The sequence below is a fragment of the Puccinia triticina genome, chromosome 3A, assembly GCF_026914185.1.
Source record: "Puccinia triticina chromosome 3A, complete sequence".
In the NCBI taxonomy this organism is placed as follows: domain Eukaryota; kingdom Fungi; phylum Basidiomycota; class Pucciniomycetes; order Pucciniales; family Pucciniaceae; genus Puccinia; species Puccinia triticina.
Window position 1 is genome coordinate 1 of NC_070560.1, and position 62500 is coordinate 62500.

At 46.0% G+C, this 62500-nt stretch overlaps 6 protein-coding genes across 6 annotated transcripts; 4 read left to right on the forward strand and 2 right to left on the reverse strand.

Moving 5' to 3' along the window:
• Window positions 1–12393: 12393 nt before the first annotated feature.
• PtA15_3A1 (uncharacterized protein) lies at window positions 12394–12732 on the forward strand (the record flags this gene model as incomplete). The annotated part of the gene is made up of 2 exons (XM_053167145.1): window positions 12394–12468; window positions 12550–12732. 2 exons carry the CDS (start codon window positions 12394–12396, stop codon window positions 12730–12732), a joined length of 258 nt encoding a protein of 85 aa, XP_053018193.1.
• Window positions 12733–15691: 2959 nt separating this feature from the next.
• PtA15_3A2 (uncharacterized protein) lies at window positions 15692–17050 on the reverse strand (the record flags this gene model as incomplete). Its single annotated transcript, XM_053167255.1, has 4 exons — window positions 15692–16310; window positions 16406–16580; window positions 16647–16703; window positions 16792–17050. 4 exons carry the CDS (start codon window positions 17048–17050, stop codon window positions 15692–15694), a joined length of 1110 nt encoding a protein of 369 aa, XP_053018194.1.
• Window positions 17051–18489: 1439 nt separating this feature from the next.
• Window positions 18490–19724, reverse strand: PtA15_3A3 (uncharacterized protein; the record flags this gene model as incomplete). The annotated part of the gene is made up of 3 exons (XM_053167365.1): window positions 18490–18961; window positions 19103–19438; window positions 19504–19724. The coding sequence occupies 3 exons, from the start codon at window positions 19722–19724 to the stop codon at window positions 18490–18492; spliced, it is 1029 nt and encodes a 342-aa protein (XP_053018195.1).
• A 5797-nt stretch (window positions 19725–25521) lies between these two features.
• Window positions 25522–29840, forward strand: PtA15_3A4 (uncharacterized protein; the record flags this gene model as incomplete). Its single annotated transcript, XM_053167475.1, has 7 exons — window positions 25522–26188; window positions 26266–27218; window positions 27284–27412; window positions 27526–29279; window positions 29364–29431; window positions 29518–29702; window positions 29802–29840. 7 exons carry the CDS (start codon window positions 25522–25524, stop codon window positions 29838–29840), a joined length of 3795 nt encoding a protein of 1264 aa, XP_053018196.1.
• A 7041-nt stretch (window positions 29841–36881) lies between these two features.
• Window positions 36882–40173, forward strand: PtA15_3A5 (uncharacterized protein; the record flags this gene model as incomplete). The annotated part of the gene is made up of 2 exons (XM_053167583.1): window positions 36882–37365; window positions 40124–40173. 2 exons carry the CDS (start codon window positions 36882–36884, stop codon window positions 40171–40173), a joined length of 534 nt encoding a protein of 177 aa, XP_053018197.1.
• An 8965-nt stretch (window positions 40174–49138) lies between these two features.
• PtA15_3A6 (uncharacterized protein) lies at window positions 49139–49636 on the forward strand (the record flags this gene model as incomplete). The annotated part of the gene is made up of 3 exons (XM_053167694.1): window positions 49139–49158; window positions 49248–49333; window positions 49398–49636. 3 exons carry the CDS (start codon window positions 49139–49141, stop codon window positions 49634–49636), a joined length of 345 nt encoding a protein of 114 aa, XP_053018198.1.
• Between the last annotated feature and the right edge of the window lie 12864 nt (window positions 49637–62500).

Sequence of the window (62500 nt, forward strand, 5' to 3'; positions counted from 1 at the left end):
CCCTAACCCTAACCCTAACCCTAACCCTACCCCTAACCCTAACCCTAACCCTAACCCTAACCCTAACCCTAACCCTAACCCTAACCCTAACCCTAACCCTAACCCTAACCCTAACCCTAACCCTAACCCTAACCCTAACCCTAACCCTAACCCTAACCCTAACCCTAACCCTAACCCTAACCCTAACCCTAACCCTAACCCTAACCCTAACCCTAACCCTAACCCTAACCCTAACCCTAACCCTAACCCTAACCCTAACCCTAACCCTAACCCTAACCCTAACCCTAACCCTAACCCTAACCCTAACCCTAACCCTAACCCTAACCCTAACCCTAACCCTAACCCTAACCCCTCGGCCTTCGACTTACCTCCCGGATACTAGTAAGTCTCCAACCAAGTAAGTTCGAGAGGCTCTCCTCCTTTCTACTCTCTCCTTTTCCGGCCGTCTGGATCCTCTAGATCCCAGCGAGAATCCTTTTCCGCTAGGCCCCTCTTGCACAAGAGGTGTGGCTCCTCCTCCCGCCTAGACGGTTGAGTAGAGATAGACTACGGTCTACTTGTTTTAGTTGTTTTCCGCCTCGCCAGCGCTGTCCTCATTGATACTCAGTATCAAGATCATTCAGGGTAACGCCACCTTAGAGACGTACCCTGACACCAGGTACCGCCCCAGCTCACCCAGATGGGGCGGGGGCTGGGTCGGGGCTCCTGCCCCACACCGCATTGGGGCTCCCGAGTTGTGCACCCGCCAGCTTGATATCCCAGCTGGGGTCTTGATCATATCCCCTCCTCCAAAAACACCCAGCCACAATGCCTCGATCTCGCCACCGGACCAGAACTCAATCACATCATACCTCTCTGCCCCCAGATGATGCCGGAAGTCAAGAACCTACCCAAGAAAATGAATCAAGCACTCAGCCCAGAACATTGACTGACAATCAGGAGCTACGTGAGTCTCATTGTTGTTTTCTTTATTGCCGCCCTTGTTCTGACCACACATTTGTATAGTGAGAGCTTGAAAAATTGCTCAAGTCGGCTCCAGTACAAGCTATCAATCATACCACCCACCGGAGCTTTCCAATCAAAAATACAAGCATGGGAGGCGCATGATCACTTACCCTTGCAAATTTTAGATCATATTTTCTCAAATCTCCTCGTTACGTTAGCTGACATTGATATATGTACCTAGATGTGGCACCAAGATAAATCGACCAATCTCCGACTCATCTTGTAGTAATCTGGTCAAACATGTATCCATCTGCTCCCGCAGACACATTGATTCAAAGACTCAAAGTTTGGCTTCATTTGGAATAACGGGAACTGGGGATGTGCTCCCAAGTGAGGTAAGTTAACACCCCTTTTTTTCCCTTTCAGATTTGAGATCAGTGAATTTAAATCAATGAAAACTACATTATTCTAGGTGGTCTAGTTGTTGGGTGGATGGTCCAGCAGTTGGCTTCCAAGTGGGTAGTAGCCCTGGGGTTGTGTTTTCCTCCAGAGCAGCGGATGTCTTGCCCGTTGTCCCTCCCGCTGCCTTTTTTGATTTGCTTGCTGGGTCCAGTAGCTAGGGTGGTGGTGGTTTGTTCAGGTTCCTCCACGAATTTCCTTTTTGTAACGGTTTTGTGTCCTCCTATGTCCCTGAGTTTTGTGATGATCTCCTTGGGCTTGGCTAATGCTTTTAAGTCAGAAAACAGCACTTGCATCAACAGAGGGTGCTTCTTGGTGATCTTGCCAACAATTCCACAACCAATGAGCACGTCAGGTACCTTTAGGCCAAGGGGTTGAATTCTGCAAGACTCTCCTCCATTTCAGCAATGTAGACATCCATGTTGCAATTGTACTGGATGTTGAGCCATTTTTTCCAGACCTGGAACACCGACAGCAGAGAATCTGAGGCGTAGATTGTCTTAATGTTGGTCCAGATTGAGAATGGGTCTTGTTCATTTTCATTGTTAATGACGCTCGTGAAAATGGCATTCAAGATGGCCTCGCTGTGGAACTTCTACGCAGGGCGTGATCTGAGCTTGCAAGGGAATTTAGCAAAAACTAGGTAAGTTTAGGCTAAAGGTGCTTGAAGGGCTGCCTTCCTATAATAAACTCTGGGAGAAATTTACACTAAGAATTTTAGTCTGGCTAAATCAGAAGAAATATTCTTAAGTATTTCTGCTACAGACCCGAAGAACAAGGACTCTGTGCGTGGGATGAGAGGTGTTATAGTTTGACGTAAGTGACTTTTTAGAAGGGTCAATTTATATTTGTTATGTTATCAAGTTCTCAATTTATGATTTCAATTTATATTATAATTATTACTATTATAATCTTACTATTTAGATGGGTGATGGAAGCGGAAGTAATTTCTTGATATTACTATTTATGCTGGCATGGGGAAGAAAAGGAACAAGAAGGGACAGAAGAGGCCTCCTTATATAGTAAATAAACTAGTCTGAGAGTGGATTTTACAAGTGTAAAATAGAATACTACTTTGGGATGCTGTACAGTTGTAGTGTGAAATAATAACCTATATTGGGAAGCTGTACATGATATTTGTTAAATAGTATACTACTTTGGGTTATGATCACTTGGCTTGTTCCTCTTTGGGGTGAAAACTTTGCTAAGAGTTGATTTTCTAACATGTGATAATAGAATCTTTCAGAAGTATCCCCTTCAGTCCTAGAGTAGATTTGTACTATGTAATGTATGTGATTTGTATGTGAAACTAGGATTCTACTATGAATTTGATTATGTAATTAAACAGACTAGTACTGGTTTTCTGAGTGATAATATAATTGAGAAATATGTGTAGGATGTTGGTTGTACTATGTTTTGTACTATAATGGTTTTGTTTGTACTTTATAATATATTATTAACTTAATTCTTCCCTATTTTTGATGTGTTTGTAAGTGGATTAGTCTTACCACATTGCTCAAGATGCTGCAAGTCCTCAGGGCGCCTTGAAGCTTGTCGTCATTGGGTTCTTCAGGCATTGGTTGCTTGAGGTAAGTTTTGAGTTGCCTTGGCCTGAGGTGCATTTTTATCTTCCTCTCCCATAGCAGGAAATTTGATCTGTCGAATTTTGGGACATTGACATGGTCTTTGTTGGGGCTATAAGCATTGCTCTTAGCGGTTGATGAGCTGGTGGTTGCGCTGCTGTTGGAGCCCTGGTTTCTTGTGTTTGCCATCCCGGTCTGCCTTTAGCTGCTGTTTGAGGTAGTCAAATGGAGCGGTTTGAGACTGTAAATCTGAAAAAATTGGAGCAACTAAAGATTGTATTGCTGATTAGAGTCCATGTAGAAATGACAAGCTAAGGACAAATAGTTATAGATAAGAAATGAGCTTCTTATGCACATAAAGGCAAATTGGGACAATCCTTAGGGCTATGGGGGAGATGGCTATGAGAGTATGGAGTCTGGTATCACACCGTCGTAGGTGGTAATCTGCGTAACCTATGCCAGGAGGCAATGTCCTCGTTATTCATGGTCTGGTACTCTCTTTTCTCCATCTGCGGCTTACTGGTATAGCTCGAGTTACTGAAGTAACCTCATTTTATCCTAACAGTATGGTTCCGCTAAGTCTTGAGCTGCTTTATCACATATGTATGGGTGAAGTCAGCTTGGCTGATCTGGTTGTCTTTCTTTTTCTCTTTTTTTTGAACTTCTCTTTACTTACGGTGATCTGGATCTGCCGTGATTCTGCTGAGAAGTTCTTGGGTCTGGGTCTGGGTTCCGAGCCGTTGCGCAAGGGTTCTGTGTTAGAACGGGAATCAGTTAGCCTTATTCCTAAGTCAACTTCATCTTGCCTCAAGTACGTACAGGGGTCTGAAGTCTGTTCGTTCTTTTGGTTTGTCTTTGGCCGGTATTTTCTTGGCTGCTGCTACTGTAGTTGACATGGCAATACTATCAGCTTTCTGTGCCTGTTAGGTCTTTGGGTCTGGGTCTGGGCTGCGAGGGGGATTACCTCTTTTTACAGCTGGGTCTGTTTTGCGGTCTAGCCATGCTAGTTTCCTAGCTGGTGGCTGCAAGCCTGAGCTTGTATTTCTACAAAGACAATCATGATAAAAACAACAAATATGATTGCAACGTTGTTTGGGGCTAAGAAGGACAGCTTCCGGACAAAACTTCTATTCGTGATGAGCACAACTCCGGTGCAAATCAATGGTCAATTCTTTGAGCACGTTTGTTTTTTTTTGGATAATCATTCACTGTTGTGGTGTTTTCCTGTCCCTTAAAACCTCTGGATCTCTGACCTGATTTAATTTCAAATCTCTTTCCCCCATCTGAGATTTTTTTATGTCACTATAAGAGCATCCGCATCCGTTGCTAAGTTAGTCTGGACTAACTAGCTCTGATTACGGTCGGAGTAAGCTAATCCAAGTAGCCAACCGCATTGGTGTAGATTGGGAGGTCCAAGGCTGTCGGAAAGTATGTGATTAGGTACCTGTATGGTATGTGTTTGGCACCTAAACACATAGATTTCATGCCATTGAGCATGATGCATATTCATTTTAGAGGTTATTCCAAGGACTAGTGGGGGCTAGATTCATACCTCACTAGCTCCAAAACAAGCTCCGGGTCAAGTTGATCCCCGGTTGATCCAACCCGATGCAGTTGCGGGGTCAAACTAAGTGCCTTAATCCGGGCTAACTTAGCGCGCGGTGCAGATGGTCTGAGCAACTAATTAGTGATAGAATTTTTTTTATCTCTCTTATTCCTCACAACTATAGTCTTCAGCAATGGGGTGTGTTAGAATGCTTATATCTCATTTATGCTTCTACTATAGTATGTCAGCTTGGTCTTGTATTTATTGTTGTCTCAGCTCAGATCCTTGAGTCTTTTCCTCACTGAATACAAACCACCTTTATCTCTGTGTCCAGTCCAACTGTCTCAAGACATTCTGGTGTCTTCAGTCCTGCGACCCCTGTGCCCCTCAACAGCCAGTGTCTCATCATCATGTGCTCAACGGCTTCTTTGCAGACGTAGATCGCACTGAAGAGCAGGAAGAGGGCTTGGGAGAAGGTGCTCAGGGTAGCCAATCTTGCCTTCCTGTGAAAAAACCCCCGTCAGCTGATGTAACAGAAGGGGGGATTAGAGGAAGGGGAGCGTACCCAAAGGTCAAGCAGATGCTAGCGCCGGCGTCTTTGCGGCCCAAGGCATCCCAGAGCCGGTCCTTTCCGTTGTCCGGACAGGGGTTGAAGAGCAGGGCATGAGCGGCGCCCAGGGCGTTGAAGACAAGCAGATAGCTGAGGCCGGTGTGAGAACTCCTTTGGGACGGGTGGCATTCCTGCGAGGGGGAAATACCAGTTATAATATTTCAAAGATGTAAGAAGCTATTACAACTGTTACAGGTGGTTTGAAAGACCTGCGCCTCTATGATACTACACAAGAGCTTTCACAACAAATTTATTTATTGTTGTGGTAAACTAATGATAGAGAAAACTATGTGCAGCAGTCTCTTATCAGACCTAGATCAAACTTGAATTCAGTGGAAATTGAATTTTGTATGGGAAATGGAGTTGGGGTGGTTTACAGCAGCCTTGAGTCAGATAATGGAAAGGATTCTTAACGTAAGATATGTTTTATATGGTTTTATATGTTTGTGATATGAAAGCAGAGGTAAACTGATGCAAAACTTCTGAGAGAACTGATGTTATATTTGAACTATTCAAAGTGTCTTTGCCCTCTTCCTTAACCTTCAGTTAAGAGCAAAATGGGTTAAGATCACTTTGACTTTTTAAGAGCACAATTGGTGATGCTGGCTACCTGACTCCTGTAAGGTTTGAGTCCCTTCACTGGAGCAGATGGCAGAGGAGCAGCAGAACGGGCACGGAGGAGGAGTTCTAGGACCAAACTCTGGGGGATTTGATTGCTAGGAGGCTCAGAGAGAAGAGGGATCAGTTCTCTCTGTGAGAAGCATGAAAGAGAAAGACAAGAGAAGAAGGAAAGAGCTTACCTGGCTCAGAGAGAAGAGGGATCAGTTCTCTGCTGAACCAGGGATGAAAGATGACTGGGCTATATAAAATACTGTGATAGGCTTGTGTCATCCAATGACATCTTGTAAGCCCAAAAGAGGAGGGGGCTTACAACGGCTTATATAACCTCTGAGGCATGAAATATTTTGATGGGCAACTTGATTGAGATCACACTACTGGATTCTATGTGGATGTGACTTGTAACTCTGAGTGAGATGTGTGTTCTGGTTAGGATTGCCTGAGTGGCATGCTGAAACTGAGGAGGGGAAACGTCCTCCTTTTATAGTAAAATATGAGGGATTTTTGCTGGTGGGGATCCTTGTGAGGGATTTTTTCTGGTGTGACCACCATACAGGTGTCCATGTGGTGATGGTATCCACGTGGTTGTGGTGGTGGTGCCCATATGGTGTCCACGTGGTTGTGGTGGTGGTATCCATGTGGTGTCCACGTGGTGGTGTCCATGGAGCCTACACAATTATGGAGGTGTCCACAGATGGAACCATGCAGTGGTGTGTGCATGGAGCCAAACAACAACCCTGGAGGTGTCCACAGGGGGACCATGCCCTGGTACATGGGCAGGGCCCAAACCATGCCACCTATATACTATAAATATGTAGTTGAGTCTAATTCTATACTATTTACTATCAAAATATATCTACAGTATGTAATGCTACTTATGAAAACAGTATACTCCTAATAACTTTTGACAGAGTACAGCTAGCCTAGTGGTTCCAGTGAGTGACTAGGGGTTAAATGACCTGTAGAATTCAATTATGAAATAATATGTCTCCTTCTCAATAGTAAACTGTGGCTTTATGTGATTTGATACTTGAAACACATTTGGCACACCACACCGGCAAGCAAGAGACAGTTAGTCTGTTTGCCGCGCAGCCAGAGCGTTGTGGTATGCTTTATGGTTACCCATCTAGCCCATTTCAAAATTTTCCATTTTCTCATATGTACACTCACAAGTCAACCAATACGGCGACACCATTGGATTCTACGGCCAAAACTACACAGGATACCATGGACAACACACCTTACACCCCTCTGGATCAGAAGATACAACCCCTTCAAGACACCATCAGCCAGTTTCACGCACACAAACACCATACTCAGGTCATGTAATCCGTTACATGAACCACCCTTACCCAGGACCATGTAATCCATTACATGGTCCGCTCTGACACTTGTCTACCCTTTACATATGCTTTACCTCATCAGCTGCACTCATTACATTGTGTTATGCACGTGTCATGCAGGCTTATGCAGGCTTATGCAGTCTTATGCAGTCTTATACAGTCTTATGCAGGCTCATGCAGGTGCATGCAGACTAGTGTAATAGGGGCTGCAGTTCATGCAGGTGTCAAGCTAGCAAAAACCCCTCATGCAGCTTACACACGACATCAGTTGTGTCAGCCTACGTGATGCCAAGGATATTATCCTTCTAGCTACACGTGGTGCAAAGCAAAAGATTAGAGTTATAAAACTCTAAGACAAGGTTATAAGGGTTAATTCCAACGTAATTGTTGGGAATTATGGCGTAAGAATAAGGCAATTTGGGCCAATTTGGGCCAATTTGACGTAATAAAATGAATATAATTAATTTTAAAGAGGGGCCTGATAAATCAGGGGTGTTTAATCCCTCTAGAATGAAGAACTGGGGCCTGTAAACAGGGGTGTTTCAAATCCCAGAAAGAAATAGCGGAGAATCTCAAGAGAAGGGGCTTAAACTTACTAGTATAAGACCCTAGGGGCACTTGAGGTTCTTCAGGCGTGAAGTTGGGAAGTTGGAGGCGCTCAGAAGTGGTCATCTTGAGGGAAGGGTGGTTACTGGACAGCTTCAGGGCGGAAATTGGGGCTAAAAATCACGAAAGTAGGTATTTTACCTGGCAAATCACAGGCTAATGAGGCTGTTGAAGGCGGGTAAAATTCTAATAGGTAATGTAAAGCTGGGGAATCTCCTTTTGGGCGGAGAAAGGGCCCTTTTTATAGCCTAGGCAGGCCTCCAGGGGCGCCCAGGGGACATGGGGACACTTGTGGGCGCATTCTGAGGCAATTTGGTTGCGCTAGAAGGCGCTGTGGGTCGTGGAACCTTGGGGCTTGGATACAAGGGTTGCCAAGGACCATTTACAGAGGTTCTGCGTGATTTTACACGTGCCTTACACGTCATGGGGGCTGGTTTGGGGGTTCTGTGACGCTCATTTCCGTGGAAATGTGCCACAGAAGGTACCAGAACTGGCTTCTGTGCACTTGTACACGTGCAAGCAGTGCTTCATACATGTTCTGGAGGCGCTTATTAAGTGCTCCAGTTCATTTGATCCCTTCTACACATTTACTACAGTTGTAATTTACGTGTAGTGAGGCTTGGGAGAAGCTGGGGCGCTTTCTAGTGTCTCCTGTGCACGCTGCAAGAGCTCTTTTCCATCTAGAATGTTTTATATTGAATGACATGGTAATTACATCTTGTTTGGTGATTAATTACATGTGTACAAGCCCTATAACACATGTAATATTTGTTATTGGGGCGTATTCTGGCCCATTCTTACTTATTGGTAGCCTGAGCGCTTTTGTTGCGGGCTACTTTATGCATTATGCATATATGTACACTATGGGCGCAGGCTTGAGCTCTAGGCAACAGAACACGCGGGCTTGGGTGCGCCACGCAACAAATAAAGTTATCTTTTGAACTGTACACAACACCTCAGTTACGTCACTGGAAATGGTTGTAAATATATGTACTTATATATATATATATGCATACAAGTGCATCCACGCAGGGCGTGATGCACTTGCGTAAACTTTGTAGTTAGTTTACACAAGGAAGGGGTAATAATTAAGGGTACTTGTAAGTGAGGTACCCTAGGTTAATTTACCCGTAGAATAAGAATCTTCTATAATATTTCACATATTAATTACATAAAGCTGAGTAATTAATTATTTATATATGTATTTAATGTTTTTGCGTAGTTTTACATATGTAAGAGTAATAATGTCTCTTTCATATGTAACACTACTTTTTATGGTTTTGTTTGTATTATTTCTATGTCACGGTGGCTCTGCCATAGTAGCCAGCTGACAAGTTGACAGCTCAGGCTAGCTAAATTCCCTTGTATGACATCATTTGACAGACAGGGGCAGTACAGATGATCAGATGACCCAATGACATCATACGTCAATGACATCTTAGGCCAAACTCAAACCTCTCACCTCCACTTTCTCACCAGCTAAATTCCCTCATCATTACATCATGTGACCTGTCAATCGGGCTAAATTCCCTCATCTAGGCTGTACCACCAGCCAAAATCCCTCATTTGAAAGCTCAGGGCAGCCAAAATCCCTCATTCCCTGGTTCCCCTGGAGCTAAAATCCCTCACTCTTTTCTATTTAAGGAGGCTCTCCTCCCCCCAGTTGTAATTTCTCTCAGCAAACTACTTGCACTCAGCTTACCCCATAACAGTACAACACTTGCTCACTCTACAGTATTAGCCCCCACTATATTGTGGTTTTACCCTTATTACATAACAATTAAATACATACAACAACACTATTACATCGCTCAATCATCATCAACCCCTCTGTCAGAGTGTTCCACAATCTCTTTGCGGCAACACACGGACCATATCAACTCACAACTCACTCAGCACCGGTTACATCACCCATATCCCCTAAGCCACTTGTTCGACGTAGGCTATCTTTTGATACACCTCCACTATCACTACATAAACCTTCCAATCGTAGATTGGGGGGGCTTGTTATAGTGTCTAGTGACCCAGGAAAGGCAGAGGTAACCTCATTCATCCCTTTCCGCACTCAGCAAAAGGTTCTCAGGAACACTTTTGAGCTTTACAGCGTTTCACCGGTGGCCAGTGCAAGGGTTGCAACGAGGATGCGGAGCTGGACGATGTGGTAGACGGAAAAGTGGAAAAATAAAATGTTTTTTCTATGCCACATAATTACTCATACTAGGCCTCAAGATACCATCAAATGGACCCCAGAAATGGATTCTACGGCATATTTCACCCCCATAGTCTTCAGGTGATTGACTGGCTTGTGGTTGAGACGGTTTAGACACTGGCGTAGTTGAGACTTGTTTTGAGGCACACTGTGAAAAAAACTCAAGAAACTGCTGCCAGTTGACATGCAATATTACAAAGGCCCCTTTTTAATATTGCATGTCAACTGGCAGCAGTTTCTTGAGTTTTTTTCACAGTGGCGCAGGTTATTGATTGTTGAGACTTTTTTGAGGTTGAGTTGTTGGAGGTTTGAAATATGAGTTTGGAGAGAGTGGGAGGAAGAACCAAGGCTGAAACGCTGCGCTGCGCTACAAAAAAGTGGTCTTTTAGCTCAGCGCAGCGGGGAAACACTGCGCGGTCAGCCCAAAAAGCAGTAGCGCAGCGCCAGTACCGCTGCAAATGGTGAGGCCCCGCTTTTGCCCAACCCAAAAAGTGGTAGCGCAGCGGGCGGGGCCTCTCCTTTAAGTGCCGCGCAACGGCCACCAAAAAAAGCTGCGCTGTGCTTTTTTGGCTGGCAGCGGGGGAGTGCTACGCGGCCAGCTCAAAAATTGGTAGCGCAGCAATGGTTCCGCTGCGCTACCGCTGAAAGTAGCGGGGCCCGCTTCTTGCCAGACCCAAAAAGTGTTAGCGCAGCGGGCAGGGCCGCTACTTTCAGTGCAGCGCAGCGGCCACCAAAACCACTGTGCTTCACTTTGGGCTGCGCTTTTTGAAGCGCAGCTCTTTCACCCTTGGAAGAACTGGGAGCGGGAGAGCGCCTGGATTGCCAATTATTCCAACAACAACCACCAGTCTTTCTAAATCTCCTGGACTCGTCTGTCAATGTAAAAAGATGAAGGTATCAGCCAAACAGAAACCCAAGAAGGTCAAGGATCAATCCCCAGGTATCACAATCCAACCTCCTGAAAATTCAGATTGCCCTCCTCTATATGTTTGAAAAACTTCTTGTCTTGCATTCAAAGACAGAATCCCTCTGCAGCACCTCTATTTCTTCATGGAACTCAGCCAGCCCAGCAATCCAATCAAACATGATCAATACATGGGCAACATGGATTGGCCAGCCCAAATCTGCATTTCTTGGGTCGACTATACCCTTTTCTCTCACGGCTTCTGGAATGGCTACCATTACTGGTTTAAGGTGCTGCAAAGTGCAAGTGGAAGCATCACAGGCGTGTGGTTTCATGATGATTGACAAAACCAAGGGAACACCCAACTTGTCATTGATTGGAGGCCGCCACCCTTTCATGAATTGGCTTTTCTACAGCCATTGTGAGAATAAAAGCTGGTTTTTGCGTAGAAATGAACCATTTCCACCTTCTTCAAGAATATATTTGTCTGGGCTGAGTGATTATCTATGTCTGGGCTCTGCACTGCTACTTTCCGCTAGCCTTCAGTGCTCCGTGTTGAGCGTGATCTATAGCGTAATAATCCGCAAGTGGTAAAAGCTCTGCACTTTGCAAGCACAAGTCCGCAATAGTAGTTCTGTAAGTAAAAGCAAAGGTCCTGTAAGACTCTTCTAATACTCTAGCATGTCCTAAGTTGTAAGTACAATGATGAGTAGCAAGTAGCATGATAGAAAAGAAAAAGAGAAGAACCTCCACCCCCTTCCTTCCCTCCACACACATCTCCTTTCCCACCCAATCCCGCAGATCCAACACTTTTCCCCTACTAGTCCGTTGTCTCCGCCCAATTTCCCGCATGTCATTTTCTCAGGCTCCTCTCCTCTCTGATGCTTGACCTCCCACTCCCTCTGCCTAGCCCCACCAGTCAGTCTCTCACCAACGCCTCCGCCCCAGCTCCACCTGCTTTGGCTGCTCCGGCTCACCTGCTGACACGCCGCTGCTATCATGCCACGAGTTCTGGTCCGCCGCAGTCCATCCCTGCCTATCCGCTCTGGTCTGGATCTCCAATCCGAGTTCCACAATCCGCAATCTGTGTCCTCCCAATCTGTGCATTCCATCCGCGCGCAACTTTCCGTAAGCTTCCTTAGAATGGTTTTCTGACATCATCCTCAGTGCTTATGTCACTGAAATACACTCTGCGCTCAGATGCTCTGTGCATTGCCAAATGGACATTGTACCACACCTGCCCATATAAATCACCACACCGTACTTGGACAGAAGATGAGAAGGAACATGTTGACTCAGTAATTACCAAGATAAGCAGCAATAACCCCATTTCCAAAGGCAAAACCCCATTTGTTCACTTGGATAGCATGCACTGCCAGCATATTTGGCTGGGATGAAGTCATATCATTTTAACTGGGATGCACTCAACCAATTTAAAATGGGCTGATCTTGACCAATTAAAACCTTGGATTTATATTTCATCAGTTCAGATCAACCAAGTTTAAATTGGTTGAGTTCATCCCAGTTTAAATTGGATAACCTTAACCCAGCTAATCATGCTGGCAGTGATATGATCAATGCAAATCAACACCGCACTTGCACAACTGTCAATACCCTTCAAGATGGGCCAATCAACCCTGTGATTGTTTGCAAAGAGCAATATATTGTTGATAATTTTGACAATATGGACTCAAGCAATGAAAATGCTGCTTAAGAATATTCACAGGATCAAAAAAACAGTGCAGGAGAATTGGACTCAGAATCAAATGATTTCCGAGATGAATCAGTCTCATCTCCTGCTTCAGATTTGGAGGAACTGAAGGAAGTCCAAATAAATCCAATTCAAAACATCAAGGCCCCAGCATTGATGGTGGATGCCTCAGCTACACAAGGACTCCCTGCAAAATGACCATTCATATTGAAACTGAAGCTTTCACAGGTTGTTCCCAAGGTTTTGTTGGAGGACAACATTAACAATCCAGCCCATTTCCCAAATTCAAATCAGCCAGTCCCATCAAACAGCAAAGGCAATGTGGGCTGCCAAAGAAATCAGTGTGAATTTACATTTTGAGAACTGGGGGCTTAATTTCACACTGTCTTTTTAAGAAGGGGGTTGTTTGCAGTGTGTTAAATTTGGCTGGAAACTGGTAAAATTACGCATAACCCCCAGTTATGTGTAGTTTTACACGAACTTAACAAATTCCCTCAATGCTGCAGGCGTGGGACTCGCAAAGCGAGCCTCCGACAGCCCTTGGCAGGAGGGACTTATACCGTACCTCCCCATCCTGGCGCACGGGGAATGGGATTTTCACCCCTCTTTTTACTTTCCCCTTTGTACATCTCTCATACCACAACCTTTTTTTGTTTTTTTTTTGCCCCAGGTCTGCCCAACATGCTACCGCTGAGACCTATATTTTTTTCCCTTTATGTACTGATACCAGTATTTCCTGAAAAATTAAACAAGACAAAAAAACCTCAAGCCTGTTACCGAGTCTGCAACCCAGAATTGCAGAAATTAATCACAGAATGAGAGCACAGACTCTCTTTTTAATACATAGCGTGTTTCACACGCAGCTAGCTTGAGGATGACCGGAATCAACCGGTCATTGAGGGGACTCGACCCTCTCAATGACCAGTATGTTCCGGTCATCAAGAGGATAAAGCCCTCTCGATGAACGGCACAGTACCGGTCATCAAGAGGGTCAAGTCCTTCCAATGACCGGTCAATCCCAGTCATCGGGTGTGTCAAGTCCCCCTGATGACCGGCACAGACTGGTCATTGAGAGGGTTGTATACTCTTGATGGCCGATCTGTACTGGCCATTGAGAGTGTCGAGTCCCCTCAATGACTGGCACAGACCGTTCACCAAGAGGGTTGTATACTCTCGATGACCGGCACAGACCGGTCATCAAGAGGGTTGTATACTCTTGATGACCGGCACAGACCAGTCATCAAGAGGGTTGTATACTCTCAATGGCCAATCTGTACTGGCCATTGAGAGGTTCTACATATCCATTTGATGACCAGTCTGTACCGGTCATCCAGGGCGTTGTATATATCCCTCTCGATGACCGGTCTTTACCGGTCATCCAGAGGGCTATGCGGTCTCAATGGCGGGTCTGTGCCGGCAATCGAGGGCTCAGAGGCTTGAATGTAAGTCAAAAAAAAAACTACAGCAAAAGCGAAAAAGCTTGCGGGTGTGGGAGGCCGAAAATTGCCTGCTGCATTTCAGCCACACACCTGTACAGCGGAGCTGTACAGGATGTCACATCGCCTCTGGGCGACTGGTTGAGCTTGATTTGCGTGTTGGGCCAACTGTTGGGTGGGGCAGGTAGTCCTGGCAAAGCGGCCAATGAGGGTAAAATTGCACCAGGATTCCAATGGTGCAACCCTCAATACCCCAATGTTGATAATGAAGAAAATAGCATTTTTCTTCCAATGATATTCCTGTATGCAGCTTGACATACAGTACCTATACAGGCTTGAAGGGCAGTGGCTGAGATTCCAAAATTGGGCCTGCCAGACAGCAAGCTTTTTCGCTTTTGCTGTATATGTCCAAGTCATTGAGCACGGACCTCTTCTGCTACTCGGCTTCAGTAAAATCAAAGTTTTTATTTACTTTGATAATTTATTTCTCTTTGAAGGAGTTGTGTGGCGTAACTCAGATTGTATCTGATGACGCGCAAGAAGCAAGGCTTTGTGCCAAGCAAATATTTGAGGTTTTAAGTTTAGAGGGCCAGGAACTGTGATGGTTTGAAAAAACCACCCAGCCAAACTCAAATTCTAGGCTCTGCAAAAGCTATTGAGTTTCCTCAGTAGTAGCATACTTGGCAACCGGTCATGTAGTGATAAATAGAGTTGTAAACCTAAATGAAACCTAATCATACTTGGCAACCGGTCATGTAGTGATAAATAGAGTTGTAAACCTAAATGAAACCTAATTGAATGTTAGCTTAAATAGTAATCTTGTACCGCTTCCTATTTTCTCTTTTTCTCATTCAGTTACTCATTTCTGTTTCAACTCCTCTCGCACATCAGGTGTTCTCGCTTTCGTCTCTCCTCAGTCTCGTGTTGTGTGCTCACTCCTTGCTGGTCTTCGCAAAAGACCTTCTGCGCCTATCATTTCTATAGGTGATAGCGCGCAAGTCCCTCCTGCCGAGGGCTATCGGAGGCTTGCTTCGCAAGACCAGACGCCCGCAGCAGCGAGGGACTTGGGTTAAGTTCGAGTTTTACACTGCATTGATCTTACAGGGCCTTGTACATTGTAAAAGGCACTTTGTAAATTATATATCCCCGTCAAGACCCTATTTCTTTCTCTTTGAATGTTCTCTTTCTATCTTGAACGTTTTCTCCGTTATAATCTGACATGTCACTTTGATAGTTATTTATTTTTTCTAGGTTGTACAGTATCATTGCTCATATACAGCAATTCAAGAACACAAAATTCAAAACACAGCGCTTTAAATGAACCATGCTGGTGGATGATGGATTATGTTTTGTCATCTTTCAAACAGCTTATTACATTCTGTTAGGAATCATTCACTTCGTGCACTGTTGGAGCAGTAGATAAACAGACCAGAATTGCATGATTCATTTTTCCTCAGACATATAAAATTGAACGATAACGAACAAGCTGCTAAATATCCATTCGATTCAATGGCTCAACACTTCACAAGAGGCGGGGTGATATAAAATACAAACAAAAACAGACTGTTTTACATGCAATCGTACGTTCGAGAGAAAAATGATTATTAAGAGGAATGCCAGGGAGGAAAGGAAAGAGAATTAAAAGAAGGTGCCTCATACAGCAAAGTACGAAAAACTTGGATCAATAAATTTTGATGAGAAAAGTCAAACCATCATTGTGATTAAGGCGAGGCGCGAGAGCCATTGATCTCTAGGCTGACGATACGATGCTTGATGTCCTCGCCCCTCCAGTTGGATTTCGTTCGATCAGTGGCCGATGTGACGCCAAGGCGTCTCCCGTGTGATTGTGATAGCTCTTGCAGAGCTTCCCCAGGGGCGCCAGGAGGACTCCATTGCACAGGTTTCCCGCGAGACTTGGGTTCCCAGTGAACCCCAATGCCAATTCCAACCCCTAGGTTAGTCATGTTGGCACTTTCGCGGAATCCTTTAACGTGGGTAGAACCAAAGCCTGGCGCTGATATCGGAGTCGATGAAACGCGGTACATTTTTGCTGAAGAGTCGTTATTGGGAACACCGAGACACTCTGTTGTTTCCCTTCGTAGATGCTGGTTTAACCCGAGAGGCATGCCGACAGCGAGGGAGTAGCCGGCGGTGTTAGAGTGGACGCCCAAGGTCTGTGCACCGCTCATCGGGATCGACCATCCGGTAGAGGTTGGAAAGGTATTGTAATCAAAGGCAGGTGATGCGATGGGTGAAGGATTTGGTGAGTGATTCGGTCCAAAGGTGACCGGTGAGGTGATCATGCGGATAGGTCCAGAGAAGTTGGGCATAGGTTGAAGACTGACATCAAAAGGATCGTAAGTGTCGACTCCAATACCATTTGGTCTTGCCAGGCTTCTTCGTGCAGATGAAAGGTTTCAAAAGAGATATCTTACACGGTTGGGGAGCGAGAGTTCATGCATCCTTTTACATTCACCCCTCCAGGACCCGTAATTTCCAGCGCGGCCAAGCCTTTATTGCTACGACCGAGGTAGTATTCCACTATCTCTCCATCAAGTAGTGATTTGTATGGCGCGTCACAAGATACGATGCAGGAATAATGTACGAATACTAGCAAAATGCAGGGCAGATCAGCAAGTGAGCGCATATGGGCAGAGATAGAAAAAGCCGACTCACTATCAGTTCCTGGATCTCCTGTCAAGACGGGTAGTTCCTCGGGTCTTGCGTCTTTAACTGATTGGAGAATGAGGCGATAATACATATGATTATGGTTAGCGGGAATCATATGTTTGATCTGGGAAAGAAGAAAGACGAGACTAACTGAAACCAAAGCCTTTTCCAACGTTGAAAAACTTGCAGATTCCGGTTCTTCGGGGCGGTGGGTTGAGTTTATCTATGACAGGAGTGTTTGTCATGGGTAATTGGGGGTGAGGGGATAAGCTTGCCATCATCAACTGCTGGCCGGGATATCCGATGATGGGCATCATGGGGGGTGTCATCGCCGAGGCGGAAGGGAAGGAGACAGGAAGGCGGCCGAATGAAGGGCTATTAACAGTTAGGTAGGTGTTTTCGTAGGACATGCTGGTATACCGTAGGGGTAAAGAGAATAAGGATGTTTATTGATCAAGAAGACGCTTTGGGGGACAGAAGGAATAATAAGGATATGGAAGCGGGTGTCGATGGAGAAGTGACGAAAGTAGCAAGCAGTACGGCAGTTTTAACAGGTAAATTATCACGGCTCAAGAATCATTCACTGCATCTCCGGCATGGTGCACTACCCAAGCAAGTCCTCCAATTGGTCTAGCCGGACTTGAGCACACCTGACTGAGACTGGCTATAATCAGTGTGGGTTCTTATGCCGACTGGATCTGTGGACTGCCAGTGCCAGTGCCCGGGAGTCTCTGTATGTTGATCGAGCTGCAGCCCGTCTTAGCAGCCGATGCTTGAGCTGTTAATATATAAGTATATAGAAAACCCATCCGCTCAAACATCCCCTGAGCCCTTCCAGGTCAATGGTTTCTGATGTCGAACGGCGAGTGTTCATCACATGGGTCCATGGAGCACTTGTGGCCCAATATACAAAGCGATCTGATGAAAAATAACCCGTCATAACGATAGCAGTCTGGCCCTTAAGGGTCGAGGTGTTTTGCTGCACTGCTCGATGAATGAAAGAGACGTTAAATAGAAAAAAAGATTCTTTTTGTCTTGCATAAAGCGTCCATCGTTCTCTTGAAGACGGCTAGCACATACATAAAGTATGGAACTAGATCACATGCTTGATAATACCGATGTGCTTGGTGTGGAAAACAACTCGCATGATGCTGCACCATCGCTCATCGCACACGATAGTGTAGCGTCCCAAAATGAAGTGAAGCATGGCCGGACACAGGGAGAAAAGAAAAAAATAATGAATTATTTCTTGAAATATTTTCGATATTTACACGGAATTCAAGTTTCTTAGATGAACCGACAATGACCACCCTATTGGTACGAAAAACTTTTTTTAATTCAATTCCAATTGCTATCTTCATGACTTGCGGGAGTCGTCAGTCGTCAGACGTTGCGCGCGCTGGATGACATATCCTCCGAGGACTAGTGCATGAGCTAGTATATGCGCTAAGAGCACCTAAAGCCGACAAAAATGATTTCTGGCGCTAATGTTTTGTTGGCTGCGCTAGCATGGACAATGATGTTAACGAAGTATGTATTTATGTAAAATGAATAGGGTAGGGAAAAGTACAAGGGATGGCCTGACATTACAACTGCAACTAAAAAAAAGAGAGAAACACCAAAACTTCTAAAGGGGAGGCGATAGTAAAAATACAGTTACAAATGTAAAACTTTGTACAATACAAATACAATGTCAAGGTCATGTTTGAGTGCTGCAAATTGGCGCATGGTTAATAAGACAAGTGAGAATGCTGGGGGTGAAATTTTTGATAACTTTTTGATTGCGTATCGGAGTGGTAAAAAGGAGATTAGACAGAAAGCCAGGTGTAATGATACTGAGAAGTTGAACTCAATTCAATATTCTTCTGACCACCTTCCATCCACTTGCCAGGACTAGACCGATAGCGATTCGGCTGGCGGTGAGTAGGATACCTTGATTGTCTTTTTCGGCTTGAGAGGCGAGTGGGTTTAAGCCGAGATGTCCACCGGCAAGCGGTAACTGATTCATGATAGCCAAGACTGTGTGGAATGGTAGCACGATCAAATGGCCGACGATCTCGGCAAAGTTGATCTTTTGCTCGCGATCATAAGCTTCTACAGACCAGATGGCTATCGTCGGGGGTGACAGATTGAAGTTGATTAAGGGGATGCGGAGGTCGGGGAGATTGGTTGAAGCTCTGGATCGACTTGTGGAGTCTGAGGATCGGATAGGTTGTTCTGAAGAAGTAGGACTGGTCCCAAAACTGACGTCACAGCCTGGTTGGCTGGCATGATCAGATCTTTCGAGAGTTTCTTTTTGAAGTGCAGACTTGTTCACGAGACTGGCGGGTAGGGGGCTGCGGCGATCTTGATCATTGTCGGATGACGATCGGTTCGAGGATGAAAGCTCTCTGGAAGGTTGTGGTGATGGATCTTGTGAATTGATAGCCAATCGATTATTTGAAGAGGATGATGGGGCTGACTTGATGTGTGAGGGAGGTAAGGATCGATTTTGTGAGGCGGTTCTGAGGGAGGCAGGTTTGAGTTGTTGGGGGGAAGAGGTAGGAGTTTGATGATGATCAGTTGAGTCAGATCTGCCGGAGTCTTCACTGAATCGTTTTTGATGTCGATCGGAATCGGTTTGTAATCGGGAGCGGAGAGAGGTTTTAAGTTGACGGATCGTCGGAGTATCTCTGACGAATTCTTCCAAGTGAGGAGGGCCAATCTCGTTTAGGTTGGGTGAGCTGGTGATGCTGATGGGAGGAGAGCCTTGGTCGGGGGATGAGCTCTGTAGGAAAGAGGACGGGCGACTTAAAGATCTGCATAGAGATTAGGGTCAGGATGAGCTGATTTGTCCGAAGGTGAAAAAGAGAGAGAGACTAACGCTGAGTCAAGTAAATTTGTCTGATGCTGCTGCTGCTGCTGCTGATGATGATGATCGGATGGAGGGATACCTTCGAAACTGATGGCTTCTACTTTAGAAACTAGGCTTTGGACGACGGTCGGACGATTGCCCAAAAGTTTTGAGATCGGACTTAAGGATGAGGCGGTCCAATCCTTCTTAGCGTGTGGTGATCGGGGGAGGTTGTTGTTGCTCTTGGACATCGTGCTTGAGCTTGATGATATTATGCTAGATATTTTCTGGTCACTTCGGCAAGCTGCTTGAGTTCAGAGTGTCGTTGATGTTGCTGGTTCTGTGGTAATTGGTTGTGAAGAAGAGCAAGATGTGAATTTAATTTGGGTATCAACATGACTGGGGACAATGGTCATCGGGGGAGAACAAAGGATGATAAGCAAACAAAAGAGAGCTGTGCAACCACGCACCTTTGTTGATCCGACCGTTCATTGACTGGCCATCGATCTTCTGCACTCGGTCTTGATCCAACCAGACAATCGTTCTCTGTCAACCTCCGTCGTCCTCCAGAAGCCGATATAACATACTCTGACCCCCCGAGAGATGTATCACCCCCCGAACCATCAGAGTCGGGGAAATATGCACCAGGCAGTGGAGCACTTCCTGTCAATCTGCAGCCCCCTGCAGAACCAGATCTGCAGCCAAAAAACCTTAATTTTTGTGGAGAAATGCTGTCCCAGGGGCTGCAGATCTGGTTCTGCAGGGTCTGTAAATGGAGGACTTCCTGTCAATCTGGGAACCCAGATTTTTCCAGATTTTGCGGGGAAATCTGGGCTTGATCTTCCCAGATCCTAGATCTGCCTAGATTTCCCTGCAAAATCTGGGAAAATCTGGGTTTCCAGATTGGCGGGAAGTCCTCAAATCTCGACGGGAAGTCCTCCAGTGAAAACTGGCCCAACCTGTAATAAACACCTCATTCTATGTCATATGCATCTTTGTTATTACAAGGTAGTTGGAAAAATTGAGGTGACACTTAAAATTGACGTAGGCGCAAGATGTGCACTGTTCAAGGTGTTCAAAGTTGAAATCACAAAATTTTCAATACATACATAAAATCATAAAATCCTAAAATTTTCAAGTGGAGGACTTCCGGTTGGCTCAAAGGCTTTATTTAGAGGAGGCTGAACCTTGTTTGCTGGTGAAAACTTGATATCAATCAATTTTCACCAGCCAGTAAGGTGTAGCCTGTCCCTCTAGTTTAAGCATTTTAAACAATGGGAAGTCCTCCAGTGATGATTTTTTTATATACCATGCACACCAGGAAAAATCAATTGTCACCAGACATTAGGTGACATCAAGCAACAATGGCTGTCACTTTTTTCCAGCTCTGGCACTGCCACAACTAGGCTACAATGGCCCCTTTGTTTCCTACAGGGGGCTGTCCATGCGGCCAACTGTGCAACTGGTGGGTAGCTCAGTGGACTTAGGGCCTGTACCATAGCCGGGAAAAAAACAGTTTTTCCCCCGGAAATTAATTTATTTGCAAAAAAACTGTTTTCACCAAAAAACACGTACCACAGCGCCTGTTTTTTGACATATCCGGAAAATAGTTTTCCTCGAAAATGGGTGCTTTTCAAAAACAGGTCTGACCCTGTTTTTTGGAAGCTATTTTTCCACTTCTCTGCACTGCACCAACATCCAAGCAGCATGCCCAAGTCCATCAACAATCTCATCGACCCTGTTGTCCTAATGGACACCATCCCACCACCCACATCGGAACCCAACCTGCCAACAACGCCTGCTCCGATGCCTCAATCCAAGAAATTCAAGCCCAATAAAGTCGTCCGTGCTCGAGAACAACGGCTATTAATAGGAGTACACTCCCTCCTTGATGCCCGGTCTGTACCTGCCATCAAAAGTCACTCGCCCAATTCTCGATGACCGGCTTGTTCCGGTCCTTGAGAGGAGTATGTACTTCCCAAGATGACTGGAACAAGCCGGTCATCAAGAGGAAGATGTACTGATCAAGATGACCGGTTTGTTCCGGTCATCAAGGAAGTATGCACTCCTCCCGATGACCGGAACGAACCCTTCCCTTGATGACCGGGTCGTTACGGTCATTTGGAGGAGTGCATATTCCCTTGATGACCGGAACGAACTGGTCATCAAGAGGAGTACATCTTCCACTTGATGACCAGTTCGTTCCGGTCATCAAGGGAGTATGCACTCCTCCCGATGGCCGGAACAAACCGGTCATCTAGAGGTAGATATGATGACCGGTTTGTTCCGGTCATCTTGATGAGTACACCCTCTCAACCACCGGTTCGTTCCGGTCATCTTGAGGAGTACACCCTCCTCTTGATGACTGGTTCGTTCCGGTCATCGGGAGGAGTGCATACTCCCTTGATGACCGGAACAAACTGGTCATCAAGTGGAAGATGTACTCCTCAAGATGACCGCAACAAACCGGTCATCGAGAGGAGTGGATCCTCCGGTCATCTTGAGGAGTAGATACTCCTCTTGATGACCAGTTCGTTCCGGTCATTGAGGGAATATGCACTCCTCCAAATGACCGTAATGACCCGGTCATCGAGGGAAGTGATTACTCCTGCGGTCATCGAGAGGAGTAATCACTTCCCTGGATGACCGGTTCATTTCGGCCATCTGGAGGAGTAACCAAAGGACATTGAGGGGAGCTCTTGATGATCAAACGGACCTGTCATTGAGGGGAATAGTCTTGCATCTGATCACATGGTCTTTTTATTGGGTATTGGTCAGCTGGATCTCCGATGATATCGATGCAATGGTGGTTGATTGTGGATATCCTGGAGCCATGGTGGGATGTTTGTGGTACACGTTTTTCACATTCTGTTTTTTCAGAAATGTGTTTTTCAAAAAAACGGAAAAGCGCAAAAAAAAAACTATTTTACATGCACCAAAAAAACAAATTTCGTATGGTACAGGCCCTTAGGCTGATGTCACCTGCAGTCCAGTGACAATTTATTTTTCCTGGTGTATATTGCTCTAATTTGAGTGTTTGGGTGGTACATTTTTTTTCAGATTACAAGTTTATGGTTTTATGGTGTTATGATTTTATGCAAGTCATAATTTGCAAGTGTTTTTTTACACCACCAACTTAATTAGGCCTCACATCCTGTACACAGGGCTATATAGTACGGGTTGCAAAATGGCTGCCAGAACAAATTCAACTTGCTCAATCTTGATGCCACTGGTCCCAAAAAAGTGAGAGAATTGCATTGGTCCAGCTCTCAAACCCTGAAATTCAAAATTGTAGAAGTCAGCAGTTTATCCTCCAATGGCTATAGCCATACTGGGCTCAATACAGGATCATGGGGAGGCGTAGAAAAAATGGTGGTGTAAAAAGTTGAAAAACTTGAAATTTACCCCCCTGAAAGCAAGCTTTTTGGGAAATTCTGTACATCTTATTTAGGGTTCTGAAAGTTGAAAACATAAAAATTTGAAGCCTTAGAGCATTGTAATTGGTTCAGCTAAAATATGCTAAGGCAAAGTGCTGCTTTCTGAGAGCCAAATTTGAAAGAAATGGAGCAACTAGAATATGTATTTCATTAAGTTCTGCTCTACTAGAGTAACTACAACTAGTGAGTTAAAGACAAGTTTGGGAAAAGGTCTGCACCTAGAAGCAGGCAGAGGGACCGCTGAGTGGGTTTATTGGGAATGGGGTAGGTAGTGATAGTCTGCACTGTTGATAGCAACTGGGCTGTTGTCAAGCAGCACGTTGTCAGCTTTCTCCTCTTTCTTCCTTTTCTTTGTATGGCTATCTTGTAGCTTACTTGGCTAAGGGTCTTGCCTCCCGTTAGCCTAGCTGTGGCGCTTGTGCGGGCTGGTATCGCTTCTGCTATCTGTAAAACAGAATAGCCTTTTAGCTCCTTTTCTCCGCTTGCCTGAGCTGTTGTTTGAACTCCGCTACTCACCGTCTTTGGAACTTATTCGTTCAACAATGGTTCTTTGCGTGTTCTCTCCTTTTGGTTTTTCACCTGCAGGAGTGGTCAAAGCATTAGCTCCAACTTCTCTTCTCTAGGTCTGGATTCATAGCTCACCTGGTTTGCTTGCTGTGATCCTTTCCAGTAGAGGCACTTGGCAGTGTACTACTGTTTTCTAGATCTTGCTGTTCGTTGTGGCGGTACCTGATTGGATCAACAAAGATTCACTCAGTTTTCCCGCCGCGCAAGCAGCTTGGGGTTTGCTTTGCTTACCTTTCTCCGCAGCTGATGTGGTTTGCAGCACCTTCCTCACTTTTTGAGTTGGTTGCTGCACCCCTTGGCCTGCATTCTTACAAAATTTAGTGACGCGGAGGGCACTCCACACTGGTTGAGCCAAATCAAATGGTCAACTCACCTGACTGTGTTATCATGAACACCCACCACTGGTAATTGAGTTTTGTATGTACTCTCAATGACTGTTACAAACCGTTCATTGCAAGGGTTGATCCCTCTCAATGACCAGTTTGTACCGGTCATTGAGAGGCTTGAGTATGTAGTGTTGAGTCCTCTTGATGACTGGTCTGACCGGTCATTGAGAGGCTGTATATCCTTATTGGGGCAAAGTTGGAGAGATGTGGAGCTGGCTGGGGGAGGGATGCGCAGCTAGAGCATTGTTGATAATCCCTGCTATATTTGCCAACCTTTGTTGATGAAAGCCAAAAATTGTAACAATACCGGGGGACTTAACAACACTGGTGTGGTGTTTCTGTCCCTAAATTTGGCTTGGAGTGGGCTTTAATGCAACCAATGTGGATGCTCTCATGAGTACAACTTGAGCTCACTGTTGAAAAAATGAAAAGGGGTAGAGGGATGAATATAGTAGATCACATTGCAAAAAATTCCATATCAACTTTTTGACATTAGGGGGGTTCACAATTGAAATTTACAAAACTTTGAGACACATTTTAAGGTGTTTATGAACATTTTTCAAAAAAATTTGTAAGTTGCACTGATTGATCTGTATCACCTGCTACTGGGCATTTTCCCAAAATTTTAAAATTTTGTTCATAAAGGCCTTAAATTTGCCTCCAAAGTTTAGTAAAATTCAATTGTGAACCCCCCTATTGAGTCAAAGAGGATATAGGCCCTAGGGTTCTCAAAGTTGAAAACATACAAATGTGACATACTGCCATACACACCATTTCTGCAGGGAAGCATTTGACAGTCCGTGCAAATAAGGTTGTATGTTTTGATGACATGTGCTGCTATGTTGCAACTTTGAGAACCCAGCCAATTGATGCCAGGATAAATTAATTGGAGGACTTCCCGTTGAGTCTGGGAGCCTCCCAGATCTCAATTTACACACCCAAATTCTTAATTTTTGACAAAAAGGGAAATGTTTTCCTAGCCCTACAGTTCATTACTTCCATGTGCACTGGTTGAGTTTTTGATAGGTATCTTAATTTAGGATTTAGAGAGGCATCTAGAGCTCTCTAAATGATGACGGGAAGTCATCCATTATGTCTGTCAACTTTGAGGGGCCTGTACCATGGGCCTCAATTTTGAAAAATTTCAACTTTTTTTTTGCCCTGTACACAAAAAATGAAAACTAGTGGAGGGTTCAAATGTTGAAATTCTTCACATTTAGGCTCAAGCCTACATTTTGGCCAGGCTCAGCTTTTGTCCCAAGAAATTTTTAGGCAAATAAATTTGGAAAATTTCAATTTTCATGCCCTATATTGGTACAGCCCCTAATTAAGATGTGTTTAATGTAGTAATCCCAAATCTTTTGGAAGGAATCTAGCTCGCTCTGTTTGTTGGAGGGGGGCTCAGTCTTGCAGGAATGCTCGGAAGGAGGGACTGATGGACTATATTGTATGTTGACCCCATGTATGAGAAGAGTTCAGTCCACTCTGGGAAGTTGCGGAAACAGCAATCAATATCTGGAATTGGCTTGAGAGCTGGCTAACCTGGAACTGTTGCCAGGGGCGTGTACATACTTACCAATCCAGGGCATGAGAAACATTCCGATTTTTCCCAATCGAATCTTGAGTTATAGCAGGGGCTGTTGTTGTCTGCGAGCAACATGCCATCCCCGCCGTCGTCCTCCTCGTCAGCTTCCTCCTCCGCCGGCCATATTCCAGCAGCACATCCATCCGCGGAGGCTGCCCGGGCCAGAGCGATCTCCGGCTCACTCGCCACCCGCAAACTCAAGCTGGAGGCCGCCTACACCAGACACGAGCAGAACAGCCCAGCATCCCCCGCCAGCAGGAAGAAACACGCCTTCCTGATCCCCCTCAGACGCCCACGCCTCGCCCGAGCCACCTCCGACAACCCCAGCCAGCCAGCCCAGCAGCACACACCCACCCCCGCCGAGAACATGCCCTCGCTCAACCCAGCCAGCTCGCCCCAGTCCATCCCATCCGCCTCAGCCGAGTCGAGCCATCTGCCAAAACCAACACAGGAGAAACGCTCCCGCGCAATCAGACTCACCAGCTCCATCCGCAAAGCCGGCAACAGTCTCAGTCCACGCACAGCCTCAGCCGCATCAACAGCAGCCACGCCCACAGCCAGCCCAAACTCAAACCAAAGCCAAAGCCAAAGCCAAAGCCAAAGCCAAAACCAACAGCAACGCAGCCAACGAACCAGCAGGCTGTTCTCGAGCAGATCAACCATCAGCAGCAGCAGCAGCACTACCACTCAGACTACGACTACCACCACCACAACAGCAAGCCATCACGCACCACTCTGCTGTCAGTCATCACCATCTGCATGGAAAACTCTAAACAGCAACAAATCCTGACCATCCCCTCCCTCAATTCTTCTGCAGCCGTGCCTATGACCCCCATCTCGCCGGACTGTAATCCCAGCCAGGCCGCCGATAACCCCATCCTGGCCAACCAAACCACGGCCACCATACACCCTCAGAACAATCCACCCACCACCCCTGAACTCACCCCAACACCTGCATCATCCAACTCGCTCAAGACCACCAACGAGCACTACTCACTCATCCCACCATCCACTCCCAAGAGTACCAGCGACCAGCACCCATCCAGCCAACTCAAGAACACCGACGAACAACCATCCAGCCAACCCAAGAGCACCAACGATCCACTCAAGAACACCAACGAACAAAAGAACACCAACAACCAACATCACCCATCCATCTCCCCATCAACCTCTCCCGATCTGCCCGACCCCCCTCGATCCCTCTCCCAACACCCTCTGCCTCTATCCAAACAGCACAGCCCACACTCCAACCCACTCCAGATCACCCCATCCTCCTCCCCCACCCAAGATCCCTCCACCCCATCGCTCATCCAAGACAACCAACCCACCCCAAGCCCATCATCCGACCTCCATCATCAGTCCAGCACTCCAACCGCCTCCAAACATCACCCCTCGCAAAACATACTCACCATCGCCCTCTCCAAGGCCCAAACCGCCGTCCAACTCGACACCGCCCTCCAAATCCCCGATGCCATCCGTGCCTACACCGAGGCCGTCCTTCTCCTCGAACAGGTCATCGACAACATCGATGTCTCGAGCAAGGAGCGCGAGGAAAAGGAATGGGACGGCCTCATGCGCGACCAAGCTCGGGATAAGATCTGGGCCGAAGAGATCTGGAAGCAGCTCGGCCAGGACGATCTGGACGACCTCGATCGTGAAGATCTTGAATCACGTCTACGTGAGCGGGAACGTAAATGGCTAGAGAAACAGTGGAAGATCCAGAAACGGAAGAAGGCTCGCGCGGATGAGGAGGACCGGTTGATAGGAATCGTAAGCATCACAATAATCAGTTAAGCTAAGCTACTCGGCAACTCACTACTTCCTCTTCTCTCTAGCACAACACCTATGCCAGCAGGATTGCTGAGCTGCAAGCCGAGATCCTTTCAAACCATCGGGCAATCCTTCACTCCGATCAGTCTCCCGACTCTTCCCCGACTCGCGGCTGGTCTCAATCTGACGATCAGGTCTGTCTATCTCTCTCTCTCTCTCTCTCTCTCTCTCTCTCTCTCCTTTGACTACTTCAATCAAGTTGGATCCCAGTCTCACTTCCTGTCCTCTCTCTTGATCATCATCTCAGCAACCGCCCTTGTCAAATTCTACCAGCCAACATAATCCCTTATCAGAAACAGAGCGCAAATCCTTCAGCTCCGACTCCACTACTCGCGAAGGCATCCTGCAGCCTCAGCACTTGGAACTTCCTTCAACTCCTCAACCCACCAGCCACGAGCCAGTATCGCTGGCATCTTCTTATAACGACCCAGAATCATTCCGTCAGTCTTGTGAAATTGCAGAGGAGGAGAAAGATGTTGTCTCCGAGAGACTCCCGCACTACGGCAGTGTTCACTCTCAAAACACCCGCAATCGGGCCTCCAGTAGCATCTCTGGCGCCAGCCTATCTCAACTTGGCAGGACCCAGTCCAGCGAGAGCATGACGACTAGGCGGACCAGCGTTTCCTCTAATGCCTATCACCTCGATCAATCCAGGCCGACTATCCCCCAAGCTGCCACCGAGGCACAACAGTTCGATTCGTCTGATGGCCGAAACCGGAGCTCGGGTGATCCTCGACCTGCTTCTCGGCATTCCGCCAGACTTTCAGACGCTACTATTGCCTCTGCTCGACCCGAAAGTCCGCGCACAACTGCACTCTCTGCTAATCAAAACGTTCGACGTCAACCCTCTCAGAAGCTACTCGTCAGTCAGACCACCACCCAAGGTACGATCAGCCAGCGGCGTCGCAGTCCTAGTTGCGTTGATACCTCCCGTCGATCCCTATCAAGATCTCAAGGTCACCCAGAACCGGGTACCATCTCATTCACTCAACCCGCAAACTCTGATCTTTCATCTTCAATGAATCGGCGACCCTCCAACCTCAGCTTGATGGGCACCGTGCCCTCAGCAGCGATTCCTCTACGGCTCCGGTCTTATTCACAGCCGGGAAAGCGACCTGGCTTGCCACTTTCCTTCATCGCTGACAACACGCCCCCGGTGCCCCACTCACCCCTACTCTCTGGACCATCACAAGTGCCCACCCCTCGAAAGCCCTCCTCCCTGATACACAATACTCCACCCCTAGGCAGCAGCACGTCCCAAGACGTGCCCCATCAATCAGCAAGGCCAACCTCACAACTCGCCGCCCCAGGTCCAAGACCTTTGAGCCATACTTTCTGCATACATCCCAACGGTGGAATGACCCGATCAGAATCTCAACATGCTCTTCCCATGTATGACATCCAGCCGTACGCCCACGCCTCGCTCTCACCTGGTTCGATGTATTCCGGAAGCGCAGCCCCGGTCGGAGCTCTACCCGCTTATCCGAAAATCCCTGCCCGTCGACCATTCCATCTGATGCGACAGATCCGGACGTCGATGTCCACCGGTGCTTATGTCTCCCCGCGACTCTACGTGCCCCGACAGATGTGGTACCAAGCGCAAGTCAAGCTGCACGGCCTGGAGACGAAGATCAAATTGATGGACACACTCATAGCTGGGCTTGAGTTAGTCGAGCGAGACGGCGCTGGGCTGGTGGGCGTCGAGGTGCCCAGCTCGGCCACCAAAGAGCCGGTCTGGGATTTCGCCGAGGGCCGGAAGCCGAAACCGACGCTATCCTCACAAGTCTTGACGGCCACCGAGCGGTTCATGAAGCGACTGGAGATCTTTGAGGAGTTACTCGACAATCTCCAGACTGGGGGGGCCAAGAAACTCGGGCTCAATGCATCCGGACTCCATGAAACTGCTTATGGTCAAGACACCATGCGCAAGGGCGGCGGTTTCGGCACCCTGATGGCCCAGAAACTTGGTAAAGGCTTAGACCGGATTAATCTGGGACGAGGGTATGCAGATATCCTCTAATAGAGACTGGCGGCCCACTGATCCTCTCTTTCTTTCTTTCTTTCTTTCTTTTTTTTTAAAATTAGTAATGCTGATCTTCCGACCCTGTATGTCGACACGATCGCCCGGCTGTTTGATAAATCACAAGCAATCGGTAGGCCCTGTGCATTCATTTCCGATTCATTTAGGGATCGAGTTGCTGATATCTTGTGGCTATCAAACGTGTTTGGATGCATGCAGATGCCCATCTAGCCAGCTTAGATCTTGCCGCCCGATCCCAAGGTAGCACCGCTGGGGCAGGGATGTACAGCGCGATCGGCCAGCAGTCGAAGCAGCACATCGAAGGCCGGCTGCGTCGAGTATCCGAATTCTACTCCACCGTCGTATGTCGGTTCGTCGTCGCGGATATGGGTGTGCTGCTTGATGTGAGTAGACGCCATCTTCTTCTGCAATCTCTCTCTCTCTCTCTCTCTCTTGGTTCCTTCCTGACCCCCTATCTCTCTTCCCCCTTGTTGCCTGTTCAGAAATACGTCAAGAGAGGTGGCAACTGGTGTGGTGATTGAATAGACAGATCGATCAATCTTAGTGGGAATTGTATCAACATACATCTTGTACATGTCTGATCACCATCTTCTATAAACCATTTATTCAAATTTTTAGTTTCAGTTTGTTTTGTCTTTTGTTTCGTCCAGTTGATCTACTGATACATATAAGTATTTATTTCTTCCAGTTAGTCATAGTGTCTAGATACATATATCAGTTTTGTTCAGGATGAGATCCACCTTTTTTTTCTTCTTCTACAATGACGTCTGTGAACGTGTATATATTTATATATAACATCTGTTTGGGTTATAGAGCTCCATCAATTTTTTGATTGTGTTGTGTTGTGTTTTTGATTGTAATTTGAATAATCATCATCTTTTATTGTTTTGTCAGAAACTTTTTGATTAAAACTTTGATAGCTGTGTCAAGTTCTGGGTAGGCTGCAGTGGTGAATTTTGCTCACACCTTGGTGATGTGAGATGAATGTACCAAAGTTGTACCACCAAACTTAAACAACCCAGGGGATGCAGGCCTTCTCACTCATGAGTCAACTTGTAAATTTATGAGTTGTAGCGCAGGCTCTTGTATGTACATAGCTTACACATTCATGTCACGGACTGCACTTTCTAGGTTTGAGAGGCTGGAGATCCAGACTGTCTCCTCATCCAGCAATCTACCATCTTAGGATACAGAATCCCAGAGCCCCAGACCCCAGACCCTCTCTTTCTCTCCACAGACTAGACCTTAACACAACTTATTATAAGAGCTTCCAGCCAGTTGCTAGCTTCTGGCTTCACTTTTTGACTGGAGACATTCTTTTGGATGATTCTATGTTGCTGGCATTGTTTGTCACTCATCAGTCTGGATGTTCAGTGAGCTTTCACAGCTTTTGGGTGCTTCAACTGCTGTGGGCTTGGTTGCCTTGGAAGCAACGCTGAAACAAATGCAGTACATGTATTTGTATATGCCATGTATTGCAAATACAGTGTATTGTATTGTATTCTTCATCCAATGCAATACACCATATTTTCTGGAATGAGCATTTCCCTGCCAATGCAATACAGTTGCACAAGGCATCCTACCGTACAGCCTTGCCCGCAACAAGACATTTCAAACGCGGGCCAGATCTATGACTCCGCATATGAGCATTATGTCATGTAAATGACATTTTTGAGCTCTTTGGAGGTTGTAGATTCCAGTTCTATGAGGGCTAAGGTTTCTGACCAGCCAATTTTTTTTTTTTGGGGGGGCCTCACATTACGGACACTGGCCCAAATACATACTGTAAAGCCATATTTATGGGCTTACATATGCTAAAGCCATATGTATGTATGTGTTACACCTGTAATACCATAGATTAGACCATTGGAGGACCTCTGATCCCGGTGATGACCGGTCATCAAGAGGGTTTATCCTCTTTGATGGCCAGCTGAGCGGTCATTGACAGGGATAAAACCCCTCCTGATGGCCGTCTGTGACCGGTCATTGACAGGGATACAACCCCTCTTGATCAATGGCCGGCTGTGACCGGTCATTGACAGGGACATAACCCCTCTCAATGGCCGGCTGACCGGTCATCAACGGAGATACAACCCCTCTCAATGGCCAGCTGACCGGTCATCAAGAGGTTTTATCCTCTTCAGTGGCCGGCTGAGTGGCCATCAAAGAGGATACAACCTCTCAATTACCGGTCAGCCGGTCATCAAAGAGGGTAAAACCTCTTGATGACCGGTGAGCCGGCCACCAAAGAGGATAAAACCTCTTGATGACTGGTCCTGACCGGTCATTAATACCGGGAAAAATTAAAAACTCAGACCCTGGAATTCCAGACGGGGGTCCCCTGGGGGCATTTCTTGTACAGTAGGATGCCTTGCGCAACTGTACATGGATTCTGAGGAAATGTATTGGGAGGCCCAATACAATAAGGGTGTTCAAAGTTGAACTGCATAGATCCATAAATTCATAAACATATTTTTTTTGAAAAAAACATTTATGCACCCCCCGAACACCGAACCTCCCTGCCTCATAGATCCATAAAATTACACTTGAGAAAAGTTGCCCATCCTCGGCGATAATGCCATCAAGGAGACTGACCCACCCTCACCACTGAACTGCGATGGCAGCTCTCAACCCAAGGAGTTACATGCAGCACCCCTTCCAATGCACAACGGTGCTACAGGTATATATAAAACCCCAGGCTTACACTCACAATACACATTCACCCTCCTAAAAACCCAACCCCCTCGTTCCTCATGTCTCAATCAAACAACCCTTCCCAATCAACAGGTCCAGCAGCCCCGCAAGAAACCCCTCAAACCAGACAACCCAATAATACTGGTCAAAATCGCCGTCAAAATGGCCGACTGGCTCGCCAAAATGCTCAGGCACCCACTTCTACTCAGCGCAGATCCCGAGGCCCAAACCACTCATGGACCACCGACCGCAACAACGATGGACAATCCTCCCTTGATCTCGTTGTAGAATGGCTCACTGTTGAAGGAAACTATGAACTTTGGCGGTCTGGTCGGAGGAGCAAGCGCGAAGTAGCCGAGATGATTGGACAATATCTCGTTCATAATGGGGCTATATCCCGCGAGTGGCGTGGAATTGAACAGCAGGTGCGTGTCTTCGCCAATGATGCATACGACTGCTGTTGGTAACTGAGGCATCTTCTTCCCCACACTCCTCAGATTTCAGGCCTAGAACGGAAGTTCCGTGATGCTCTCGCTTGGAGAAACCAAACTGGGCAGGGGATATTGGATGAGGCAGAGGAGCTTGAACGTAGCATGGGTGCTGACCCAGATGATTCTGAGGCCGATGACTTGGTTGGGGCTGCTTGCAATCAAACCGAGGCCGCTATCCTCAAGAAGTGTAAGTACTATTACGAGCTGGAGCCAATCATGGTCAACCGACCAGCTGCAATCCCACTCGACGTCCACGAACAAGGCAACGAAGGTGAAATTGACCTCGCTGCTGCCCTTAGTCTCCATGGGACTCAAGAAACACCAACAATGCCCGCAGAGTGGGAGGAGACGGCTTGAAATGTGTCTGACAACCCTCAAGATCACCCAGATACTACCTCTATCGAACAGCCTCCTTTGCCTCTGACCATGCCACCCGAAAACTCACCAGCTCAGACAAACGGCCAAACAAATCGCCAGACCAATTATGCCAAGAGAATAACCGAACGCATCTTCCCAACTCGTGAAGATATGATGGCCCAGACTAACGCCGAGCTTGAACTGACCCGAGAGCGATTGAACTCGGATATCCGAATGGTTGATGCAAATGTTCAGCTGGCTGCAGCATTACGCAACGGCTTGGATGGCGAAACGGGTGACCCTGAGCGCCACACACTCCAGATCAAACAGATGCGGCTTGAGATCCAATTCCGCGAGATGGAAATTGCTCGTGTCCGAGCCAGCATCGCAGAATCCAAACAATTGTCGTCCGGGCCGTTTGCCCGAGCCAAAATGGTCCAGGACTTTGTGCGATCCGGTCTGACACTCGAGGACGCATTGAACATGACGACCCGCTTCCTTGGACCTGATTGATTCAGGTTGATTCAACTTCCCTTTTTTCTAGTTCTATCTGTTCTCATAAAACTTCACAATCCACAAAAAAACACATAATCAAATCAAAACAATAAAAAACCAAACCTCGGACTCTCAACAATTAAGTTTCTCTTGTTTATTCTTCCTCTTCGGGTTTGTTTTCAAAGACCTCCAAAATCAAAATCAAAAACAATTAAAAAACCAAAAAATTGTATCCTCTTATGTCTGTTGGGTTTTTTTCCTTTTGTTTTTTTTCACCCGTTGTCTACTTGAAATGAAACCGATTTCGAGCAGGCAAGATACAAGTTTGACTGTGTAACTGTGGAGCTCTTTCAGTTTTGGATCATTGCGACGGGCTCGCTCCCAACTTGCCTCTGCCATTATACTCACTGCGAATCTCGTCGACTTGCTTTTTGGTTCATTTTATCGGCGCAGGTTCTTCTCTACATCTATGAATTATTTCTTGATTTACACAGATATGTACACAACATTTGAAACAAAGATGAAAGAATGTGCAAAGAGACATAAAACTTTTTGGACCTGTGCACACCAAAGAAGAAAGAAATGTTGGAAACAAGTCCTGAAAGGCGATACCGAGTGTTGGGGAACCTGCAGAGGTTGATTGTTGTTGAACGGTAGCTCAGAGTTGGCAAGGTTGGGGAGGGCCCGAGGCGGCCGCAACGTTAGCAAGAAAGAGGTCGCCAGGGTTCACGAGGAGGAGGCTCCCGAGGTTGGAAACGAGGAGGTCGCCAATGTTCATGAGGCTGATAGAATCAATGATTCAAGTGGCGGGTTGCTTGCTGCTGACAGAATCGAGTGAAAAGTTGCTCTCGGGATGTGAAATCTTCACCGGAGACAAGACCGGCGTCATCATCATCAAGGCCCGGCTCTTCGACGACTCGCAACTGAACCTCGTCCCAGTCAACATCCCGCTGGTCGAGGAGGAAGTTGTGTAAAACTACACAAGCTCGAAGCCAACAGTTGAGTCTCCGGGCAGTCTTTTGTCCGTGTAGCTGAAGTGAGAGGCTCTTTGTCGATTGCCACCGATTCTTAAGCATTCCGATTGTGTGCTCGACTGCAACCCGGTTCCGACTGAGTTCGTAGTTAAACTTTTGCTTTTCCACTGGAAGTGGATTACCCCCGGAGCGTTTGTAGGCTGGGACGACCGTTCGTGAAGATGTGTAGGCTGAGTCAGCTAATATGTACTCGCCAGGCGAGAAGAACTGCGCAGGATGGGTATAAAGCTGACCGATTATACGATGAATCAGCTCATGTGCTGCTTTATGATGGGTTGAGCTGAGTTAATGGTACATTCCTTACCTTTGAGTTTTTGTATACACGTTGGTCATGAGAACTGCCGCACCAGCCATGGACCGCGTAGATGATCCGTTTCCTTGAGTTACACACTATGAGGGAGTTGACCGCGTACACCATCTTCCGCATCCAGTAGTCCTCTTTGTGTTTTGAGGGTGCTGCCAAGAAAGGAAAGATGGTACCGTCAACAAAACCAACACATTTGTCAAAAACTGTGGTGCCTTCGGCTAGCAAGCTTGCATTTGCACGTTCTTGAGTGTTTGGCCAGTAAACCAATTCATTCTCAAGGCTTTTGATGATTGCCAAGATGCAGCGGTTTGTAAAGTTTTTGACAGTCCCCTCTGGGAATGTGATGTGAATGAGTCAATCATCAGTTGAGAGTGAGCATGAAGTCGGAGAGAGACTTACCACATATGTTAAAAAGCTGTGCCAAGATGTGGGGGGATGCACCATTTCCGGCGAGGCCAAGATGAGATAAAGCGACCAACAGCTGATACTCTACCGGAGCCTGTGGGTTGTTTGATTTGTTATAAAATATGTAGTGGCCTCGAATCTTGTTTGCGAGCAGTGAAAAGCTTTCAATAGACATCCGAGCCTGCAATGGGGAAGGATAAGTGAGTGGCTGGTTACTTGGTAGTGCAGAGGGACTGACCCATCGCATAAAAACATTCCCTCCGATTGCCGTTAAAACCTCAAATGTTTTTGGAAGTGAGGCAATGCGAGGTCGAGGGATTCGAGGCTCTAGGTAGCGTGTTGAGTTGATTTGATGGGTGAAGTTGAGCAGCATCAATGTTTGGTTTTTTGCAATTGTGTCTTGATGTTTCATGGAGGAATTGTCTTGAGATATCGCCGAGTTTTTCTGATGGAAGAGAATTGAGGAGACGTTGAGGTACTGAAGGAGGGTACTTCGGGGGGCACCAGATTTTTGGAGGATGTGGGCTACCATAATTGAGTTGAAAAACTGGTGGGATGGATTCTGCTGGATTGAGTGATGGTGTTGAGATCTTCGTTGGCGGAGCTTGATCTTCCACATACTTGCAATCAGGGTGAACTCAAGGTCCTCAGTCAGGTGTTTGCGTCCTGTTTTACGAGGCATCGGCGGAGGTGTCGTATTTGGTTTAGGGAGTTGGATGAGCGCCGGGGGATTGTAATTTGGGGGTGGTCAAAGTTCATAGATTCATAAATGTTTTTTTACTGCCAAAAAAAAAATATGCATTTATGATTTATGAATTTATGAATCTATGCAGTTCAACTTTGAACACCCTTATTGTAATTTGGGGGTGGTCAAAGTTCATAGATTCATAAATGTTTTTTTACTGCCAAAAAAAAATATGCATTTATGATTTATGAATTTATGAATCTATGCAGTTCAACTTTGAACACCCTTAATACAGCAAATCTCAATGCAATCTCTCCAATACATTAAAATGTATTGGGAAATCTTCCTGGCTATAGCCTCCCCCTACATATAAGCATAATTCTATCAGCATATCTCAGGGGTTGACTGTTGCCCTGGCGGAAATCATTGCTCCCCCGTGGGGGCAATAGGCCCCGGGAACATATACATAGACAATCAAAAATTCCATTGATCTTTCTCTCTATGTGTCAGTTCCCTTCGAAGCGCACAACAATCACCGACCTCTGCTACCGTTCAATCCGCCGTGCGCCCTAAAACTCTCGGAACCATTGAATTTCTGCTTCTCTCAGTCTGATCGGTAAAGCTGTAACGAGCTTTGCAATCAAGCTCTATTCTAACGAGCTCCTTCAATCATGTTAAGCTACATTTTCTCTTTGATTTGATTTTTTTCAGATCCATATGACTAACTAATCAATACCTCTCTTTCTTTTTATTGTTCAGTCCAGCTTTGTCAACATTGTAGCCTCTCGCCATTGGTACCCCTCCGCTACCGTTCAATCCGCTGTACACCTTAAAAATCTTGAAACCATCTCTCGACTCTAACGAGCTTCGCGATCGATCTCTAACGAGCTTCGCGATTGATCTCTACCGAGCTTCGCGATTGAGCAAGCTTCGCGATCAATCTCTAACAGTAACAAGCTTTGCGATTGAGCTCCAACGAGCTTCAAAATTGAGCTCCATCAAGCTCCAAAGAGCTTTGCAATCGAGCTCTAACAACATTTCAAGTACCATCATTGCAGCTCTAAAATCTTGCCCTTGGCAATATCCAATCCCCAATGGCACATTCAACTATTCCTGAAACAGCCTCTTCACCTGCACCATCTCAGGCCACTCGGCCTGCATCCCAACAATCTACTTGCATTATAACTCCTGTCAAGACTCATGGGAAATATATCCCAAGTCAAAACACTCGCCGATCTCATCCAAAAGATAAGCAACAAGACTCTGAATCCGACGCAAGTTTAACCCAGGCAACTCCCCGCCGAAAGAATCGCAAGCAAGTCTCCTCATCATCCACCCATAATCTTCCACGTGGATCAACAGCCGCCTCCAAGTCCAAACACAAGAAACACAACAAGACAACCAAAAACTCAAATTTGGACCCCAACACTTCGTCTGAACCAGACAAGGACATAGATGGTATGGATCTCGCGCAGGACTCAGGAAAGGAGAACAAAAAGGCCAAGAAGACCCAAGGGGCTAGGATCACTGAATTTGACAACATTGACCTATATTTTGGTCCTCCACAATACGGACCAGGTCAAGTTTAGTAAGTAATTTTTTAAAATGTGATTTTCTGTGCCATTGTCAATTTCACACCTTTCGAATTTAATTTCTATGTACATGTAACCAATGGTTTTTTAATCTCCAAAGACCAAAGGAGTCAAGCTCCACTATCTGTGCAAATGGTGCCATGTCATGTACAAAAAGGCCAAACATACTCGGTCTAATCTAATCAAGCATTGTGAATATTTTGGTCCTCCACAATACGGACCAGGTCAAGCAAGCAATTTTTTAAAATGTGATTTTCTGTGCCATTGTCAATTTCACACCTTTTGAATTTAATTTCTATGTACATGTAACTAATGGTTTTTTAATCTCCAAAGACCAAAGGAGTCAAGCTCCACTATCTGTGCAAATGGTGCCATGTCATGTACAAAAAGGCCAAACATACTTGGTCTAATCTAATCAAGCATCGTGATGGAGACTCCGGGCAATCACCTTGCCCCGCACGAGAAGAAGCCATCAAGAATGGTGCTTGGCTACCAGTAACCGTGAAGGAACAAGAGGCCAATATGAAGAAGAAGCAGACCGGTGTATTAACAAAATATGTGCAAGGGGTCTCCTTCAAAAACCGGGTGCTCAACCAGATCCTTGTCTTGTGGCTCATGCGATCAGCACTTCCCTGGAATCAAATTGAGGATACCTTGCTTGCCATTGCTTATGACTACGTTCAACAAGGAGTCAAGCTTTATTCTTGCATTTGGGCGGCGGCAGAAGCTCATAGACTGTATGTTGGCTTGCAGGAGACGGTTATTGAAAACCTAAATGTATGGTCTTAATCCTGCTCAACCCCCGCATCTGCCGCACAGTCTGTCTTGCTAAGAATTTTGTCTTTCCTTTCCCAGTTGCTTAGATCTAAAATAACCCTCATCCACGATGTCTGGACAACAAAAGGGAACCATCACGCTTTTCTGGGGATTGCCGCTGCTTACATCTCAGAAGACTGGGTCTTCCATATTTGCCACCTGGGATTGAAGTACATTGCGTGGACTCACAAAGGTACTTATCTTGCAGTTCCTTGCGCAAATATCATCATAAAAAGATAAGTTTTAACTTTAAACTCATCAGAATTTCATTTCTCTCATACTTTTATCTAACGTTTCTTCCTCATTTCATTACATCCTAGCTCAGACAACAGATTCCGGTTCAAACAATTGCACAATGATTACGGAGGTTGATTGCTTAATCCACCAAAATCAACCTCAGCTCCAATCACATATGATGTATGTGCCACAAAATTGCCTTGATTTTGTTGGCAGGACTTAAGGCACTTGGAACCGATGTGGTGGGCTTGACAAAATCAAAACGCCGCACACTTGGCTTTGTTCCAAGTTTAGAATTGGTCACTGAAGAATGCAACAATACAATTGTTCCCAACAAGATACAAGCTTTTGTATCAGATGACAAGGACAATGAAGTTCAATCCGGTGACAAAGATCCGAGTGAGGACGAGATTTCCGTTGTGCAGTTTTCTACCAGCAATTTGTTCAATTCCAGACTTGAAAAGATTGATTTCTTCATCCAATGCATTACGTCTTCATCCTCCAAACGATCTGAGTTTGCTGTATGGGCCAAGAAGCTTGACTACAACGGACCAACTCTGATTGCCGGATACGGTATTTGCTGGAATATCAAGTGGCAAAGCTGGGAACGTGCGTACCAGGCTTGTAGCGTTATCAACAAACTCTTTGAAAATGAGAAAGAACAACAAGATAGAAACGGCGGAAAGAATTTTTTTCAAGATAAAGTGATCACTCACAACAACTGCAAACTTGTTAAGCGGTTGAATGACATCCTTAGTGTGAGTTTCGTCAAGAAAACCCATTGGTGCTGTTCCATAGTCCAAAGTTGCTGACTTCTGAAATCAAATTCCGCAATACAGGAATTCTACTTTATCACTAAGAGAATGGAGGGGGATCATTCTTCGGCAGGCCTCATGCTATTGGAGTATTATTCTATGCACTATTTACTCAAGAAACGACTTAACTTGTCAAGCAACTACGAGTTCAAATCCATGTTGGCCAAGATGATTGAAAAGACCAACACCTACCTAGACAAGGCCTTGTCATGTGACGCTGTACTTATGGCCAAAATGTTGAACCCTTCTTTTTGACTTTCAATTTTTTGGCACTGGTTCCCTTCTCACCATGAAGATGCCAAGTCCTTTCTTCAACAGCAATACAGCATGCGGAAGGGCCAACTGGCCAACAATGGAGATTCTCAAGTGTCTTCTTTGCCAGTCAAAAGCAGTCAACAACCATCCAAGCATCATCATCTCCTAGACAATTTTGACCTTTTCCCTGAAGCAGTTCAATCTCCTATTGTGGAAAAGTTATATATTTACCTCGAGGGTAAGTATAAACTAGCTACATCCCACGGAGACCAATGCCTCAATTGGTGGAGAGTAAGCAGTTTATCACTTGAATCAAGTTGCGTGTATCATCATTTTGCTTATTATTTCATCTTTCTGTTGGTACTCAGGACCACCAAAGCAAGTTCCCAATATTCGCTTTGTTGGCCAAGGATTAGTTGGCTTGCTTGGCCACCTCTGCTAGCATTGAATGGTGCTTCTCTGCCGCAGCAGATGTATGCGGAAATGACCGAGGAAGTCTGGCCCCCAGGACTATCAAGAAATCAGTCAGCTGTCATCAGTGGTTACGCCAAGGATTCAAGGCCGGTGCAAGCTTTGAATCAGCTCAAGGTATTGTTGCTCAGAAACTGTTTGACTTGGAAGAGGAGAAGACAAAATTGGCTACTTGCGCTTCTGGTGATTACGGTGATTAAAAAATCTTCAAACAAATCAAGATTGTATTGTATTTCAATCATTTTTCCTTGTTTATGAGTATGTTGTGATATCGCCTCTCTTTCCCTTCTGCGCATACTGCCTTGGCTCCATGAATGTATGGTACAACACAAGAATCTACCTTATATGTTGTTAGACCTATTTTTAAAAAAATGCAACTGATACTGTATTGGTATTGCATTGGGATTCCAATGCAATAAAAAATACACATCTCTTTTGTATTGGCAATACCAATACATTTAATTTGTATTGCATTGGAAGGCCAATGCAATACATGTATTCACAGAAGTATGTATTTATTCAAAAATACAATACACTGTATATGCATATGCAATACACGTACTGTATTTGTTTCACCGTTGTTGGAAGTGTCAAAGAGATCTGGGTCAAAAGCTCAAGATCCCCTCCAGCCAGAGCCAGACTCTGCTGCTTGCAAGTGCAAGTTGGCAAAACTGCACCTGCTTCTGGCTACAATTTGGACTGTTGAGTGTACTGCAGATTCCCCCACCAGCTCCCTCTGTCCTCTGCACCTCTCTGTTCTGCCCTTCTGCTTTAAAGATGGCCACAGGTACCTGGCACCCATGGGCAGGTACTTGCCAACATTTGGCGGTTACCCCCTGGCAGTTACCCCCTGGCGGTTGTTGCCGGCGGGTGCGGGTGTCCCAATTCTGGGGTGAAAAGTAGATGGGTAGCCGCACCAAGTACCCGCCAACACCTGCCCTGCCCACAGAGCCAGATTCATCTGTAGACATGTATTACATATATGTATATATTCATATGGCATACCTATGTATATTCTGTATATACATATGGCATGCCATATCCTGACCTTTGACCGGCCCACCAAGAGTGTTTTGCCCGGCGAACTGGTCAAAGTTCAGAGTTATGTATTCCTCTTGGCGAGCTTCATTTGCACAAGCTCTCCAGGAGGTATTAATTTGTCTTGGCAAGCTGAAATTTGACCTGCTTGCCAGGAAAAACACCCACACTGAGCTAAGTTCTAGCTCGCTGAGAGGTGTGTATTCCTTCCCGGCGAGGCTTATGTACCTCTCCAGCTCACCAAGAGCTCTCCAGGCCAGGAAATATGACCTCATCTCACTGAGAGCTCTTGACGGGCTGTAATTTTACCGGAGCGCCAGCATTGGCGTGCTAGGCTACACCAAAAATGTTGGCATGCCCAGATGGTATACGCCAACATTTCTTGGGGGATTGGCGTCTCTGGTCCCGTACGCCTGCAGACTTGGCGTATGGGAATTCTCACACCATTCTTTTTGGCGTAGTCAAGCCGCACAGCATTCAAATATGGCATGCCCACCATAAGCACACCTTTTTGGTGTGATTCAGGTAAAATTTTGGTGTGCCTTTAGGCTGACCCAAATAATAATACTACTGAAAATCAACTGGGATTGATTTTCTGTTGACATCACCGGTTTTGGCACAAGTGTAGATGTTGCAGATGTTGAATATGATTGGATGGTCTGCCTTGCGCCGCACATCACTTTTCCGTTGGCTTGCACAAATCTCAATCCAGTGCGCGCTTTTGTCTTGATCTCGACTCAGTTAGCATAATCCTGTTGAGACAAAGCAAGAAAGAAACAAAAAATATAGGGAGTTGAAAAATCAACTCCCAAGAATTAATAAATCAACTCCCAAAAGTCGTTTATGTTGCGCGGACCGTCTCTGGACGTCCGTTCCCGGTCCGCAGGACCAAAGTTTGACCCGCGCGCATTTTGGGAGTCGGAAAATTAATTCTACTCTCCAGAATGGGAGTCAGAATTTTAATTTTACAAAAAATGATGGAAAATAAAGAAAAATTTACGGACTTACTTTGCGCACTGTGGGGGTTGTCGTCCTGACATCCAGCCCCCAGTGCGCGCTTCTACCACGGCTCTTTGCGCACTGCATTTTGCCCCGAAAAATCGGCTGGGATTTCTTGAGATATTTTTTGATGAATCAATAGAATGGCTTTTTATGATCCCCCCAAAAAATAATCAAGTCATTTAGGGGTCTCCTTGAGCCTAGAGAAAATTGACATGAAAAAATCATATTTTAACGCAAGAAGCATTTAAAAAGCCACTTCCTGCGACCCAGTAGCCACAAGAACTTCACAGTACAATAGTGCATGTGCAATTCCATAGCCTGATAATTTTCAGAATTTTCACCAGCTTTCCTGTAGCTCAAATAGGTATTGCCTTTATTATTTTGCATATATGTATAACTTTTTTTTTACACGCACAAAAGGCACAAAATTTTGAGAGCACAGAGAAATATGCTTCAAATTAATTCCCTGAAATTCCTAGCAATATTGTTTCATTATGAAATGAGATATAAGGGGTGCGCGGCAGGCTTAGTAGGAAAATTACTGCTAACTGTATAGCTTTTTTGTTACACACCCAAACAGTCCCAAAATTTCAGAAATGTTTTCATTGTGGATATTCTCCGGGCCATAAATTTCTTGGCAATAGTGTGTCATGATAACATGAAATTTAGTGCCGCGGGCTTAGTAGGAAAATGACTGCTAACTTATCTCATGTTTTAATGACACACTATTTCTAAGAGCTTTATGGCGCGGAGAATATTCCAAATTGAAACATTCCTGAAAATTTCAGACTTTTTCAGCGCGTAACAAAAAAATCTATACATGTAGCAGCCATTTTCCTACTAAGCCCGCCGCGCACCCCTTATATCTCATGTTATCATGACACAATATTGCCAAGAAGTTTATGGCGCGGAGAATATCCACAATGAAAACATTTCTGAAATTTTGGGACTGTTTGGGTGTGTAAAAAAAAGCTATACAGTTAGCAGTAATTTTCCTACTAAGCCTGCCGCGCACCCCTTATATCTCATTTTATAATGACACACTATTGCTAGAAATTTCAGGGAATTAATTTGAAGCACATTTCTCTGTGCTATCAAAGTTTTGTGCCTTTGGTGTGTGTAACAAAAAAGTTATACATATACACAAAATAATAAACACAATACCTATCCAAGTTTATTAAAACCACAGTTTCACAGAAACTGACTTCATGGGTTCATGCTGCATTTCATTGAAATTTCAGGCAGAAGAAATTAAAAGTTTGAAATTTGTGTTCCTTAAGTTTAAAAAGTTTAAGTTTTTTTTTAGTACAGAGTTTATGGTTTGTTTGAGTTTAAATTATTGTTTTTGTGTGAGTTTATTTAATGTTTTTTTGTGTTTTGATTGTGTTCAAATGTTTTTGTTTTGTGTGAGTTCAAAGTTTAAATGTTTTTGTTTTGTGTGAGTTCAAAGTTTAAATTTTCTTGTTTTGTGTGAGTTTAAAGTTTTGTTTGGGTTTGGAATTTTTGTTTTTTGAAATCAAGAATGGGCCTACTCAAATGAAATAGGGGGCCTTCAGGGAGGGGGTGGACGAAACCAGATCCCCTGGGGGGACAAACAGCTTCCCCCCAGCCCTTTAAGTATCCGACCAAGCTCACACACCCTGGGCCCTGACATCCTTCAAACCAAAACTTGACAACTTGGTTGTCAGGGCCCTGCACCTGGGCAGACACAATGCTGGCCTTTACACACTCATTCAAGTGTTTACAGGTCAGCTTGAGAGCCTGAATCCTCAAGATGACCAGTCAGGGTCATCCAGACATGTTCTGGATCCAAGGAACTTGTCTGCAAGTAGTTCATAAGCTTATTGTGTCCACTTGCCGGGGAGGCATCCTCCCCAAGGTCTCCATCTTGTCTTGATGCCAATTTGTAGTGGTATTGGGACCCATATCTCTTGATGACCGGTACAGACCGGCATTGAGCAGATTCGCTCCTCCTTTCCGATGACTGTTCTGTGCCAGTCATTGAGGGGAGTCATAGCTCTCAATGACCGGTCTGTGCGGTCGTCAAGGGAGGTAACACCTCTTGATGACTGGAACAGCCCGGCATCAAGGAGATTCATACCTACATTACCCCTCAATGGCCGGTCCAACCGGTCATCGAGGGGTCTCTCACCTCCCGATGACCGGTCGGACCGGCCCTCAAGGGGTCTCACACCTCTCAATGACTGGTCGGACTGGCCATCAAGGGGTCTCATACCTCTTGATGACTGGTTGGACTGGCCTAGAGATGGCCTCGCGGTACCGGTTTGGGGGTACCTGGTACCGCCTGGAGGGTACCCTCTGGTGCGCCGGCGCACCAGCCCAGAGGTACCAGGTGCGGTACCAGGTGCCTGCTTTGGGGGTAAAAAACTGAAGACACCCGGGTGTACCGCCGGTGTACCGTTGGCTAGGGAATGCCTTCAGGTACCCGCCGCGCACCCGCCAGGCGGTGCCGGATGCGGTGTTGGGTGTCCGCTTTTGGTGAAAAAACGGGTGCGTACCCGGGTACCCGCCTCCCGCACCCGCGCAGCCAGCCAGACGGGGAAGTTGGGACCTTGCCCTCCCAAGCCAACCAACTCCTTCCTGATCTCCACTTTGGTACCTGGTACCTCACCCCAGTCGGTCAAGGCGGCGTTGTCTTCCGGCCAGGGCGTTGTGGAGCTGGGTGTCCCCTGGCGGCGTTTTCAGTGGATTCCCAGCTCTGACCAGGGCCCCTGCCTGCAGAGGACTCGTTCGCTTGTCTTCCCCGCCCTGCTGAGCCTCATCCTTGGCGACTACGCCTCCGTCACCCTCGCCGTCCCCGCCAACAGCCGCGAGCCAATCAGCCACACCCTCGCCGATTGCCGGCCTCCTTGCCCGCACCAACGCCCCCTTGCCCCTGCCCCACCCCTCGCTGAAAGCCGCCGGGCTCTCCAGCCTGGCATTCAAGACCCCCGGCCTCGCCGGAACACACAAAGTCGCCCGCAACGCCGTCCTCGGGCACCTGTGGGACTTGTCAAGTACGCCCCCACCCCTGGTACCCCCATAAGGTACCACCGGTACCCTGTCAGGCGGTACCAGGTGCGGTACCAGGTTTCTGTTTTTCAGAAAAAACAACCCGGTACCCTGGTCCTGCAAGGGTACCTGGGTCCCATGGGGCCATCTCTAGACTGGCCATTGAGGGGTCTCATACAATGGTTGGTCTGTACCGGTCATTGAGGCGACTCCGAAGTACATTGCCCCTTGATGGCCGGTCCGACCGGTCATCGAGGGGTCTCTCACCTCCTGATGACCGGTACCAACCAGCCATCAAGAGGTATGAGACCCCTTTATGACCGGCCATTGAGGGGATCAAGGGGTATGAGACCCCTCTCGGACCGGCCATTGAGGGGTATGAGACCCCTCTCTGACCAGCCATCAAGGGGTCTCATATCTCTCGATGACTGGTTGGACCGGCCATCAAGGGGTCTCATCCCTCTTGATGGCCAGTCGGTACCGGGGGACTCCGCAGCACAGTACACCTTGATGGCTGGCCGTTGCCGGCCATTGATCTCTCACCTCCCAATGATCGGTCGGACCGGCCATTGAGGGGTCTCTCACCTCCCAATGACCAGTTGGACCGGCCATCGAGGGGTCTACACCTGCCCAAGACTGATCTGTACCAGCCATTGAGGGGTCTCACACCTCTCAATGACTGGTCTGTACTGCTCATTGAGAAGAGTTGCACATTAGCTGGTCATCAAGTGGGGTCTGCCCTGCTTGATGACTACTGTGGGCACTCCAGTTCATATTTGGACACTGGAGTGCAAAGCCAAAATCAGGGTGGAGTGCATCCCATTGTGGTGTATTTTGGAGTGCCCAGGAATGTGCTCCAACAAACATGGAGTTAAGAGTAAAATAGGCCCTCCAGATTTTTTGGAGTACCACCTCCTAAACCCATACTTATACCTTCTGGTTGGGCACTAAACCCACATGTAAAGGCAGAAACTGTCATGCAGTGCTTTCAGGAGTGTCTGGTGGGTCTAAAACCATAGCTAGCACACCATACCATGTCCCAGCCGCCCAAAAATACATGAAAAAACTGTATTTTTTAGGTTTTGGGCCCCACCATTTGGGACCAGCCAAAACAACTTCTACAGTGGAATGCTGCGGGCAACTATACAGCCTAAAGACAAGCTTGAGAGAAAACTTGGGGATCTCAATCATAGAAATATATTCCACCTCCTTGTGGATTAAATAAAACTTTGAAAACAGTACTCTGGTCAGATAAATGTCTACAACCAATTAATCTCTTTCCAAAGTATGTATGTATATCCTGAGGAAGAGGATTTTAATTTTTAGACTTAGGCTAGGAGTATAATTGTGGCATCATAATTAATAGACAATCCAGAGAGTACTCCATGAGTACTACAAATATTCCATAAAGCTTAGATACTGGGACCTGGGAGTGCAGCAGCGAAGCCGCCTTGGCCTCTAGTTTGAGCCACAGGAAAGCTGGTGAAAATTCTGAAAATTATCAGGCTGTGGAATTGCACATGCACTATCGTACTGTGAAGTTTTTGTGGCTACTGGGTTGCAGGAAGTGGCTTTTTAAATGTTTGTCGCGTTAAAATATGATTTTTTCATGTCAATTTTCTCTAGGCTCAAGGAGACCCCTAAATGACTTGATTATTTTTTTGGGGGATCATAAAAAGCCATTCTATTGATTCATCAAAAAATATCTCTCAAGAAATCCAAGCCAATTTTTCGGGGGAAAATGCAGTGCATGAAGAGCCGTGGCAGAAGCGCGCACTGGGGGCTGGACGTCAGGACAACGACCCCCACATTGCGCTAAGAGTTTTCTGCAGTGCGCAAAGTAAGTCCAAACATTTATACCTCTGTACTGGGGCACCTAAAGCCACCCAAAATTTTTACAGCGGCCATAAAGCACTCTGAATAGCACCTGACAAGCTTCACAGCATTGGCACACCCCAGGAAAGGGGTGTGATACTGTGGGTCTAATTTGGCGGATTTCCTACTATGGAAATACGCCAAAGCGTTAGCTACAGTGCCCCAAAGCGCACCAAAATTTTACAGTGGGCATAAAAGCCTCTGAAAGGCACATGGTGAAATCTTTTGCAGTAGGAAACCCCAGGAAAGGGGTGTGCTACTGTGGTTCTCATTTGGCGGATTTTCTACTACAGAAATCCACCAAAGCCTTTGCCACACTGCCCCAATGTGCACCAAAGTTTTGGATCATGAAATAAAATACTCTGTAACAAAATGGATAGCTGCAAGGCAGTAACACACCAGCCTAAAATAAATTTGAGGCAGCTGGGGCTTTTGGTCATATCTGCTACTAATTGGAGACATGGCTATTTGATCCATCGGTTCTAAACCAAAGATAAATTCGCTATTATCTTTGGCTTGGAACCTATGGGAGAGCGGAGCTGGATGGAGCTGTGTCAGAACCGCGGAAAACAAGGTTACCCCACGCTTCTGACCAGTATTGCCCAAGTTTTTTTTTCATTTCCCCCCTAATCCCTAACCCCTAACCCCTAAAACCTGCCCCCTATCCCCCAAAGGGGACAGGGGGGATTGAACCAGCAACCTGCCTATTAGCTGGTTTGCAGCTCGGCTGCAAACCACAAGGCTATAAAACATTTTCTGCATAGGGCTGTTTGGGAAAATTTATTACCCAGGCCAGCTCCAATCAGCTCCATCCAGCTCCACCCTCCCATTGGTTCCAAACCAAAGATAATGGCAAATTGATCTTTGGTTCAAAGCAGAAGAATTGGATCAACACAGGTGCCACAACCTGACACCTGTGATGATGATGGAATGGATTGCAGAGCGGTATTTGGCGTAGGATCTTTGTCATTCGCCATGATTCTGCTGGTATGATTTGTAAACAAAGCAAGATAGTTTTTTTCAGTCACTCTCATTGATTGACAGATATTAGAATTAATTCTATACTTACCTTCCAAAGCTCCTAGTGGGCAGGAACCAATGTTGGTCGCAGGTTGCGGTCCCGGTTGCGGTGCTCTGTGAAGTGCTGTGGCGGTGGTACCGTATGATGCCCAGGATATAAGATATCTGCAGCCCCGGGGTTCCAGGTTGTGTATTATACCCCGGGGCCCATAGACGGCTCATTTGAGCTCCTCCAGGGCCCAAATGGCCCCGGGTGGCAATTTGAGGAAACTAGAGGCCAAAGCGGCTACGCCGCTGCAGGGTGTACGCCCACCCCACCCCTCCCTTTTCAAATTTAGGGATGCCATCCTGCAATTCTGCAGCCTCCACCGTGCAAACAGAAACCGCTGTCCAAAGCTCAACCCTCCTTGTCACACCCACACTCATGATCTGGGGACCCAAGGGGTTTGGGTCAACTAATTTTTACTCAAGATGTGCCCAAACCCACCCCAAAAGCCAATGGGTCTTGGGTTGGATCCAGGTCAGCCCACCCATTTATAACCTGAGCAGCAGTACCAATCAAGCATGAATTTCAATCCCATTGTAATCAATTTAAAATGTACATATGACTATGTTGAAGGTATGTTTACAGCTAAAAATCAAGTGTCTTAATGAGGCAGAATGGTTCAAAGTTATGAAACCTATCCTGCAATGAATTAAAAGTGTAATTTTGACAACATGCAGACCATCACGCACAAGTCTTCACCAGGGCTTGAAGGCCTGGCCAAGGACAATCTTCAACAGCTTGTTCCTTGAGAAAGGACCGGTGAGTAGGGCATTGGGCCGCAAGGCTTGGGTGAGGATTGTGAGAATTCAACAAACTAAGAGCATTGATTCCATTAGATTCTTGAACAAGCAATTAAGAAAAGTAACTGAGAAACAATCATTGCTCTTACCTAAGAGCAAGGGTGATGACACTAAAGAGTCTTTGGAAGAAGCAAGTCAAGAATAAATGAAAAGTGGAAATGAAGAATGGATTATGCGCGAGGAATGAGACTTCAGAAATAGGAACAAGCAACTATGAGTACGGGTGAAGGTCGGCGTCTGACGGGAGAAGGTGAATCGCAGTGTCTACCGGGAGGTGGGGAGCCGCGGCGTCTGACAGGAGAAGGGGAGCCTGGACACATGACGGGGGAAGGTGATCTACAGCGTCTGACGAGGGACAAGGGGAGGGGATCTATGGCGTCTAACAGGAGACGGTGAGCATCTGCGTCTGACAGGCGAAGGTAAACCGCGGTGTCTACCCGGCGATTGAGAGTCGCGGCGTCTGACCGGAGGAGACCTAGAGTCCCGGCCTCTCCCAGGAGGAGATCTTGAGTCTCGCCCTCTCCCAGGAGGAGAGCGGGAGTTACGGCGTCTCACAGGCAATAGCGAGTCGCGGCGTCTGACAGGCGACGGCGAGTCATGGCGTCTTCCAGGCGAGCCCCGCCGTGACCAGATGAAGAAGACGAAGAATCCCTCCCACGGCGCTGTCCATTCCCACCGCCCCGCCGGTCTCGAGAATTGCTCGAGCGGCCAGAGCTGCTCGAATCTGAGTCCGAGTCACTCGAGTCAGCCGACAAGATCTATGAGATGTCCGAGCTTGAATCGTCATTGTCCAAAGGGTCCGCGGCGTCCAACGCGCGTAGCTTAGCCATTATCAATCTGTTTAGGGATTTCGAATTCGAAATTCTTTGAGCTTCATCATAGCTACTTGGTCATTGGGGATAGCTCTCTAGATCATTGCTAAATGAGAGGGGGAGAGTCAGATTGACAATCGAAGATTTAAAGGAGTGCAAACAGGCCATCGACGAGAAGAAAGAGCGGCTTTATTTTTTGACTTACAGCCCCCGATTCCATACAAAACACCTTGAGCGAGGATCAGGAACACGCCTTAAATACCGCATTCCCTCAAAAAAAGCTTGATAGATCATAGGAAGCTTTGAGGTTGGTCTGAGATCTTACAGATACCATAGCAGAGTGTTGGACCTGTGAAGCCAAGACAGATATTCAAATGATTGGATGATAAAAGTTTGGTTTGTTGATTTTATTGATGACGATGCCAAGTTCTCTTACCCCAAACGATACCATCAATGACGAAGGCTACTAAAGCGAATCTCCAAGCAAGCCAGCCTCTGTCAGCGGGAGGAAGGTCAGATGGTTCTAGACGCCATAAAAGTCAGTATGTTACAAGCGTGGGTTGAGATCTTTGATATCTGAGCTCACTGTGGTGCTTGTTTGACATGACCACACATTTATTCCCTCCGCACTCTAAGTCCAATGCTGGTGACTAAGGAACAACTCGGAACCAATCAGCACGGGTCAAAAACAAGAAGGGAGATGAACGGAGCAAACTAACAGTAGTTGATTGAAAATCTGGTGTTCATAGGATTATCAGTCAGCAATAAGCCCCCGAACCAGACGTGCATTGAGGGATTGTTGAATTGTTTGGAGAAGCGTTTGAGGCCCAAGAGAGCAGAGGAAGTCTGAACCAATCCAACAGGCCAATCTAAACAAATGTACAGCAGTGGTCAGTGCGGGATGGCCGAGCAATGAGGGGGTGATGTAACTTACTGCTCTATACTGTTGAGAGTGGCGCAGGGGATGGAGTAACCAATAACAACAGATATGTTTTGTTGGTCATTGCCAGTGTCTAGCATGGTGCAGGGATTAAATGGCCAGGTCGCTTGATCAGATGTGAGGCAGGGACATGGTGGTGGTGTTGTTGACCAGGCTGTAGCATTGAGGGTGGGGTTGGGCAAGAGTGGGCAAGAGGAGGCAACAGCTGGATGGTTGAGTCCAATGGGTATATAAACAAGGGGGTTGTGAGTGCTATACCCCCAGGGCGTCCTCTGCCGCTGTACTTCCAGCGTGCGGTTTGTCCTCACCCCCTCCGCTGTTGCACTTGCGCAGTTTGAGGGGCTAAACTTGTTGGCCGCCCTTTGCATAATGCCTTCAATGCGGCGCGCTGGGGGTCATCCTCTCACTGTTTTTTAACCCTGCTAGACAGGGATGGACAGTGGGCCACGGTGCATCAGCTTGCTGATGTTAGGTGGCTGGTTGCAGGTTGTAGTTGTATTTTTTTGTTGTTGTAAAATTATGTTTTTTTGTTGATTTTGGAATTTGGAGAGGGAAAACCCAGCTTTATGTTTTTTTTTCTGGAAGTTGTAGAGGGGAAACCCTTGATTTTTTTAAGAGGTACAAATTACTGCTGGTACACCACCAGATATGGTGCCAGGGGCCTGTTTTTTATTTTGAAACAAGTGGTGTGATACCTGAATACCTTTTGCACCTGGGTCCATTGGCACATTCTCTACACCACGGAGCGCAGTTGACTGTGGCTCAAACCAAAAATTGGGGTTGGGCCGACCCTCCCGCGTCCCGCCAGACATTTGGGCGGGCTTCGTAGCGGGAAAAGATGGCACCTGCAGTTGGCTTGACTGCCAGCGTAGGGTTGGTGTAAAACCACTCCGTCAGCCCGCGGTCAAGCAAACTCCCAACACCGGTCTGACATTGGTGCACCGCTGTCAGCCCTGCATCCAATGTTGGCCTGCCGTAGGCACCGCAGTCAGGATTGGCTCAAAAGACCTGAGGGTGACTTGCCAAAAGTACTTTATCCCTGGGGCTTGAACCCATGAAGGTCAGCTCATGATCAGCACTCAAGTCCAGGCATCAGTGATGACCACTAGACCATGGCAGACTTTCTAAAAATAGATCACAGTAATATGCAGTATATTTCTTGAATCCAGGTTTTACTGAGTATTATGAGCAAAGCAGACGCTCTATCTTTTTTTTTTTTTTGGCTGGCTGGCTTGACATTGGCTTGCTCAGTTGGGTAAGCCCTGGCCGGCTCGCAAGTCCTGGTGGACTCGCGCTTGACCAACTGGTTAAGCCAACAAGTCCCTCAGGCTGGCCCTAACAGCTGAGGTCGTTGGCCTGCCCGCCAAGGCCGCTTCATGTTGGTTGGGTAAGTTGGGTTACCCCTGCTCGACCCAAGTGCAATGCCGATGTAGTGGTTGGCAGGGTTGGCATTACACTTGGGTCAGATGGGTCAGACCAACGTACATCTGACCCATCGCTGCGGTTGACCTGCCCCCGCTGTCAGATGCAAGGCGGACAGGTCAAGCCTGCCCTGTTTTAGACCCCGCAGCCGGGCCAACGCAGTGCATTCCAGGAAACAAACCCCTGGTGTACCTTCATTATGGTTTTTCATTTTTCATTTGCCATTTGCGCCCATTTTGATCACAATGATTCTGTGGTTGGGAGGGAGGGATTTATCTTGATATAAAACTATTTTTCTATCCCCAGCAATCATATTATGTCATAATAGGAGGTTCACAATAGAATATCAAAAAAACTTTAGATCCCATTTTAAGGCCATTAGAACAGCTTAAAAAATGTAGAAGTTGTTCTGATTTCCAAACAGAATCACCCAAATGTCCACTGTTTACTTTATTTTTTCAAAATTTGATCAAAAAGGCCTTAAAATGGGCTCTAAAGTTTTTTTAAAATTCTATCATGAACCCCCCTAATCACTGGACCCAAAAAAAAGGCAATGTATTCACCTTTCCTTGTCTCAGCAACGTGTATACATTCATTGCCTTTGCGTTGGGTCTGGTGAATACTATTGGCCCTGTTCACAATGGAATTTTTAATTATTACTTTCACAGGTTTATGGATAAAATTTCATAAACCAATTTCACATCATGATCAGGGTGTTTCTGAGGATTCTGGACAAGTTGAAAATTTTGTGTAACTTTTATGCCAAGTGCTGTAAAAGTTATAATTAAATTTCTCAATGTGAACAGTGCTAGATGATTGATTGCTTTTGGTTCATGTGCCAACTAGAGTGCACAATCACCAGGGCTGAATTTCACAGTCTCACCGCAGCCTTAAACACATGATGGTGTGGTTCTCTAGTCAGCCAACTCATACTTGAGCTTGGCGGTTTAGCTGGAGTGGCGAGCTAGCTGCCTTGATGGACTTGACGGATGGAAGTACCCTAAGCCCTGCTCAGCCTGGCCAGGGTCGACAAGGACCCCGTGCCACTATGTGATACTTGCAAGTAGTCATTTGTGAGCGTAGCCGTCGACCAAGCAACTGTCTTTTTTGTAGTTGCCTACGGAAGAAGATGTATCGCCGTGTCAATCATGTGTACATACACCCGGGGAGTACCTCCACGCGGGACTGACTCAGAAATGATGAGGAATCCACGGCTGCCCCTCGCGGGGGGCGGACCAGCGGCTGTCAGTCCACACGCCCACGTGCTCACCACTAAGATGATCCGGGGTGGTATCCACGGGATCATCTCGTGGATCCCACACAAGCCCCGGGCATTCCGTGGAGGCGGCGAGGTCCCCTCGTCTTACAAACAACACTATAGGGGCCGTGGATGCCCCGTCTTCTGACTGGAGATCGGCTCCACGTGGGCCCTTGGTGCAACCCACAACAGATGGTTGCTTCCGTCGTATCCTCCCATGGAGGTCAGGTTGCTCAGACCGGGTTTTAACCGTCGGATCGGATATAGGGACTAGTGGCGCCGCCGGGGTAGCCATACATTGCACACTCTTGGGAGGGGAGACAGGAGAAAATCATGACAGAAAAGGGGACAGAGGAATCGCGGAAATATGATAAATGGAGGAAGAGGAGGAGGAACAGACAGGGAATACAAGTAGTAAAAATATGAGAGATCGACAGAACTTATCATTCCTACTTTAATAAGGGAGTAATCTTCAGAATATCAAACCTGGAGCGACATCTTCCTCATTGGCGGTCGGCGGCGCTTGGCGTCTGCTGAGCATCATCTCATGCACCTCGTCGTCAGACGGGAGCGTGACCGCCACGCCGGAGATGTCAGCCGCAGTAGCTGTACCATCAAATAAGTGGGCATCGTAACTGATCACTAGACGGGCAAAACTGATTATTAAAGGGTCAGCAGACCTCATTCAAAGATATAAAAAAAAGGCCGGTCACTTACGCTACTTTGTAGTCGGCCGGCTTGGATCGCAAGGCTTCCATGTGTTGATCAATCGCCTCCCAAGGTGAGTGAGGCTGGGTGGTGGTTTGATCGGCCTGGCACTGAACATACATGTGGAGGCGAAGGTATGCCATCCGGATTCTCATGCTTGGTTGGAGACCGTTAAGTATGTCGGCCCGAGTCATCAGTTCGTGCTGCGGTGACAATGAGCGTAAAACCTGTTGATACATGCATCAGTGACTTGAAATACTACATTCATTATTTTACTTACCTTGACTGTGAGATCATCAATCCTGGGGATTGGCTCTGGATTTGCCCGACGACCTGGCCTTGCTCCAGTCAAAATCTAAAGATTAAATTGTGAGTCATCAATCTCCAGTTCTTGCGGAAGATCAGTTTCAATTTGACTCACCAACTTGGCCAGCGCGCTCTTTTCATACTTCAGAAGCTCTCGGATTAGGTTGCGGACTCGTGTGATTGCTTCATTTTCCGGGACAAGGTAACCAGGGGGCATGTACTGTGCCTTCCATTCGGCGGTCATTGCATCAATACTGGCCTGGAGTAAGGGCCGTTATTACCAATTTCCGTTTGTATGTAGTCAGATAGAAACTCTCTTACCTTGACCAACACCAGCGGAGTTCTCGGGATCAGTGCGCGGTTGGCCACGGTGACCGTTCGACCGTAGGCCTGGAGATCTGACATAATGAGGTTTTCTCGAATCTTGATGCGAATGAAATCCTGTCATGATTTGGTTTCAGTAATGCAAGTGTCCCGAAATCATCAAGGAAAGAGACACTTACTCGGACATCTGGGTGAAATGCAAAGCGCCTGGAAACTTGAGGTATTGGTCCTACCTCGGTGGGGCCGATGGATCCGGTCTGCTCGAGGCGGTATCGTATCCATTCGAGATACATCAGCGTAGCGAGCCAATGATCTTTCCCAACAAGCTGGAAAGTAGGCTGTTAGTTCGCTGGCAGAAGCTGATTTCCTGATAATTAGTACTCACCGTTGCCGTGCGTTGAATATTTTCTATTTGGATTTCTGGGAGTCGGAGGTACTGGCCAAGTTGTTGAATGGTGGCAGCATCCTCTCCCACATGTGCGGGAGGTGGCGCCGGAGGTAACACTTGCAAGGGGGTTGCAGGCTCTTCTTGCTCTTCGTCAGTAAGAGCAGGATTAATATCACCGGAGTTGCTGGATCGATCCTTGATTTGAGGCGAGCCGGATGCTTGGGCAAGTTGGGCCGCTGCCACTCCTTCCAAGTCAGGATGGATCGACATCTCGGGGCGAGTTGGTTCGGGAGCTGGGTCTCCAGCCCGATTGGCTGCTTCGGAAGCCACAGTGGCTCGATCTGGTCCGTTGGCCACCTCTGCAGAGCCATTGCCGCGGTTCAATTCAGCGGAGGCTGCATCTGGGACAGAGCGTTCCGCGGGTTGATTGGGTCGGTTGGCTGGGTACGGGGCTGCAGCCCCTCGGGCTGAACTAATTGTTTGAGATCGGCGGACAGGACCTGGAAGGAAGTCATATAATAGGATTAGTATAAGGCCCATGACCGATGTTACAGGTGTTGAGGAAATGTGGAGTATAGCCTACCTGCGGTTGATCGAGGTGCAAACCGGGGCACAAATCGTTTGGCGGGGCTGGCAGACATGATATTGCAATATCGGAATGGTTCGGAGGGATTCAGGTGAGTACAGTCGTTTGGATCAAGGTAGATGTGATGGGGCTGAGGGGATAGCTGAGCAAGAAGGTGCCAGAACGAGCCGTTTATATCGTGGTGCATGTTTGGTTGGAGCGGTGGTGATTTCTGATCAGACATGATCTCGAGAGGTTTGATCGGGCCAGGGTGGAGACAACTGATCGTGCTGGGGGGAGTGGCCGGGTGAAAATCTCTGATTGTGTCTCACGATATGTAGTTCATTGATCCGTGGATGCGACGCTGGACGGATCCCGATCATATCCACGGATTCCACACCGTCGCTCTTTCCCCGTGGACTCGACTGATCTTTGGTTCAGTCAATTCCACCCGGGCCTTCAACGCACTCACCCAGCACTCACTTCATGCCACCAATCGTCAACAGGCTCCTCACTGATTGGATTTTTTATTATTAATACAATTAAATATAGCATTTATTTGTTTCCCATTCAAATAAAATAACAAACCCAATTATTTTATGGGCCCAAAACCCCATACAATAATTGTTTGGATTTTGTTAATTGTTGTCACTTTGAGACCAAGGAAAATTCATACATTCACTCCATAACCAATTCATAACAAATTTAGACAAAATTTGATTGGTTTATCTTGACTAAATAACTGGGCCATATTAATTATTTTAACCTGTGTCTGTGACTGTCATCAAATGGCGGAATTACCTGGTCAGTCTTGATGGTCATTTTGGAGTATGTTGGTGCTGATTTAATACTTTGAATTGGCAGGTTTCACAAGGAGTGTAGATGCTTTTGGCAACTCTCGTTACCAATGTGTTTACTGCCAAGGCCGCACAATGGCTCATGTCACAGAGCACTTGAGGTCAGCTTCACACTTGAATGCAGTCAGGCATCATTCAGTGTATACGGTTCAATTAGAACAGCAGCAGCCAGCTGCTGGGCCATCACATATGGATTGGGAAAACACTCATCAAGATACCTTAGACACTGATATGCAGGATCCAGTGGTAAACCAGCCTTATGTTATCCAAGATGATGATTATGTTGGATTTGCTTCAGATTCGACAGGTGTTCATCCGCCACCTTCAGACCATTCAGATGAATTTGACGCATGGGAGATATTAGGTGATCCAATGGAAGCAATTAATGTGCAACCTCAAAATACCAGTCAAGCAGGTATCAATGCTGAAGATGATTGGCAGCCATTCTGGAAACAAGAGGTAAATTTCTGCCTATATATAATGTACAGTGGGTCATGTAATGTTTTTGGCACTACATTTATCTGCAATGAACAATGCAGTGCCAAAACAAATTAGATGACCCACTGTATCAATGTGCATAGTGATTCTAATTTGGTGTTTGAATCGTATTGAATTTCCAGGAGTTCATGGCATGTCTTATTCTGGGATTCTTGCACCATCTTCTATCACGTGTGGCTTACATCCATATCAGGGCTGTACTTAAAACAAAGAAAATGGTTTTGCCATATTGGGATGCTGCTAGGCGGACCAGAGAAAGACTAAGAAATTATCTCAACATTATTAATCAGGAAACAATCAGTGTATGGGATAATAAGATATTCCACATCAGTGTAAAAGGAATATTGGCTAATGTTGGTCATTCATGTTATTGTATTCAATGGATTTTGAGCTGAAATCTTCTATTACTTTGATTAGGAATTGCTAAATCCATATGTATCCAACCACCTGGAGTACTATCCACATGATCCAAGTGGAGATCCAATTGACAGCCTGTGCCAGAGCTTCAAGTGGCGAGAAGATCTACCGCGGGATGTGAGGGTTCAGATGGTGTACAATCAAGACAAGCATTACTACATATACGAGCCCACACGGCTTATTTCTGGGGAAGTGGTGATCCCAACTTTCTTTTACAAATGCAAAGGCAAGCTCTATGCCAAATGCTGTGATCCTGAATTCCGGCCCAATGATTCAGGAATAGGATTTCAAATTATTATGCCTGCAGATATTAAATTCAGTAATACTTCAGCCCAAAGAGTGGTTGATATATGTGAATTTGACGAGATGTACTCAGAAATCCTCATGGAAAATCAATTATATCTACAAAAGGAATGTGGCGGATTGATTTATGGTAAGTATATATATATATATCAATCACAAACACACATTAATTTTTAAATTGACCACGTTTTGGTATGTTCATAGAAGAAGATGTTAGCCATACAATAATCAATGAAATTGAGCTACCAAACCCATGGAGAAAAAAGGCTGACGGTTGCATCATCCGACATGTACCAATTACACTCTATGCAGATGACACATCTGGTAACTGTTCGAAACAATGGAACAAGCATATCTCATATTATTTTACATTATCTGGTCTTCATCCACACTGGTCTAATCAGGAATACAACTGTCATTTTGTGTCAACCTCCAATGTGGCCAGTTGCTTAGAGTTGGCAGATCCCATCATAGAGGAAATTAAGTAAGTTGGCATCACCTAGAAATTGATTATCAGTCCATTATGATAGTTCCACTCATACACGGGGTTTCCTTCTGTCATATTGCAATTAGTGAAATGAGTACCAAAGGCCACTTTGCTTATGACAGTGTACTCAATCAGAAAGTCCTCATTATGAGTATGGTATTGGTGGCACTGGGGGACTCACCCATGCATGCGGAGATGACAAGCACACCCATGCCTGCAAATGCCAACAGTCCATGCCGCATGTGTCAACTATCTGTCACCAAGAAGGCTGACAAATCCTTGGTGGGCTATGTGAAGGATTATTTTGGATTGACCACAGGGGGAAACATTGTGAGCAAATGTATGCATGTATTTGTATGGTTACTACATCTGACCTACCCATTATGCACCATCAAGCCCCCTCCTCCAAGAGTGTGGGAAGACACCATATCAAAAATGCATAAATTTTGGACAGAATCTAAAACTGAAGCAAAGACTGAGTATGATAACAAAACCAAAGAAAATGGGCTGAAAGACAACATAAATGTGGAATTTGTTGAGCGGTATCATCAGCGGAACAAGCCAGGACAGAGGGAATCCATAGAAGCCACAGAAAAGACTGGGCCACATTGCCTATTCAACCGTTTCTACACACTGAAAGGTCAGCCCTCCTAAACCATGTTTTCCATTGTCTAATGTTTGGTGTTGCTGAAAATATCTCCTACCTGAATAGGATTTGATGGGTGCAAAGACACCCCTGTAGAAATATTGCATGTCTTGCAACTTGGGGTTATTCGATACCTCCTGCGTGATTTCATGGAGGGCCTCACAGAGGGAGATAAAAGGAGACTGGAGGCCCATTGGCAATCATTCAACAGGGATTCACTCAATATTCCATCTTTGAGGTCAATATTTATGGTAAACCACTACAAGAGTTTCATTGGAAAACACATGAAGATAGTCATTCAAGCTGCCCCATTTGTGTTCTTTCCATTCATGAACAGAAAGAAGAGGGATTTATGGATGTCCCTGTGTTACCTGTGTACTTTTGTTTACCAGACAAGAATTGAGAACATGGACAGATATATTGAAGACCTCAAACATCACATAGATCTATTCCTTTATCATGTGCTGAGCATGAATGCACAATGGGTCAATAAACCAAAATTCCACATGCTCATACATCTCCCTGAATCTGTCAGGAGGTTTGGGCCACCATGCTTGTTTGCATCAGAAAAATTTGAAGCTTACAATGGTATAATGAGGAATGCATCAATTCATTCCAACCGCCAAGCGCCAGGGAGGGACATAGCCCTAACTTTCTCCAATTATCAAGCAATGAGGCTCATATTATCTGGTGTGATTCTATTTAATCATAAATTGAACGCTTTTTTCCGACCTTCAAAAAATGTCACAGATGTATTCAAACACAACAAAGAGGTCCAAAAGCTCATGGGAATAGACCTTTCTCAACCTATTGCATATCCAGTTATATATGATGGGGAGTATTCAGCAGAAGAGGGTGTGGCTCCTCCCATTTACCTTGTTCAACAATATCCCACAGTAAGGTGGAGATTGATTTCAAGCATCAAAACAGGTGAATATGATATAGTCTGCAAAGGAATATTTGTGTTGGTGAGTTGGCAAATATTATTGTGATGAATTTCAGTATAAACTTATGAATACAAAGTAATATGTAGATATCTAGGCCAAAAACGCACCCCATGGTGGGATCTGTGGTATCAATATGGCAACCTTCACATTTGTCAAGTTCATTTTTCATAGAATTCAAAGCATATCAGCCTGCGGGAATCAACCAATTTTATCAAATGCGGGAATATAATGATACCAAAAAACTTTTCTATGGCAGAGCTGAGGTGAGTCAAACAACATGCATGATTTATAAACATGTGGATGTGGCACATAAAATTATAACATCTGCAGCTGACCAGGCAAATTTTCCACAAATAGGATGTAATATGTTGTCTGAACTTCCAGCATAATTGCCATGACTCCCACTGTCAGGTAGCAATTGAAGCACCGAGCAGAGTAGGTAGACAAGAGGGTCTCAGCTCCCATTATGTTGTTCAGCATGATCACACAAAAAATTATGGATATATACTTAATGCTTGCTCATTAAGATCAATAATCCATCACAGGACTGAATCCAGGTTGGTTTTCCCCTCTATCACAAACCAAAATTGGGAAGATGCCACCAAATCAGGAATGGAGAAATGGCTGAACAAATCTCAGGCCAAACCAACAATATCCGCCAAAGAACAACCATGCCATATCCCCACTCATCAGGTCACTCATATTCCCAAACCAAACAATTTGCGGGCCACTCAACCCAGACAATTTATTCCAAATACTAGTAACCCTCATATTAAAATTCCAGAAAATGTTACATTATTACAAGATCCCCCATCATTGACTGGGCCAATTCAACACGGATCAAATTACCTGGGGAGTCAAATGTATTATAGCCCACAACCTGGCTTTAGTGGATCAAATTACCCTGCCAATCCTGTCCAAAGAAGAATGAGCATGAGTCCAGTCCAAAGAAGAATGAGCATGAGCATATCAAATCCTCCCACTTATCCCATGCCTCAAAGCCCCAGCATAACCAATCCACACAATTTTCCCATGCAGTACAGTCCATCGGGGCCTTCTAAGAGACGAAAAAGTATATCTCAATCAGGATCCAATCCCACAACGAACACTCCTGTTTCATTGTACAAATCCTTGGATAACATAACAAATGAGGGGCAGTACTATTCTGCCAATGTTCACCATCCATTTAAAACTGAGCCAGACATATCACAGACACCATTAATACCAAGGATATCACAATCATCTGTAGCTGCTTCCAGTCCAACTGGAAGGAATACAAACTTTATTGACCCAAGACTGTGTAAGTCCTCATCATCAACACCCAAGACTTCCACAAGTCAGAGAGCCCCACTAGACACCAATATTTATGGACCCCTGCCTCATCCACCAAGGAGAATTGATTACATATGGGAGCTACCATTGCAAATTCAACCATCGGTGGAACATGTTTTTGATGTTCAGGGAGATGGACACTGTGGATTTAGGGCTGTGGCATTCTGTTTGGGAATAGGAGAAGGCCAATACATGCATATACGGTCATCTCTAATGGCGGAATTGAAAAAGAGGAGAGAATTCTACACCAAAGCAAACCCTTTCTATACAGTTGATGAACATTTAATGAGTTTGGATGTTCCATCACCTGAACCATGTGCGGTTAAATATTGGATGGGAATGCCAGGAATGGGAAGGCCAATTGCCAATGCATTCCAGAGACCAGTCATTTTTTATTCAAAACGTGAAAGCCAATCATTCTTCCCCGACTTTGTTGGACCCAATACCAATCGCCCCATTATATTGGCATTCATCGAAATTGAAACCATACGCCATTTTGTTGCTCTAACATTTCCAGACATGAGGGAATTCCCAGCTCCCAAACCCATTGGCATGATTGATGAGAAATATTCAGATGCACATTGTGCCTGGCGGGAGAAGTTTGCAAGCTGCTTCAAAAAGTATGACAGAGCACTACTCCAGCTTCCAGAATTGGAAAAAACATTTGGCTCTTCCAAAAAAAAAAATGGATGAAAAAAGGGCTGCCAGGAATAAAAATGTATGAATCAAAAAGATATTCAATGATACCTGAATTCTATAAGCCATCATAGGATATGGGAAACAGGCCCCAATGATTTACAAAATAAATTAAATTTGTACAAGTTGGTTTTTACCACTGAACAGCCACCACTGCTCTAAAAAAGGGAAATCTTCTAGATTTAGCCTGTATTATACAGTTTTTAAATAGGTGAAACCACTGCAAATCAGTGCACCAGTCCATTTTATTCTTATTTAGCGCATTGAATCATTCCAGTTGTGAAATGTAAATTTTATATCTTGAATGCTTGATAAAGTCAAACAAGAAATAAGAGCAGTCCAATCATACAGAGAAAAATATTGATTGGCTTTGGTGAGGCAATGTATAAGAAAAAAACTAGACATTATTTTTGCAAAGGGCAGTGGCCTTCATCACACCTCTCAATATCAACTGAGCTGGACCCCACTTCAGGCCCAGTGATTGCAACTTCTCACAACTGGTGCCCTCAAAAGCAGTCCAGTGGAATATATCATGCTTGGAAATGAAATCTTGGACAGGTATATAATCAGGAGGAATGTGACAAAGTGAAAGAAAATGTTCCATTGATGATGGCAATGCCAACATACTAGCTAGGCTTCCCCCGACTTCTCGACGTTTTGGAGGGGGGAGATGATCTGCGGCAAGTAATCGTTTTTGGGTCGAATGGGCTTGATGGGGATGCGGGTCGGGATAATCCTGTGCAGACAGATTCCAGGATCAGTACAGCTTTGGGCGCTGCAAGAAGTACGAATAAGCAGAAAGAAGAAATAATAACCCAACATACTCTT